The sequence below is a fragment of the Prenolepis imparis genome, unplaced genomic scaffold, assembly GCF_030444845.1.
Source record: "Prenolepis imparis isolate NDT839.2.m4 unplaced genomic scaffold, iyPreImpa1.0 SCAF_12, whole genome shotgun sequence".
Lineage (NCBI taxonomy): Eukaryota > Metazoa > Arthropoda > Insecta > Hymenoptera > Formicidae > Prenolepis > Prenolepis imparis.
In genome coordinates this window covers 12,055,807-12,113,684 of record NW_028141170.1, presented here as the reverse complement: position 1 = coordinate 12,113,684, position 57,878 = coordinate 12,055,807, and the positions used below count along the sequence as shown (strand labels likewise).

Here is a 57,878-nt window from a genome sequence, read left to right as displayed (position 1 = left end):
AAGCAGTGGTATCAACGCAGAGTACTATTTTCTTTAAAAAAATTGGACACCACACGTGCGAAGATCCACGCGCTGCCTACCGACGGGGAGGGTGCGGGAGGGGGGCCGAAGGCCCCCCTTGCACCCTCCGTGTGTGTGTGTGTGTGTATACATACGTTTCTGATATGCGTGGATCTGTCCAATGGAGTGGAGCCCCCCCCGAAGGGGGGGGGGGGCGGAACTCACTGCATCCACGCATGTACTTTGCAAGATGAAACGAAGTTCACTCTACACCTAACATTGATATAATGTACCTGAAGGATTACAATCCATTCAGGACAACACCCAGATATTTATTTATCCTTGCTCTTGGCATTACCCGGAACTAACGACGAGGACGTGGGAGGTTTTTAGTTCCATATTTTTTCTATTTTTTGTTTTTGTATTTTTTTAGTTTGTATTTTTTTATTTTTTTTGTTTGTAATTTTGTTTTTTTTTTTAAATTATATATGTAAATTATATATTTATATATATTTATATATGTAAAAAAAAAAAAAAAAAAAAGCAGAGAATTTTCTGCTTTAACCAAAAACACAAACTGATAATTACAAAGTATTCTCTGCTTTAACCAAAAACACAAACTGATAATTATAAAGTATTAATACTGTTATTGAGTTTAATTGAGATTTTACTTTTAGGTAAAAACTGTTGAAAAAATGATTTGCCGCGGCTGAAATTTTATATATTACGTTGTTTTGGTATCTACTTTCAGTACGCAAAAGGGCTGCCCTCAACTCGAAGTGTCCCTTTCGGAAGAACAGCCAACGTTTGATGTCAGAGATGATTTTAATAAAAAGACAAATTAATAGTTTAAACCGTCAGTGCGATACAGAAAGTTTACATCATTCTTATCTTTCAATAATAAATAACTTGTCGAAAATTTAATCTAATTTAGTCGTGTTTGCGAATTGTTATTGACACATAAGGTTCGTTTGTGTTTGTCTAACAACATGACCCCGTTAGAAATTTAGTCAATCTGTTTAAACTCTTGACAGTTGCGATATGCCGGTGCTCGTTACAACATGCAATATCAGAGGAAGAAAGTGAGTCTCCCATGCTTCTTTCAATTTTAAAATTTTCATTTTTAACGTTTCAATAAACTGATACTCGTCGATAGGAGTACATAACACAATGACGGTCATCCGCATACAATTCGAGGAGTTTATTCCTACGATTGGAACCGGGGGAAGGCTCACCGTTTTTCCTTCTCTTCTGAAATATTTACTCGCAACGTGCATATTCAAACTCCACGTATGTATGACTCTCATTTGTCTCGATTCACCTTGTTTAATGATCCATATTTGTAATCTGTCAAAAAAAATTTTTTTGTACCAGCAGATGCTGAAGATGGTCCGATACATGGACCGAAACGTTCACTAAATAAAGACAAAAACATACATATATTTTTGCGCTTTAATTACCGCGCGTGGCTCTTAACTTGCCAGCCCCCCCCCCCCCTTCAATTAAATAAATAAGTTAGTACCTAAATTGGCTCAGGACACACACATTTATCCAAATAATTTTCAACGGATGAAAGTAAAATATGCTACTCAAGTTTTAAGTTTTTCAGTTGCTTCTGCTATTAATACAATGATTTTACTTGGACATTTGCCGGCATCTGCTAAAGATACATCCGAATACGTTGATAAATTAGATGCTGCGTTTAATATTTTTAATTCTTTACCTGTTAAAAGAAAGAAATCAAATAGAAACGCGTTTGTAGCTTCAGAAAAACAAGTGAAATTATTAAAAACATTAAAAGCATACTTTTGTAGTCTTAAAGTATTTCTAAAAGATGGCAAAGATATTACAAAAAAAGTTAATGTATTTAGATATTGGAATCAAAACATAAAGAGTTTAAATTAAATGTGGGAATACTTAAAGGAAATTAATTCAGAATTTAAATTTTTATTAATGAAGCGTATCAATCAAGATATAATAAAACATACATTCAGTGAGATTAGGAATTTATCGGGCAATGCATTCAATCCAACTCCAGTACAATTTTATTACTCTTTTAGAAAATCGTTTGCTACTAACCATTGTTCAGTTCAAACAAGAAATTGCACATTAAATGTAGAGGAATCGGAAACAAACATGGTGACTGCAAAACTCTAATTTAAAAATAAATTTGTACAAAATACGTCACTGCAAAAAAAGATACCTGCTCAAATTGATGACCATGATTATCTACAAAAAGACATTGTTGAAGGTAATGCATTTTATTATATTTGCAGTTATCGTACATCAAAAAGTTTAAAGAAACATTTCTGTGATATATGCGAAATTTTTGCTGAAGATATTGATAATTTTAATAATAATACATATTGTTGAGTCCGCGGGCCGACTTTGTGATAACTCGCTGGCACAATGCGTCTCTCAAACTCTCTCACTCGTGCCCGAAATAAATACGTGATCTTAGGAAGCGAAATAACTTTAATAGGAAAATAATGTAACACAGCACAATATAATACAACAGTCGAATATTTATTAGATGTGAATGATAATCGCTGGCGGAGAATACGTCCTCACGGCACAACAGCCCGAGACCGAATTCGTCATGGCGCCGATAAACAATCGCGCGCTGGTTGTTAAACAAGGTTGATAAACAACCCTCCTGACGACGATCTCCCGCTTAAGGGATGAAACCCAGGGACGCAACACTGCCCTCCTTCTTCTAGATTGTCCCGATCAGTAATGGAGACCGCTAGTGTGTTCCAGCCGACTCCAGGGTACCGACGAATCTTCCTCCCTTTCCTGAGTTGCTGCTACGGGTTACCGGGTGATACGTCTTACTGGTCCCAATCAAACATCCACACTTTTCCAGAGTTGGACGGTTTCTTGTCTTCCCTGAGCTGCTGCTACGGGTTACCGGGCTACGTCTTCCTTACTCCACTTGAATATGAGAACAGGTCTTCAATCGGCTCCTTTTCCGGAAAGAGTTGACCAAACTCTTCCCTTCTTCTGCCGACTACACATCTTCCAAATTGCGTTGTCCCTCTCCTTTCCGATTTATGATCGCCGTCTTCAGGATATCGTTATGCAGGATTATTTCAAGTTCTTCGGACAAGAAAGGGGTGTCCACCGTGGATCCATCATCCCCGAACTCCCCAAGTCCTTGTCTCGACATTCGCTCTACGATCCACGGGAAAACCACGAATGAAAAACCGTGGGTGAGGCAGTCTTCTTTGCAAAGAAAGCAAATTTCTTTCTTCCTCAGGAAGGTCCCAGCTAGTTGTTATGCTTCGGCCACTTCAATTAGGAAACTTTTCTTTGGACAGACCTCTCCTTGGATCAAAGGCTCTCAACTGTAAAAGAAAACAACAATAACTTTGAACACAACTTAAATAAATAAAAGAGCACTCTTAACTCTCTAATAAAAATCTTTATTCGAATTGAACAGGCATCTTTTCTGGGTTCCAATCTACTCTAACAATCCTTTACAGTTCTAACAGAAAAAGGAGCTAATATATCCGCGTGAACCACCTTCTTCCTCTGCCTAAGTATTCTTTGAATGCAATACACCACATCGTTGAATTTTTTAACTATTTGGAAAGATCCCTCCCAATTACTTTGCAACTTCGGGGTTCTTCCCCTGATTCTTCAGGGATTATAGAACCAGACGCTCTGCCTCTCCTAAAATAAAATTTTTCTAACTCTCTGATCATACCAATTCTTCACTCAAGAAAATTTTATATTCATCTTATCTCTAACTTTAGAATGAATTTCTTCTAATTTTTCTCTCAAGATCCTAATGAAGTTTCCCATCGGAAGCGACTCCTTTCCTTGAAACTTAGGGGGATTTCCCCGTAATAAACCCACGGGTAACCTAAGATCTCGGGCGAAGTATAACTCCGCAGGAATCATTCCGGTGGTTTCATGGTTCGAAGATCTATACGCTAAAAGGAACATGGGAATCCATCGATCCCAGTCTCTCTGATTCGAGAAGATATATTTCGCCAAATAATTGGTTATAATTTGATGCTGACGTTCAACCTGGCTGTCAGACTGTGGATGTAGGACGGTAGTCCGCGTCTTCCTAATTCCAAGCAGTTCCATTAATTCTGAAAACAACTTCGATTCGAAATTCTTCTCCTAATCAGTGTGAATGTCTGTGGGTACTCCATGTTTGGAGATAAGTTGATTAATGAAAATCTCCGCTACCGTCCTTACTCTAATATTCTTCAAAGAGAAAGTTTCCACCTATTTGGTAAAGCAATCCACGATAACAAGTAAATATTTGTTTCTGAACAATGTTGCCGGAAGTGAGCCGAGGATGTCCTCTCAAAAGCATAGATGCCAGTTTTGCAGACACAACAGCCAAATACAGCCTGTGGAGGAGGTAGAGTTTATGAAAATGGTGCAAAAATGCATATATTGTGGAAAACAATGTAAAAAATAAATAAAGAACGAACATTTCATAGATCTATTGTACATTTCATATGTCTATTGTTCGCGATCGACTTAGCGCGAATTAAATTAAGCGCGGGTCTCCGAAGATGTGCAATCGCGCTAGAAGCCGCGAGCGTTTTGCACGCGCGCATTAATCATGCGCGAACCACTATCTTTGGGCCGATGCCTCACTGTCGGGGCTCAATCATCGAGACCCACGCATTTGACTTCTGCTAATAGGGCACTTTAATTCGCGGAATCGTCGGCCCGTTTTCTGGAAAGTTCGCAACCGTGCATCGAACAATATAAAATGACACTTCCGTCCCGAACTTTCCAGAAGACCAAATCCGATAAAGCCGCGAGTCGAAGCTGCCGAAAGCCCAGTCTTCCTTCGAGTCTCCTTGAGCTGTTGTGAGAACCTCCGGAATTAAAATTGTCACGCAGTTGAATCGCGTTTCCCTGCGCAACCAAATTGTTCGAAGCGCAGAAAATTCTTTGCTCGAGGATATTGCTGCGAATTCGGAAAGTGTTTAAGATTAAAAGGTTGTAAATAGAAGTTTTAATTTTATTAAAGTTAACGTTCGAGACATTGAAACCTCGAGTGCTTCTCAGTGTTTCGCCCACTCAAACATCCTCCATCAACGAACATTTCTGGTCCTTCGAGCTGGATCGGTGCTTACGAGCCGGCAAACGCTTGTTAGTGCAATCTTGTGCGCGTGTGATGTGGTCTCCCGTGCAGTTCGGGAGTGACTACTTGCAAAATGGAGACATCATTTGAAGACCTTGTTCAAGGGCAGTGAGACCTTCATATACGTATTGCTAAGCGGTGGAAAACATAAAGAAGTTGGGCCAAGCCAATATAATCTTCGGGGCTGTACAATCCCGTTTGACCAACCTAGATAATCACTGGTCGAAATTTGAGGAGAATCACAAGGCCCTGCGCTCCCAGCATAAAGATGCCCTGAAGAAGGATGACTATATAAAAGTGGATCTCCCCGCTCTAGTAGAAGAAGCCTACCTCTTTCAGAAGAGACTGCTTCTGGATTGCGCCGCACGGCTTACCAAAACGAGTCAAGTAGAAACGCCCCGCGAAGTCAAGGTCGAGCCGGCGCGTAGCACCTTGCACCGGATTCAGCTTCCTCAGTTCACAGGTTGATTCGAAGAGTGGCCATCCTTCAAGGACCTCTTCCTGTCCATCATTAGTAACGAATCGCAGCTCTTTGAGGTTGAAAAGTTACACTACCTTAAAGTGTGTCTAAAAAGCGAAGCAGAGTCTCTGATAAAAAATCTACAAATTACAGCGAAAAACTATTCACGTGCACAACTCTCAGTAATTACTTTGAGAACAAGAGATTGGTAGTCCGATCAAGCCTGTGCAAATTTACCTTCTTATCAAAGATGAAATCAGAGTCAGCTCCCGAGTTGCGCAGAATCTTCCATGGTGTCGCGTCCACTGTCAGTTCGCTTGAGAGTATTGGCCGGCCGATTTCACGCAATGAGGACTTTGTTCGTTCACTTGTGCGCTGAACTGTTGAATTCACGCACCCGACGAGAGTGGGAACACTCCATCAAGCAGTCTTCTGATCCACCCGGGTACGAGACGCTGCGACAGTTCCTCGAACATCGCTTTCACACGTTAAGGTACCTTTTCATGAGTCGCTCATCGCTCGTTTTCAGCGATAAAAAAAGTCACGTGACTGGATTGTCGCTAGCGACTAGCTATTGAGCATGAAAAGTGCTCCAGCGACGCGATTTAGAAAGAAAAATTCCGTTAATACACACACAACAGTTGCCATAAAATAAATGTAAGCAATGTCACAAGCAAAAAGATATTATAATTGGATGATTGAGTGTGCAAAAATTATAAATGAAAACAATATAAAGGAAAAGAGAAGAAGATTAGGATTAGCGGCAGTTATTTATTATTTATAAGAAAAAAACGACGTTACAAGAAAAACTGTTTTTGGGTTAATCTATTATTCCAAATAATACATACATGTGGATTTTATAATGCAATTTTGCCTACAGTTTTACAACAAATAAGTACATTTAGAAATTATTTTCGTATAAATGCAATTCAATTTGAAAAATTATTATGCAAAGTAGCACCTCTAATTTCAAAACAAACATGTCGAAAACCAATATCCGCCAGTGAAAGATTATGCATGACATTAAGGTAAGTTAAAAGACAAAAAATTAAAATAAAGTTATGCCCGATTGTCTCGTCCGGATGGAAAAACTATGTAGTCGTGCTCCTGCACGCTCCACGACAACAGAATTCAAAGCCTCGTTTAAAGCGAAAAAAGGGCGCTGCTCCTTGCGCGCCCGTGCGCTGCGCGTGCCCCCGTTCTTCATTGTGTTCTGTTCGTTAACCTGTGCAACACGTGTTCGCCTCATTCCGGTTATTATTTGTTTATTTATTCAATTTATCTGTAAGATCATCATCGATTAGGATGCCGAAGTATAAGAGCAATAAGCAAAAATCCTCGAGACATTCAGAAGAAGGGAAAGTTTATCACAGACACCGTTCGCGCGCTCATTTCCGTGACAGAAAATCTCGAGTGTTCGCGACGCAGAAAAAGATTACATAGTGCTCGTTCTTCGGACAGAGGTGTGTCGTCAAGGGAGTCATCAGTTCGGGACACTTACTCTAGAGATAGCTGCACTCGGATTCTCGAGCAGGTCCGCAGTCTTGTCGCTCATAACCTCCAAGGACATATCTCAGAAGTTAGGTCGCCTACGACGTCCGTTTCGCCCAGCGATGAAAATACGGCACCGTCCATGATACCGGCCATAAAGCCAACAGCAGAAAAACAGACGGTCGCACAAGCTGACCGGGGTGTTGTACCAGGTATGTCCACTTGTCGACCCACTTATTGGCTGTTTTCGTGGCAAAGAGTGGACATAACCGACTGTTATATTCTGCTTTGGTTATTCTTTTCAGTAGTACTAGAACCCACCAATGGGGAGGTCAATCGTCCGCCGAGCCTGGGTACAGTACTTCGCCGATCCGCCCGTCGTTGTGGTCCCGGATTCCCAGGATCCCGAGATCCTTTCAAATTCATATGCCGTAGCCAGAGAATTGTTCGAAGGAGACCAATCACTTACTACTTCGTCCGCCTGGAATCCTGTCATGCTAAACTCGATTCAAACTAAGGCTCGAGTTGGTCTGAGCGAAAACATATCATCCGGCCTGCTTTTCAAATACGAAGTAAAGGCAGACCTGGCGGCACTGGCCCCGCCTAAACTTAACAAGGAGTTAGTCCCCGCCTTAGCTCCCTCAGTTATTAAACGTGACGAGTACCAGGCGCGGTCACAAGCTCAGGTGGGAGCTTGCCTTAATGCTTTCGGCTCAGGCATATCAATTTTATTAAAACCAGAAATCTTACACGAGCTCAACGACGAGGCATGCTCCGCCTTGTTATTCTTCTCAGAGGGCATACATTTACTCGCGAACCATCACTTTCGGCTCTCCTTAATTAAAAGGGCCTTCACCAAGCCCTCCTTTAATATTATTGGCAAAAATGCCGCGGAGGCAGCAACCATTGACGAATTCTTATTTGGTCAAAACTTTGCGGAGACCCTCAAGGCAGCACAGGTATGTGAGAAGGCCGGACGCGATATATCCAAGGCGGCATCTCTGGTGGGAAAGAAGACCCTGCAGCCCATACGCCAGCAAGTCCCTCAACGACGTTCTCAGGCATCAACGCCTAAAATGCACGTCCCGGGAAACCGGAAGGCTTCTGCTCGTCCATCGACGGCTCGCAAGACAGGAGCCTACCACCCCAAAAGCCGTCACACTCGCTCTCGAGATCCCGGTCACGATATCATCGATAAGTGACGTAAGTACCGCAAGTCGCCTTCATAAATTGGTGGCACAGTGGGAAGATATTACCGCCGACCGATCGATTTTAGAAGCTATAATACAGGACTATCACCTCCCTTTTATATCTTCACCCCCGCCAAGAGCCTCTCTGAGAGAGATGGAATTTTCGAGATCTATTGGAGAATTTTGTCAATCGGAAATAGAACGACTTTTGCACAAAGGAGCGATAGAACCGGTCGAACCCCGCGCAGATCAGTTTCTATCATCATTTTTCCTAGTCGACAAACCATCAGGTGATAAACGCTATATTCTAAACCTACGATGGTTAAATACTTACCTTAAGCCGTCGCATTTTAAATTCGAGAACTGGCGTACGGATATTCGCCTTATGTTACCGGGATCCCAGATGGCTACTCTAGATCTGGAGGACGCCTATTTGCTGGTTCCCATAGAAGAACAGCATAGAAAGTATCTCCGTTTTCAATGGCGCAATATAACTTACGAATACACCGCGTTACCTTTTGGCTTGTCGACAGCTCCATATGTCTTCATGCGTCCTGTCATCTCTTATCTTTGTCAAAGAGGTTTTCAATCGGTCATTTATTTGGACGATTTTCTTTTCCTCGGCTCATCCCCTGAGGAATGTCAAGCTAACGTAAACGCTTCCCTTAATCTACTCCTATCATTGGGCTTCAGGATAAACTATTCGAAATTTCAATTACAACCATCGAATACTTGCAAATACTTAGGTTTTGTTTTTGACTCCAGCAAGCAATCTATTTCAATTCCTTTGCACCGTCGAGAAAAATTGTTAAACTTAATATCGGACATGGCCCACAAGACCAGATGTTCCATAAGAAAATTCGCTAGCATGATAGGATCGCTCATCTCAGTTTGCCCAGCCGTTCAATATGGTCTCCTATATACTAAGAATTTCGAACGTGAAAAATTTCTAGCGCTGGTCAGGTGCAACGAGGACTTTTCAGCTTTCATGGAAATCCCCTCCTATCTTAAATCAGACTTCACGTGGTGGATTAATATTCTGTCGAATTCCGACCAGTCCAATTGAATCCGCTCTGGCAGATTTGTTCGAGAAATTTTTTCTGATGCGTCTTTGAACGGTTGGGGAGCGGCTTGCGGCGAGTCGCGCACACACGGCTGGTGGTCAGAGGAAGACAGATTCCTCCACATTAATACACTGGAACTGAGGGCAGCCTTTAACGCCCTTCGCTGCTTTGCAGCCGACCTGCACGACTGTGATGTCCTCCTTCGTATCAACAATACAACCGCGATAGCCTACATTAACAAGTTCGGATCTATCCGGTATTCTCATCTTTCAGAAATCTCAAGACAGATTTGGCGCTGGTGTGAAGAACGTAATATCTTTGTTTTCACGTCGTACATATCATCTTTAGAAAATTATATTGCCGATGCCGAATCTCGTATCGCAGATCCCGATATCGAATGGTCTCTGTCGCACAGAGCTTTCCAGCGAGTGGTTAGGGCCTTTGGCCCATTTGATATAGATCTGTTTGCGTCTCTACTCAATTCCAAGTGCAGTACATACGTTTCATGGTTCCCAAACCCTGACTCGTTCACGGTAGACGCATTTACCCTCTCATGGAATAAATTGAATTTTTATCCTTTTCACCCCTTTATCCTGCTGCCTCGCGTATTAAGAAATATAACGAGGCGGCAACTGGAACTCTAGTAGTTCCTTGGTGGCCCTCTCAGGCCTGGTTTCCCTTGTTCCAACGTCTGCTAATATCGGCTCCGATAATTTTTTCGCCTAGTCAATCCTTGCTCTCTTCGCCTTTCAGGAATCACCATCCAGCGTGGAGGTCGCTTTCCCTGACTGTCGAGAGAGTATCAGCGAGGCGTTTAAAAATCGCCAATGCCACCTTCAGCCATTCCTACAATGCTGGCTTCTTTGTTTGAGTCGACCATTAAGCAGTATACTCGCCCTCTTCGCCTTTGGTGGAATTTCTGTCAACGCAGACGTTTACCCCTTTTTTCTACGTCGGTTTCTCAAACACTAGAGTTTCTAGCACAGGAACTAGAATCTACTTCATCGTATTCATCTCTAAACACGATGAGATAGGCAATATCGTTAATCTCCGAAAACGAAATAGGACAGCATCCGGCGGTCAGACGCTTCTGCAGGGGCGTGGCAGCACTCAAACCACCGCAATCGAGATATGATTGGGTCTGAGATCCGGCGCCCGTAATCGCGAAGTTAGATCTCATTTACCCGTACGACTCGTACCCTCTAAATACCATCGCCAGGAAAATAGTTCTTCTTCTCGCCCTCGCAACGGGTCAGCGTGCTCAGACGCTCGCGTGAGAATATCGCAGATAGTCATAGGTGAGAAATTAATTATGCGAGTTCCTGACCGTATTAAAACGTCAGCTCCAGGTCGTACCCAGCCTTCCTTCTGTTTTTCCCGGTTTAAAGATCACAAGGAACTTTGCATTGTTCGTATAGCAGAATATTATACAGATAAAATGAAAGACCTGCGGCCTTCAGGATGCGATTCCCTCTTTATTTCTTGTAATAAACCTTATAAAGCAGTTACAGCGCAAACTGTGAGCCGTTGGATTCGACAGGGATTAGAGCAATGCGATATAGATACTACTAGGTTTACAGCTCATAGTACCCGACACGCATCAACTCATGTGCTGCGAAGAAAGGAGTTGCGCTTGACCTAATTAAGCGTGCAACAGGTTGGACCGGCGAATCCCGCATCTTTGCGAATTTCTATAACAGGCCTATCATTAACCCAGAGGAATTTAGTAACGCGATTCTGTTACCATAAAAAAAAGATGAATTTTGTTATAGTTATTATGACGGCGATTTTCCGCGCTACGTTAGATTTTTATTTATCACACAACTTTGTAAGAAATGTATGTTATTCTCTTTTCATATTATATATGATTCTCCGTAGCAAATCGCATCTATGAACTACATAGTTTTTCCATCCGGACGAGACAATCGAGCATAATTGTTAGATTGAACGAACTTACCTGTGAAGTTCGATCCTAATTATGCCCTTTGTCTCGTCCGGATGGACGCCCACCCATTCTTTTTCTCTTCTTTCACTCCCTATAACATTGCGATTTGCTTCTTAGTCTTTTGAACTTATGAAGAACGGGGACGCGCAGGGAGCAGCGCCCTCTTTTTGCTTTAAACGAGGCTTTGAATTCTGTTGTCGTGGAGTGTGCAGGAGCACGACTACATAGTTTTTCAATCCGGACGAGACAAAGGGCATAATTAGGATCTTCACAGGTAAGTTCGTTCAATCTAACAATTATATGGTATATATATTTAAAAAATTTATTATAAAAATATTTTTTATAGATTTCTTGCTTCTGACGATTCAATGACTTCTATGAGCTATCAATATCTCCTTGGATTAACCACAGTTAGCAATATTATTTCAGAAACTTGTGGTGCATTGTGGTCTACTCTTTCTAAAGATGTTCTCCCATATCCTTTTACAAAAGAAAAATGGTTAAGTATTTCTGAAGACTTTGAAAATTTATGTAATTTTAATCATTGCATAGGAGCTATTGATGGTAAACATATTATTATTCAAGTAAGTTACTAAAAAATTGTTAACATTACTAAAAAAGATAAAAGCTACTGAAAAAAATTTTTTTAAGTTACTTTTTGGAACTACAGCCTATTTTTTTCAGTGTCCTGAAAATGCAGGTTCATCATATTTTAATTATAAAAATAGTCATAATTTTGTTTTGTTTGCGATTTGCGATGCTAAATATATTCACTACCTATTGATGTCTCTTACGCAAGCCGTTCCCAAGATATAAAGCTTTAAATTTGACATACCGCCGGCATTTGCATTACCCGATGTACACCGCGGAGGTTGTTCAGTCGAATTTGTATATCAAGTGGCTATAAAAAGGGACTGTGTGTGTGTGTGTGTGTGTGTGTGTGTGTGTGTGTGTGTGTGTGTGCGTGTGTGCGTGTGTGTGCGCGTGCGTGCGTGCGTGCGTGTGTGTGTGCTTTTTTAGTAAAACTTTTATTTCTCTTTTTCTACCATTTTCTTATCCTTTCCCTTACATTAAAATAACCAGAAAAAAAATAATCAGAAAAGTTTTACTAAAGAAGCACACACACCCATACACACATACACACATAACACACAAAGTCTGCCCTTTTTAAGGCCACTTGATGTACAAATTCGACTGAACAACCTCCGCGGTGTACATTGGACAATACGAATCCCGATGATATGTCAACTTTGAAGCTTCATATCTTGGGAACGGCTTGCGTAAGAGACATCAATAGGTAGTGTTTTGAAAACGTCTCGACAAGGACTATAAGAACATGCAATAGAAAAGTAGGGGGTTCCATTTAAGAAAACATCGATGACCTTGACCTGACCTTCAATAGGTCACTCAAGGTCAAGTCCATATTTTCATCATCTGTCCCCCTTCCGAGTTACGTGCTCCTTTCATTTCGGACTTAAACAATTTTTTTTGTGAATTGCGTCAATTAAAGTGTTGTTTGGGAATTAAAGGAATAAGCTCAAAAATCGAAACTATATCAGTTTGAAAGCTCATAAATAGCTCCTAATTCAAAGAATAATTCAATATTTTTATTTTTAAGTAGTGGGGGGGCTGAGTCGACGTCGACTCAGCCCCCCCACAAAAAATATTAAATTCCTACTCAAAGCGACGAGCTCTAAATTTTTAATTTGCGGGATATGAAAGCTCATAAATAGCTCATTATTTTGCCCTATTGGTTTTTTATATTTCAAAAGTGGGGGAGCCAGCTCGACAGGGGTCAATTTCAGCCCAAATTTTGTCGCTGCGCTTGAAACCACTTGAGAATTCTTCTTCCTTTTCTCTATATATTTCAATTAATAAAAACACCGCTTTATCCGGCCATACGAATGTTTTTGACGTATCTAAAAATTAAAAAGTAAATTTTAAAAATCAATATTATAAGTATATTATATGTATATATATATATATATATATATATATATATATATATTATATTTAAACTTGCGTAAACATACTTTTATACAAAAATAAAGAATTGATTTTAGACATTAGTTACACAAAAATAAAGTGTGCATCTTACCAGCGTTTTTATCAACAGCATTTGCATTGTCATTTGCATTTGTTAAATTTTCTATTTCTACCGGCTCAATATTGTCATCTACTTGTTCCTTTTCCACAAGGTACGACAGAAATGCTGAGTCTATAAAAAACACAATGATTGAAAGTAACGTCTAACCTATCATTAAAGAAACTTACCTTTTTAAAAAAAGGTAAAAAAAGGGCGCCAAGTCCACACGCCATGTGAAAAAGTGTTATACAAAAAACAGTGTTTTTAAATTATTGTAAAAAAACTTAATATTTCTAAAAAAAATAATGATATCAAAAAATTGCGCCAAATAAATAAAAATTTATGTTTTATAAAAAATTTATTTGTTTTATTATTTTAAATATTTAAAAAAAGTTACTCAGCCAAATATAAATGTGTATTTTGCAGATTATTATCTGATCTGATATAAAATTTATCACAGAATCATCTTTGTATTTTTAAGAATGATGCATCTGCATAGTCAAAACGATTTAGACTCGATATTGAAACAATTAAAATGACGAACAAAAACTTGGCGTGCCCGGGTCGGGGCATTAAAAATTAAATATTTTAAAATGAAATTTGACATGCAATCTTCAAGTATCTGCATATAAATAAAATATATATATAAAATTAATCACAAATACATAATCTTAGCATAATATAGCATAAAATGTAAAATATCAACAAATTAATTAAAATTCTAGAATTTAATGTAAGAATTCATATTTCAAGCTTAACAAATAAGGTTTGAAATATAAAATTATAAGAGACGAGTAGCGCAATTACATCGTTCAATGTGGAATATTTTTAAAAAATTTAAGAAATCTTACTTTAATTATATTACTTTACAAATTATTACTTTAAAAAACAAATTTTATAAATTAATTTTTAAGCAATCTTATTACGAAATTTATGTCATTTTAGTGCCCCGACCCGGGCATGCCAAGTTTTTGTTCGTCATTTTAATTGTTTCAATATCGAGTCTAAATCGTTTTGACTGTGCAGATGCATCATTCTTAAAAATACAAAGATGATTCTGTGATAAATTTTATATCAGATCAGATAATAATCTGCAAAATACACATTTATATTTGGCTGAGTAACTTTTTTTAAATATTTAAAATAATAAAACAAATAAATTTTTTATAAAACATAAATTTTTATTTATTTGGCGCAATTTTTTGATAGCATTATTTTTTTTAGAAATATTAAGTTTTTTTACAATAATTTAAAAACATTGTTTTTTGTATAACACTTTTTCACATGGCGTGTGGACTTGGCGCCCTTTTTTTACCTTTTTTTAAAAAGGTAAGTTTTTTTAATGATATCATTCATTTTTGTAGTTTATATTTATTTATACATTTTTAAACAAAGAAGCAAAGATATGAGTTATTATCAAATTCGTATGATTTTTTCTTTACGTTTTTTATTTTACTAGACCAAAACAAGCACGCGTTAAGCGCTTACAATTTTACATTCAAAAGAGTTATATTTTCAAAAAAATAATATAAAGTTTGTTGATAGAAATCAGTTGATAACTGTCAAAAAAATTAACCGAGTTTAAAGTATTATAACATGTATATTATTTAAAATATATTATTTTAATTTTTATAACACATTATTTTAAAACTTAATTAGGAATTAACGATTTAATCAACTGATTTCTGTCAAAAATATTAATAAAACGTTAATTTGCTAATTAAATTATAAAATAATAATACGTTAAAAATATAAAAATAGTTCTATGTTGTATATAATATGTCATAACATCTTATCTTCGATTATAATAATTTTTGACAGAAATTAAGAAGGAAAATATTCTAAGACTTATAGTTTTTTACATTTTAGAATTTCAATTTTGAAAGTTATTCGCGAAAATTAAAAAACTTGCATGTATATATAGTTGTGCTCAATTCTACAATATTTGTTTATTTCAAAAAGAGCGTTAAAAATATTTCTAGCAAATAATTCAATTGTACATGCGAATACCCTTTCGCATACCCCTATTAAGTTAGCCCCCCCACCAACGCAAAATTAATTTTTATCTTAATTAAAATTAAGTGCTAATTAAATGCTAATTAGGTGCCGAAGTCCGAAATTAGGTGCTCGAACCGTTTGGCAGAAAATTAAATTTATATTGGGGGGGGCTGACTTAACATTAAGCTGGACCCCCATATAAAAAAATATATAAATAAAATAATTTAAAAAAGGACTAGTACATAATAATTAGGTGCTAATTAAGTGCTCTCAGAATCCGTTAAGAAATTTCCAAAAATAAATTCTTTTCTACCACTTTACTCTTGTACGGCGGTCGCCGCGACCGAAATTAAAGAAATTCTGCTAAACGGACCGAGCACCTAATTCGGCGTTTAGATATCTTCAAATAATATTAATTAAGGAATATTTTCACGCCAATAACTTTTCGGTACCTAATTTTTTAATGCCACTTTACTCTTGTACGGAGGTCGCCGCGAGTGACGTTAAAGTTCGAAAATTCTGCCAAACAAAACGAGCACCTAATTCGGCGTTTAGATATCTTCAAATAATATTAATTAAGGAATATTTTCACGCCAATAACTTTCCGGTACCTAATTTTTTAATGCCACTTTAATCTTGTACGGAGGTCGCCGCGAGTGACGTTAAAGTTCGAAAATTCTGCCAAACGAAACGAGCACCTAATTCGGCGTTTAGATATCTTCGAATAATATTAATTAAGGAATATTTTCACGCCAATAACTTTCCGGTACCTAATTTTTTAATGCCACTTTACTCTAGTACGGCGGTCGCCGCGACCGACGTTAAAGTTCGAAAATTCTGCCAAACGGAACGAGCACTTAATTCAACGTTTAGATATCTTCAAATAATATTAATTAAGGAATATTTTCACGCCAATAACTTTCCGGTACCTAATTTTTTAATGCCATTTTACTCTTGTACGGAGGTCGCCGCGTACGATTGGCAGTTTGTATATACAAAATAAGACCAGAACGAACTTGGAATTGAATAAAGGAATATAAGTGAATGTTTAGATATCAATTTGGAAGCCTAAGTAAAACAATAGCTTGTCTAAAATTTTCGTGCATATGTGTGTGTGCACACATATGCACGAAAATTTTAGACAAGCTATTCTATTTTGTAGAATTTCAAAAAATTTTTTTTGTTTTAAAGGGTAAAGTCTCTACTTTAAGGAACTTTCGTTCGATTTTGATTTTATCCTCTCCCCCTCCCATCGTTCCTTCAAAAGTAAAGACGTGTTTTTTTTTCAAAAAATTGCATAGTTTGACGAACTCTACGGGGTATAATAAATTTTTTTTCGCAAATATCATCATAACTAGTGTGTGTGTGTGTGTGTGTGTGTGTGTGTGTGTGTGTGTGTGTGTGTGTGTGTGTGTGTGTGTGTGTGTGTGTGTGTGTGTGTGTTGGGCAGGGATATATGTTTGTATTTAAAATTGTGTATTTCTGCCTTGTCTTCGGATGACCTCTTGTGGGACATGATGGGAAGAAGACTGCGTGATTTTGAGAGACCGTCAACCAATTTCCAGCAATTGGAAGCAGCCCTACATCGAATATGGTTTGAAATTCCGCAAACCACAATTAAAGCCTGCATTAATATGCGTGAGCGTCTGCAAGAAGTCCTCCGAAGACGAAACAGAAATACACAATTTTAAATATACGAACATATATCCCTGCCCCAACACACATACACACGATGAGCAAAATCCGACCAGCAACCTCCCCGTGGTACCCATCGGGTAATGCTAATGTTGGCGGTAATTGAATGCACAAAAATGCATAGGTAACTTTGATGCGCCGTAACTTTGCGAAAAAAATCGTACGGTTTTCAATTTGTTTTCAAATTTGTAGAGAAAAGTCCATATTTTACGATAGTTACGATGATATTTGCGAAAAAAATGTATTACACCCCGTAGAGGTCAAACTATGCAATTTTTTGGGGAAAAAAACACGTCCTTACTTTTAAAGGAATGGAGAAAGGAGGAAAGGATAAAATCAAAATCGAACAAAAATTCTTTAAAGTAGAGACTGTAGTCTTTAAAACAAAAAAAATTTTTTGAAATACGACAATTTTTCGCAGAGATATGCTTATTTGAATTTATGCAAAATTTTGATATTAATTAAGTGTTGCGATAATTTTTTTGACTAGTGTATATAATATTTCGGACATTAATCTTTTGTCCAAATTAATTTCTTCATCCAAAATCTCAACGCCCTCCCAGTTAAATTCGTGATTTGACAATCTGTGATCTGTGCTCACAGATTGTTGTGAGGTGTTTTTATTGATATGGCCACGGTGTTCTGCGATGCGTGTTTTTAATAATCTGCTTGTTTGGCCTACATACAACGCGTCGCAATCCTTACAAAATATTTTATAAATCACTTGTGGAGACTTTGATAAAAGTTCGGAGTTTATTCAGGCCCGAATAGGACATTATTATGTTCTTATCTTGGACTATATGCTTGAATCGTTCTGATATTCCCGGGACATACGGAATGTTAAAATATTTTGGACGCTCTGTGGCATCATCAGCCGAAACCCCGGGCTCTCTCTCCATATTATGGAACAATGATTTAATCTCTTATAAAGAACTTGGAAAATGAACTTTGATACAGAGCCAACCCATCTAAAACCATATGCCCAAGAAATATTGGCGAACTTGATCGCAGTACACGCGGAGGTAATACATTGTCATGTATTGTCAAATTCGGCTTGTGTGTGTATGCTAAATACACCCAATTATATACATGTATATAATTTTTAACGTCTTTGTCTTTCTCGCAGGTGCGCCGAATCACACCAGCTCTATTACAGCGAATTCTATCCCACATAATCGAGACTGAAACTCGCACGACTCATGTCGTGCGTTACGCAATTTCGTCCGGCCGGAATTATCCAAGCTCGGACAGACATAATACTCTTGAGGAATGCTCTACAAGCTTACAGCACGGCTAGAGCAAAGTATAAATTAGATATAAAAATAATCTAGAATTACTTTATTTTCAAAAATTATGCGTTGAATCTATATTCTGAATGAAATGTTTTCTCGCAAGCAGAAGTTTCTTCGAGGAAGCTTTACCCCGACGCGATACCCCAGCCCGTAAACAAGGAAGACCGTATGCGAATAGATGCTCTTCTATCGAAGGTTACAACGTGCATGCGACTGCAATTGTCGTGTCTTATCAATGAGGGGGGGGGGGGGGGAACGGAAAATATTAGCTACTTGACGGCGGATTCTGAGCGTGTTACTACTGTATAATTCATAACTACTAGAATACCGCCCAACAATGCGTTGTAAGTAATATAATTGATTAATTTATTAAATATTTCATCGCTACATTTAAATATGCATATTGTATATGGCCCATCATCATACAGTAGAGGTAAAACGTAAAATTTACGATTTACTTGCATTTATTGCGTCCATTGTATAATAAGTTTTCATCTACGATATACTTCATTTTTCGTTTTTATATGTTCTTTTATAGAAAGATCATTCTCTCTCTTTCTCTCTTTTCCTTTCGAGAGAATATTTGTATGTGTGTCAAGTGCAATGAAACTTTGTACCTTTTTTCTCTTGAGGTATATTGGCATAATCTCAGTATAACAATATGAAAATCTATTTCTATTTTATTATTGCTCGCTTAGGCTTTCTTAATTAATTTTAACACACCTCCAGCTAATAATACAGTGTCACCTAAATAAAGGAATGTCGTATTAATTGAAGTTCATAAATAAAAAAACAATTATGAGTGATAATAATAAAAATAATAATATTTTAAGATTATGTATAGATTGTCTTATATCATGACATGTAGGAACACACACACACACATGTACCTGTCTGAAAAAATTGAGTTGCGCTTTTAGCGCCAACAATACAAGGAAGACCATATTCTCTCGCCACGACGGCGCCATGACTTATAAGACCGCCCAATTCTGTCACGATTCCACCTAATAATGAAAAGTACGGACTCCAACCAATGTCGGTGCAGTGTGTGATCAAAATATCTCCATGTTGTATATTTTTTGCCTCGGACAGATCGGTTATCACGCACGCTCTGCCTAGCACGGAACCATCACAAATTAAAGTACCTTTAATTTCTGTACATCCTTCGTAAAGTGAGGTGTCGAGTGTCTTCTGCAATGAGACATACATATTATAATCTCAGGAATACTAATAATAGAGATATATACGAAGAAATTAATGGAAAATTATTGTGTGTGTGTGTGTGTGTGTGTGTGTGTGTGTGTGTGTGTGTGTGTGTGTGCGTGTGTGTGTGTGCGTGTGTATGTGAATGTGATTTGACTTTTACATTACAACCTGTACTGGTATAGGCAGGCCGATGCAAAATTCTGGATATTCAAACTTTGCTACTTGCTGATAAATCTTTTTTCTACGTAATGCTCTGAAAGATTTCAAATTAGCAATATACAATGAGTATAATAATAAATAATCGATCAATTTAGACTCACTTTCGTACGAGTAACGAATTGTTATTGTTCAAGAGTTGTCCAATCTCTTGGTGTGTCAAGAAAAATATAAGGTTTTCATCAGGTATGCAACTTTCCGCAACCATCAAGGCTCCGAGATGTTTGTAAGCTAATCTCAATATATGTATAGCAGATACCCATATATTTTTCGTCATTTCTCTGCGTTTGACAGCTTTTCGACAAAGGGGTATTACTTGTTGCAAACTCTTTTTGATAGACTCTGACACGGGTGTCTTCAAAGACGCGATAGTTTCCTCTACATTAAGTGTTTTGCTCGTATAATTCTTTTCGAGGGACAGTGCCTGTGTCTGAAAACACACAGTGTATGAAATATAAATGTAATATATTAGTATGTATATAATATACATATAATATACAGGGCGTCCGGTAATTCGCACGTTACCCATCAGATGCAGGTAGAGCAGGTTAAATGTAGTAGAAAAGTCCTTTACCATATAAATTGAGTATTACATAGGCTATAGGAGCACGTACGCGGATTTCGGTGCGTTGGTTCCAACGAAAATTAAGTTTTCGTTGGAATCAAATAATTGTGCACGGGGCACGAATATTGCTTGGTACACTGCCAAGACTTTTTTCGGAATAATCTCTACTAGAGATTTTTAATTCCGATTATCCCCTCTGACCCCCCTACAGAAATATAGGGGAAAAAAATATTGATCCGAAAGTCGCTGAATCGGGAATCGAACCCGAGTCTTTCGCTTGCCGGGCGACTGCTCTTACCTCTAAGCTATTCAGACCCTTCGAAACAATACTTCTCTCCTTCGCCTTTGAATAACTATTTGTGAACGCCTTTTTTCAGCCGGCGTAAACTAAACATTAAGAATTTTAGGAGTAGTGGAAATGATCGACCAAAACTAGCAAATAATAAATTTATTTAAATTTCACGACGTTTCGACCATATGATTGTGGTCCTTTTCAAGTGAAACACTGAAACAAAATTTTTTACATATCGTCGGTGGCACAGAACACTTTTAGTATAACCAATGCCCAATTTAACGAAGAGACATCTTAGTACACGGTTTAAAGAACATTGTAATAATATAAAATTGCATCATACTTCACATTCTGTTATAAGTAAACATCGGTCTGAGCATAAACATGATTTCGATTGGAACAAATATTTAATGTTTTACATATTGAAAAACATGTAAGGAAGAGAGAGATAGCCGAAATGTTTTACATTAAAAAACTTGATAATAACATTAACTCACATAAGGATACAGAGAGTTTAAATGATGTCTATAACAAAATAATTAAGGTCGTGTAAATAAGCTTACTTGAAATCTATTATTCTGTGACGATCCTTCGGGAGGATATGTTGTCTGCTGTCTCGCACTTTCAATTTATTTGACTTTTTAAATAAAAAATGCTGTACAATGACAATCGTGTATAATTGAGATGTAATTGTAATTAATTTTATTTGTAAGTATGGGTATCTCTTGTTAAATTGGGCATTGGTTATACTAAAAGTGTTCTGTGTCACCGACGATATGTAAAAAATTTTGTTTCAGTGTTTCACTTGAAAAGGACCACAATCATATGGTCGAAACGTCGTGAAATTTAAATAGATTTATTATTTGCTAGTTTTGGTCGATCATTTCCACTACTCCTATTTTTCTGACTAGCGATCGTTAATAATAATTAAGATTTATTAAGAATTTTTTAAAGAATTTTTAAAGGTTCCTTCTATATTAAATATATATATATATAGCCTATGTAATACTCAATTTATATTTAATATAGAAGGAGCCTTTAAAAATTCTTAATGTCATCTACCATTTTGCAATATTCGCAATAATTATTGAGAAATTAATTAAAAAAGATCGGCCAATTCGCGCGCCTACAAGCACGTAGCGAGAAGAGACAATCCACTCGGGGCTCCAGCATTATCCGCTGCTCATACATGCTATTGTCTTTTGAAGATCGCTCCTCCCCGCGCATAACATTAGACTGTTTCTTTTCGCCGCATACTTAGTAACCATGTAAGAGTGGGCTGTTTCTTCTCGCCGCGCGCTTGTAGGGCGCGCGAATTGGCCGATCTTTTTTTAATTAATTTCTCATAAATTATTAGGAAAATCGCAAAATAGTAGAGGACTTTTCTACTAAGTTTAACCTACTCTACCTGCATCTGACGGGTGGGGCGCGAATTACCGGACATCCTGTATATGCAAACTTTACTGAAATATTTCTTAATTATTTCTCGATAAGATATTTCTGATAAAATATTTCATACCTGAATCGTGCTAATAATACTATCAGATTTAAGTATCCAAGGTTCCGCGAACAAATCTAATTCATGAACGCATCTGTGACCGTGCATGTCAAAGAAGGTACGCAGTTTTTCCGCGGCTGGAGGACAATTTGATTTCAACCAATCTATAGCTTTCGCGGGTTCAACTTTACTAAACTCTTCAGCTTTGCCGTTTTTTCTGATGCACGCTGCTATTTTGTCCAGGGCTCTTGGCACTTCGCTGCTAATAACATTGGTACATGAACTCAGCAGAACAGCGATATCCGCAAGATGATCGGATGTAAAATTATTGCCACCCTTTGTTAAAAGCGACATCGCCCTTATCTGATAATAGACGTTTATCATGGATATTGTCTGGTGGCACTTTGTTATCTGAAATATGTAAATGTTTTATAATACCGTATAATACTGTAATGCGGGTTAACAAAGTATATTAAACTTGACATTTTTCCTGAAATTTAGATAAAGACATTTATTATTTTATTTTATTATTTTTTTTGGATTTGATGCAAAAACTTACTAGAGAGATCTCTTTATACTTCTTGCTTATAACACTGTACAGACTACGAGGTGTATCGAATTCCGTAGCGTTCAAAACAAATTTGTTTGATATATCGATCGCTTCTTTTATTATCGCGTCACTCTTAAACGTTGTTTTCAACGTATCGTACATCAAATACATTTTCCGCCATCTGCTTACGATACCGTATTTTTCTACCGCAAGGCGGTGGATTTCGGGCGTCGTTACTACGCGTCCGCATATGGCTAGGTCTGCCATTTTATTCGCCATCGTTATCTCTTTGTCAACATCTTGCAAAAAAAGCTTTAAAAAGAAAGAAAGAAAGAAAAGAAAATTATTATCAATCACATCAGTTTACTCGTCTTATAAATAACAGATGCAAATACTTACATTGAAATGATTCATCGCGCATCTCATCCCGATCATATGAAGAAGCGTGCAATTAGATTTGTTTTTAGTGTCAACCATCAAGTTTATTATTTTTATAATGGTAGAGTTTGACAAAGGACTAACGGGATGCGGAAGCACTTCCTCGACGTTGGCGAAAGTTATAAGATCGACATCAGAAGGAACCTCCGAGTCTAATTCATGCATCAGCTCGAAATCTGTCCATGCGTTAATGGTAGTGATGGGCCGTGCTTGCAAAAGAAAAATCTGCTCGCTGACAACCGCCCATTCCACATCTCGAGCGGATCCAAAAAGCAATTCCAAATACATTCCTACTTTAGCTAATCGCAAAGCGATCGCGTCGGATATCGAAATCTTTCTAGTTTCCTCTTCACTCAGAGTGCATCCAGTCACAATATCATCCTTCAGTGTTATCTTCTGTTCCTTATTCCCAATCACCGAAGCGTCTATAGATAGAGTATTGTTCAACTTTCTACGAATCGTTAGAGTATCAGGCTCGACTGTCCCTGACACTACCGTCTATAAGAAATATTAGGCCATTTTATTTCATGTTATTTACATGCGAGAAATTAATTCAATTCATAAATCCAAAGTACTCGACACAATACATGTATACATTTCATTCGATTTAGCAGTTTGCTTCAGTCGATAAATATTCAAATGCTTTTGCGATGTGAATGATAGTATGTATACGCATACATAGCATGTATATGAAGTAGTATGTCTAAATTATATCTTTGTTAACAATTAGACATACCTCTCCCAAGCCGTAATTGGACGTGATAATAATACTAGATGGATCACCGGTTGTAGGATGTCTAGTAAACATAACGCCAGCCGTTTCCGCATTTATCATTCTCTGAATGCAAACGCCCATAGATACTTTTATGGGTAATCCATTTTGCCGTCTATATGTACAATTGCCATCTTCATGAACAAATCTGCTTTTCTTTTCCCTTCCCTCCTCCCACCCCCATTTCTCTCTTTTTCTGGGCAAGATAAAAAAAATAATTACCTGTACTCGACGCTTTGATACGAGAATAGGCTTGCCCAGCATTTAGCAACGCATCTGATAACGTCATTCGCGTTCTTCACACCTAAATACGTCGAGTTTTGACCAGCGGCTGAAGTTTCTTCGCTGTCCTCTCCAACAGCGCTCGATCTCACGGCATACAGATTGCGAACATGTTTTTTATTTACAGACAATTCTAATCTCTCCAAACCTTCCAATATCGCTTGTTTAATTTGTTCCTCGATAGAAGTAGTTTCAATAATGGATACTGTCCTGAGAAACCAAAGATTAATTTAATTACAACCGCAATACACTTTCAAAAAGCAAAAACATTAGACGATACTTTTGACAATAAGTTTTAAGATCCTCCTTCTTTTCGCCACGACTGATGTCTATTATATTATCGATCGAATCTTGCAATTGTTTGCAATACTGCAATTGCCGCTCCAGAGCGAAACTCGTTACACAGAAGCCTTCAGGTACTATAAACTATAAAAGAAAATTAAAAAATTCACATTTTTATTATAATAAATTTTCTGCATCTCTTGTCAGATGCATCATATACATATAAATATATACATCATCGGTAATAATAGATGTCAGAACTGCAAGAGAATATGCCTTTCCTCCGACAATGTTCTCATTTTGACATTGTTTATCAGCGAAATGTAGAATGTATCTGTTCTTTTGTGCAAATGTGTCAGGTCGTGTCAAATATTGAACTCTGATGTCAGGACTGTCAAGGCTCTTGATTTGCTTCGATCCGGTATATGGACAGCACACAATCATCAGTCCAACACCTACGCATTTGTATGGTTTCTTTAAAAATACATATATAGATTTAAGACAGTTCTTTCGAAAAGTGCAAGTCTCTCAATTTGGCACAATTGCAGCACTTTTGAATCATTTACGTCGACATACCTTCGCTGCTGTTTAAATGTACACGCAGGTTACGAGTTGTACATGCCCAAAAACAAGACTGGCCATTGTAACAGGTAATCGCATCGCCCACTGTGTAATTGATAATGATGTTGTAATTTTTTCCAGCCGCTAAAATAGTCGCGTAAATATTAATAATGTTATATCACAAAGTATAAAAAATATATATAATTATATATAAATATATTTTTTGTAAGATACTAAAACAACACAAGCGCGCGCTACGCGCGCGCCATTCCTCGATTTTATATAAAAAAGATTGATATTTTTATATAACGTTTGTTTAAACTCGATTAATATTTTTTGACAGAAATCAACTGATTAAAATGTTAATTTGCTAATTAAATTTTAAAATAAAAATATGTTACAAAAAATAAAATAATAATATTTCACAGAGAGAATTTTCTCTTAGAATTTACCCTGAAAATCATGGTAATCGTGGGACAATATGGTATGAAAAGAATTTTAAAAATATTTTACCATACTTTTAGTAAATTTTACTATACTTTTACTATACTTTTAGTAAAATTAATCAAACATATTTTATATTTTGTGATAAATATTATTATTTTTTATTCTGATAAATATTAATCAGAAAAATTCTCATAAAATTCTTTCCATACCATATTGTCCCACGATTACCATGATTTTCAGGGTAAATTTTAAAAGAAAATTTTCTTTGTTTATAAATAATATGTTATAATGCTTTAAATTTAAATAATATTTTTTGACTTTGAATAATATTTAAATAATAGTTTTAATTCTTAAAGGTCTCTTCAAGACCTACAAAATGAGCCATCGAAAAGTTCTACGACTTACCTAGGCCTTAATTTTTTAATTCAAAGTTTAAACATTTTTTGCGAAAATTAAGGCCTGTGTAAGTCGTACAACATTTTCTGAGGGCTTATTTTGCAGGTCTTGAAGAGACCTTTAAAACGCGCCCAAAGAAAATGTTCTACGACTTACACAGGCCTTAATTTTCGCAAAAAAACGTTTAAACTTTGATTGCAAAAATTAAGGCCTAGAACATTTTCTGTAGGCGCGTTTTGAAGGTCTTTTCAACATCTACAAAACGAGCCGACAGAAAATGTTCTAGGTTTTATAGAGGTCTTAATCTTTTCAAGTTTAAACGTTTATCGGGAAAATTCAGCATACTATAGGTCCTAGAGCAAGATCCTTTAATATTTTTTTCTTTATTAATATTTACAGAAACTAGCTTATTGAAGCGTTAATTTGCTAATTAAATTTTAAAGTAATAATATGTAAAAAATATTAAAATAATGATATGTTCAACATAATGTTATTGTATTTTATCCGCGATTAATACTTTTTGACAGAAATCAGCTGATATTTGTCAAAAATATTATTCGAATTTAAAGTATTGTAACATATTATTTTAAATGTATTATATAATTTTAATTTTTATAACATATTAATTTAAAATTTAATTATCAAATTAACGCTTTAATCAGCTGATTTCTGTCAAAAAGTATTAATAAAACGTTAATTTAATAATTAAGTTTTAGTATAATAATTATGTTTCTTTAATTCTTATTCGATTAAATAAATATATATTTTGCGAAAAATGCGTTTCGAGATCTATCATCTCAGTATATGTTATTACAAATTAATTGTGAAAACTAATTAATAATTTTATTAGTTTTCTGATATCGATCGCGATTGTGTGTAGACAACGATCTTTTTATGAATTATGCGTAACTATATACATATATCGCGGTAATAGATCTCGAAACGCATTTCTACTGCGCATTCGCAATTCGAATTATATTAAGATCATCGAAAAGTGTCGGACGAAATATATTTGTGACTCTAATTAAGGAAATAATTATTGTCCTTAAAGATCGCGCTACGAAATCTTAATTATTAATTTAGATTTATGTCTCACTTCTATTCTTAATTTAATAAATATATTACTTCTTAATTAAATGAATATATTAAAAAATATTAAAATAGCGAGCTAATTAAATTTTAAAATAATATGTTATAAAAATTAAAATAGTAATATGTTGTGAATAATATGTTGTAATATATTATCCGCGATTAATATTTTTGTTATAGAAATCAGCTGATTAAAACGTTAATTTGCTAATTAATTTTTAAAATACAAATGTTATAACAATTAAAATAATATATTTTAAATAATGTATTATAATTTCTTAAACTCGATTAATATTTATGACAGTTATCAGCTGATTTCTGTCAAAAATATTAATCGCAGATAAGGCATTATAACATATTATTTATAACATTATTATATTAATTTTTATAACATATTTTTATTTTAAAATTTAATTAGCAAATTAATGCTTTAATCATCTGATTTCTGTCAAAAAATATTAATCAAGTTTAAACAAACTTTATATAAAAACATCATTCTTTTTTATATAAAATCGAGGAATGGTGTAGCGCGCGCTTGTGTTGTTCTAGTCTTTTTCTAAAAAAGACATGTTAAGTCGATTCTTGCAAGTATTGTTGCCTCTTTTCCGCGATGCTGATTAATTGTCTTGATACGCGTTGTACGTTATATTCGTAGCATAAAGAGGCTGTCATCGCGATAGTTAGCAGTTTGACAGTTAATCCAAAATAAAATTGAATAAAATAATAATATGTTTTAAATAATATGTTATAATATTTAAAAGTTATCAGCTGATAATTGTCAAAAATATTAATCAAGTTTAAAATACATATAATTTAAAACAAGTTAATATTTAATACGTAATACTCATATTAACAAGTTAATATAAGTTATAACATATTATTTAAAACATACATCTAGCTAATGCGGTAGATGTGTGTGGCAGCGAGCGGACAAAATGTTTAATTTAAGTTGAGAATTTATATAGCATATAAGTTTTCTCTTGTTTCTTTTTCTTTTGTAAAAGGAACCGGTTGTGTTCAATTGTATAACTCGCAGAGGATATCATTATATGTATATCGCTTATTCATATACACACATATACAGGATGTATAAAAAGTCCCGAAACTCTTATTGTTCTAAATGATGCATTACATTACAAATAATTTTGGATGGCGTTGTCAAGGTTAAAATTATCTAGAAATTTTTAAATCCTCGTGGGAGATCTTCATTTTTTATCGCTTTATATTTTTATAGCAAATCTTTATCTTTATATACACTCGTCAACAAAATTAACGCATATGTATTTTAAGTCAAAATTTCGCATAATTTCAAATTAGCATAACTCCGCTAAAAATGATCGTATTTGAAAAATTTTTTTTTCACTGTCAAGCTTGAAGTCTCTACTTTAAAAACCATTCGTCAGATTTTTAATTTATACTCCTCTCTCGTACGCCACTGCTTCAAAAATAAGGACGTGTTTTATCTCTAAAAAATTGGGTACTTCGCACTCCACGGGGTGGAATAAATTTTTTTCGCAAATCTTATCATAACTATCGTAAAATGTGGACTTTTTACTACAAATTTTAAAAAAAAGCAAAGTTCGTACGATTTTTTTTCGCGGAGTTATTACATATGAAAGTTACCTATGCATTTTTTCCATTTACCGCCAGCATTAGTATTACCCGACACGCACCACGAGATTGCTGGTTGGATTTGGCGCATAGTGTATGTGTGTATGTGTGTGTGTGTATGCGCCCACGCGTGCGTGCGTGCGTGTAAATTTGGGCTCAAATTCCTCAAACAACAATTAGAGCATGCATTAATATCCGTGAACGTATAGAAGAAGTAATCTAAAGACGAGGCGGGAACACACAATTTTGAATGAGAACATTCCTACATTTCTCTCTCCTAACCATACGCACGCACGCATACGCACACACACACAGCAGAGAGGGTTTGGAGTCATTAAATGGAAAAAATGTATGGGTAACTTTCATATGTAATAACTCCGCGAAAAAAAATCGTACGAACTTTGCTTTTTTTTTAAATTTGTAGTAAAAAGTCCACATTTTACGATAGTTATGATAAGATTTGCGAAAAAAATTTATTCCACCCCGTGGAGTGCGTCAAAGTACGCAATTTTTTAGAGACAAAACACATCCTTACTTTTGAAGCAGTGGCGTACGGGGGAGGAGTATAAATTAAAAATCTGACGAATGGTTTTTAAAGTAGAGACTTCAAGCTTGACAGTGAAAAAAAATTTTTCAAATACGATCATTTTTAGCGGAGTTATGCTTATTTGAAATTATGCGAAATTTTGACTTAAAATACATATGCGTTAATTTTGTTGATGAGTGTATATATACAGGATGTCCCAGACCACCCGTACACCCCTTTTAAAATGAAAATAAATGGCTTTTATCAAAAATCGTGAACATTTTTTAAGTAAATCGGGTATGCTCTATCAAATGGTGATATTTTCAACTTTTGATTCCGACCGGAAATACGCCATCCGGATCGGAAGTTGAATTTTTTGAGGGGAACATGGTACTTTTTTAAGGTTGACAGAGGCACTTTCAGAAAAAACGTTTGATACAAAAGTTTCTTATTTTTTTACAATTCGAATCTGTAATAAAAAGTACCATGTTCCCTTCAAAAAATTCAACTTCCGGTCCGGATGGCGTATTTCCGGTCGGAATCAAAAGTTGAAAATATCACCATTCGATAGAGCATACCCGATTTACTTAAAAAATGTTCGCGATTTTTGATAAAAGCCATTTATTTTTATTTTAAAAGGGGTGTACGGGTGGTCTGGGACACCCTGTATATATATATATATATATATATATATATTTTCTAAAAGATCATATTAACATTGCGATGTTTTAACGCGTTCACTTAAGGCTCCTGGGTGCTCACCGCGGCCATATTGGAATCGTGACGTCAGAGGCGAGAAATAACACGTTGAGATTTCTTAGATGCCATTTCGAAATAAAAACATATTTGCATAAAATAACACTTAAGATCTCTTTAATACACTACTAAAAAACGCCGAAAACTATTCTTTTCCCTTGACAGTCAATCAACAACCGTAAAGTGATCGAGATATCAGACTTTGACATGCGGAATGACTGCGCATGTGCAAAGACCAGACGGACTGGGCCTCATAATATTACATTTTACAGCTGTTGATTGATTATAAAGGGAAAAGGATAGTTTTCGGCGTTTTTTAAGAGTGTGCTAAAGCCATCTGAAGTGCTGTTTCATCGAAATATTTTTTTATTTCGAAATGGCATCTAAGAATTTGTAGCGTGTGTTTTCTCGCCTCTGGCGTCACGATTCCGACATGGTCGGCGAGGTACCAGGAGCCTTAAAATCTTACAACTTTTATATTGAACATAATTTTTTGAAAATGCTTCTTTTTCAAAATATAAAGATTTCGAGACTTTTTATATCTTCTGTATATATAATTTGACGGTATATATTATGACAAATAATATTTCAAAATGTACCTGTAAACGCAATCTTGTAGTTCATAGGAATAGCATTTTCTTTTTCAAAGTCACTCAGTTTTAAATCGGTCCAATCAATTTTAGATACCGTTCCTCTCGCATCCTCAAGATGACCAAATTGCATGCTGCAATAAATTTTATATCATTAACACTTTTTTTCGTTTTGTTATTTTAATTTGAAAATATTCATCGTTATAAAGTTTTCCCTCTGTGATAAACTCTCATATTTTAAGAGATCTGCAAAAGTATACAAAGACATTTCAATAGTACAGCACGGTAAGTTTTATGTAAAGGTATTATTTCTTTTATTAAAATCTCAATTTTTTTCTCTTTGCATAGAAGGTTTTATACTTATATATTATATAAATGATATTTTATTGCGTATTGTTATAGTAATTCATCTTACTGTGAAAAACTATATTTGGTATCGCTCATACCAAGATAGTACATCGCTCCATGTCTTGTTACACCAAAAAACGTAACGATTCGATAAAATTGATCAGATTCGTGTTTACCCCAACGTCGCTGACAGAGTCCTCGTAGATAAAGTGTAATCGTATTTGAATCTTTGAACGTTATCTGCCCGATAGTGGATCCCCATTGATCAAAACCTGTATAGTCTATTAATTTACTACAGTATCGAAAAAAAAAACGATACATGTACATATTGTTAAGATGTAATCCACATATATTAATGATGATTATTAATAAAATTTTACATTTTGTGCATCCAATCAGGATTTTTCCATGATTCACGTGCTAAAGCGTCCGCATGCAAATAAGCACTCCAATCATCTGGCCATTTTAATTGCCGAGGCTTTCCTATAAATCTGAAGAACGAAATATGCGCGATCGTCATTCTCCGTATATAATCCGTATTTGTCACATAATTTTATTTGTTTTTACTCACATGAAATTTAAACGAATATGTTCCACATTGTCATCGTTGGAAGTGTCTCCTCGACATTGATTTCGAAGAAGACCATTATAAGTAATTCTCCAACGTTGTCGTGATTCTAATGATTCAATTTTTAGACCCAATGCTGACCATTTTTTATTTGTATCTTTCGTCATAGTTTGTTCAGGATAATCTGCACAGACAAATGTGTGTCAGTATATTCTCCATTGTATTAGGTAATAATATATAATGTTAAATGGATCTCACTAGGTAGCACGTAAATTCGACCATCCGATAAGATCAATTGCAAGATTAATTCCGCTACGTGATATCCTCTGTGATTCATTTTAATGAATAATGCATTGCCTTTCTGATCAGCACCATAGAAAGATACGCTATCGCAACTCTATATGAGACAAATGATCTCAACAATTTATTTTTGATATACGATTAAAGCAATGTATTTGCGAATATTACACTCTACTCACATTTTCATCCATAATAATCTTTGGATTATCCGGGCATGGTTTCAAGATTTTGTTTATATCGAACGCGCGCATTACTTCATCATCTTCATTGTCTGTTCTGTTCCGCTTTGAGATGCACCAGAGAGCCCACTGTCGTTTTAGAACAAATTTTATATCTAAAAAAAAAGTTAATTTCTAAACATATTTAAGTATACATATATACTCTTTGTCAAATCAATTACCGCATTATCTCAAAATTAACAAAAAATTTTATCACTATCTCAACACGCGTATACACAGAAATTACACACGAATTATGTAAACTATTTTTCTGAAAATGTCTTACCTAAACAAAAATAATGCTGTCCCTTTACGCGTTTATTGAACCAAAGATAAATCCATATAGGGAGAATGATTAAAATCATAATTTGTATGGTATACACAATGCACTCCATTGTTTATTGTATAATGTCGTACGTCGCACGTCGCACAGTTTGTAATCTGGGTTTCCTTTAGGAGTTATGTACCTAATGAATATCAACATTTATAACACGAAAAGACTTATTATATATTAATGTATGTCGAAAGACTAGAACATTTTCTGGATAGAAGAAATCCAGAGCTTCCGTTTTCATCAAACATTGAACAAAATGTTTGGCACAAATTAGACAAGTTGTATCTTGCTATAAATGATTCACAGAAGATATGGAACATTATTCTCATAGCATACCTCTTTCGCGTATATAAAATATAATATCTCGTACTTAGAAGTAGCCTCTGATAACATGCGATCTCGTTAAATAAACGCTCGAACGGTAACTGCATCGTTTTACGAGGACAAATTGACTCTTTCCTACTATCTGTTACGTAATCCCCTTCTTGTCTCATCTTTTATCTTTAAACGTATTACGTCAAGGGCAAAGTACTGACGCATCGATTATTCGATAACGAGTCGAGATTGCAAGATTTGTTCTATCGATTCAATTGTAAAAAAACTGAAGTCAGCATTTTTTTTTAGATAGCAGGTGATGATATAAAGAAATTTATAAAAAATATATATTTTTCTTTTTTTTTTTTATAACAAAAACCGTGTATTATAAATGAATTTTTCACACATTGGCGATATAAATACTGTTTGTCGTCGCATATTAACATGCGACCAATGCATGAAATTACGTAATTTCTTAGGTCATGAAGAAAACGATGACGATAAACAACGGGAATCAATTTATTTTCTTATTTGTCTTGTTAACGAGATCAACAGTTTCTTCCGTAATCGTATTAGTATCCGTACGCGATTTATCCACTGGATATAATCTGCGGATAATATGTATTTTTGACCATCTTTTTTGTAAAATGTTGAAAATATTATTTAGATGCATATATCAAGGTTTACACATATGAGATTGTAATGCGCTTGGCGGATTGATCGCAAAATAGTCACGCCGAATGTCACCGACAATCCGAGTCGCAATCGCAAGTAATAACGTGGATTTTTAGTTTGAGCGGAGCTTTGGGTCTCTTCGAGAATTCATGATGAAATAATAATTTTGTCTCAGGTCGCAAAGTCGGAAAAGAAGGATACGGAAACAGATATTTTTCAATTCATATTTACCGTAAGAAATAAACTAGAACAAAAATATGTTGAGAGATTTACTTTTTGTTAAGTCTATTAAAAAGTCGACAAGTCAGACGCAAACAAACATTTACAGTTGAATACAAGTTGAACATTTTTACAAAAATTGTGCTAGCTGTTCTCGAAGAAATCCAAGCTCGCTTCGGTCAAAAAATATTGCAAGAAAATATATACATGCAGAAGCAGCCGACGCTCGAAATATTTTTCTATTTTTCTCTTTCGTTATTTTTCAACTAATCTCTGCATTCAATGACACTCGGCGCGAATAGCCAAGCATCACATTATAGTCTACTATTCTTTATACATATACATATACTATATATATATATACATATATACCTATATAGATATATGCGCATATTAAATATAATTCATATGTATATGCGTTTACAAACACACACAAATATATATGTATATATAGGGTGTTAAAAAAGTGTCGCATACGCTCAACGCCATTTGATAGAGAATGAAAATCTAAGAAAAAATGTCTAATACTATTTTTCGATACAATGAATAATTTCATCTTGTCTGAATTTAAAAAATAAGACCTAAACTAAATTTTATGAGGCCAAATTTGCATTTAAGCAAGCTGCTTCCCTTTAAATAATTTTTTCGGAAAATTCTTTCCCACTTCGCGCGCTCCATCGTTTGTTTTCTCTTGTAGCTCCGTGCTGATTGACTGATTACAATAATTAATTGCAGCGAAACTATTCATCGCATCAAAAAATAGTATTAGACATTTTTTCTTAAATTTTTATTCTCTATCGAATAGCGCTGAGCGTATGCGACACTTTTTTAACACCCTGTATATATAAAACATTTACCATCTTTGATACAGATAAACCAGAAAGACAGCGTCGTCTCTGAAACATGCTATTCTGTGAGCTCTCAGCATCGTTATAATAAAAGCAAACACATCATCAATGAACGTGTTAAATGCTTTCTACATACATGAATGCTCTCCACGGCAGGTGCGCCACGGATTTCAATTTATAATTAACAAACAGTTGTGGCAGCATGAAGAGGAATCCGAATACATAAACATCATTTACCATCGAATTTATGCTCCAAGAATACCAACTATGACGTAAAACAATTTAGTTAATTATTTATTTATCCAACATAAAATTGTTATCATTTTATATAAAAATCACTTATCTTTTATGTGGTTGATAAAAAAGCGAATAGATAGCACCGGCAATGATTAGATATAACAGATAACTCAAAGAAAAAAATACTGTTGAATCAACAACATCGATGTAGCTAAATTTTATTTTATTAATTCAATGATATTATTAATCTAATCAAATACGTCATTCTTTTGTTTTACAAATTGAAATCTTTTCTTCAAGAGAATGATACTTTTGAAAAATGTTATTATATTAATTATATATTTACTCCCCTTAAACAAATAAGTACTCATTTTGATTAAATATGAACTTAATAATTTGTTATTATGTAATTGAATAAGTGTAGTCTATTTAATTAAATTTGCTGTCAGTTAAACCGCATAAAGTAATTAATAAAACTCAACAACATAATCGACTTGATACTATTAATACAAATACACTATCTTGTTGATTTATTAAATAAATTATATAAATCAGCAAGATGGTGCATTTGTATTAATAGTATCAAAATTGATTACGTTATTAATTAATACAAATGCACTATCTTCGTTGATTTATTAAATGAATTGTATAATTCATAAAGATGATGCATTTGTATTGATAGTATCAATTGATTATGATATTAATTAATACAAATGCACTATCTTCGTTTATTTATTAAATTAATAGTATAAATCAACAAGATGATGCGTTTGTATTGATAGTATCAATTGACTATGGTATTAATTAATACAAATGCACTATCTTGTTGATTTGTTAAATAAATTATATAAATCAACGAGATAATGCATTTGTATTGATAGTATCAATTGACTATATTGTTAATCAATACAAATGCACCATCTTAATAATTTATCTACTTAATTTATAAATTAATAAGATGATGTATTTGTACTGATAGTTCAAAATCGACTATTGATCAAAATCGACTTTTGACTTATATTGATTATTTCATGTGATTTAACTCACAGAAAATTTAGTTTAATAAACTGTATTTATATAATTATACAAAAAATTATTTTCTTTATATTTAGTATATTTAATTAAAGGAAGTATTTATTTGTTTGAGGGGAGTAGATATATAAAGCGCAAAGCATGCACAAACAATGCACGAGCTGTTGCTACAGAACGACATCGTGGCTGCCACGCACACATCAATCAAACGCTCTGCCAGAGCGCTCTGCGCAGCACATGTACAGGCTTCTCTGATTGTGTGCGTGGCAGCCGAGATCCGGGATCCGGGACCCGAGACTGGCATGAAATGCGTGCACGGCATTTGTCTGATACGGTGAAGACGCATTATACTGAGAAGCTCGTGTGCTGCGTATCTGCGTATACGTCTCATTTCTGGCATTGCTGATACAATGCTTTGTACTTTGTGATGTGCAAATCTTATGGTGTCATAGTTCGTAATATTTTGTACAATCTTTTAGCAAGTTTTTGTAAAGGAAAAATATATTTTCTTTGTGCAATAAATTCATCAGTGATTATGGCCGACAAAGAGACAATAGATCTTTTGAAAACATGGGGCTTTGAAGACAATTTTATTCAACATTTTGAAAGTAAGTATTATCATTATAAAATAAGATGGTTATTATATGTAGAGTTTAATTGTGAAATAAAATAATTAGCATATTGAATAACAAGTGTAGAATAAACAAGCATAATACATTATAGTTGCATAATTTTACATATCTTTTTTACATAACCTTTTTTTTCCTTAATACTTTATACATTTATACTTTATACAAAAATAAAATTAGAAAATACAAAAATTAACAAATTAACTAATGTGATTATAAGGATTTTATTAATTCAATAACATTATTAACCAAATTAATACATAGCATATTGATTTGATTAATAATGTTATTGAATTAATAAAATCTATTGCAATTAGAGACTGATGTTGATACATTACTTTTTTTGTACATTTGAATGTATGAGGCAGATGTAGATAATAAAATAAAACAGGTTGTGCAAAAAGATTATAGTAACACATATTACATCTATATATTATATATTTATTTATATTTTTCATCTTACTTGTAATCATATATTAATATTCAAAACTTTACTTGTTTATTTTTTACTTTTGAATAAAAGAAACTTTCTTGATAATCATTTTTTAGTGTTATATAGCAGAGGGAATTGATAAAACATTGTTGAAATGCCTAACACCTGATTTAATAAAAGAATTAATTCCAAATATTGGTTTGAGGATGCGCTTTACAATAAAATGGAAAAAAAAATGTTGGGACCCTTAATAAGGTAATTGTACTTTTTTAAATTTTAAATTATATTTTATAATTTTAATTTTATTTTATTTTGCGAATCTTACAATTATATATTTTGTAATAAAGGTTAAAATAAAAAGTTAATGCAGAGATATTATCTTAATTATGCAACGATTTAATTGAAGAAAATAATTGTTCTGATAGTGATGCTTTTATCATTTCTTAATCATTTTAATTACACTTTTTATTTTATTTCATCTTTATTCTAACACGATAAATCAAAAATATAATTTACTTACAATATTATTTATTTAATTAGTATTTTTTTACTCAAAATGTGCATGTTTAATTTTTTATTTAAAATATATTTAATTCAGATAATTATCCCTTTATTAACTTGAAATGTTATAAAAATATTATATTTTAATATATTAAATATTAAATTAAATTATATTAAATTATTATTAAATTAATTAATATTTTTGAAATATAATATAATTGGTATATTTTAAATTTGATTGTAGAAGTGTTTAATTCTTTCTTATATTATAAAATCTTGTTTCATTTTTACATAGCAAAATTGTAATATTTTATTTTTTTATAATGAAATTGATTTTATACATTTATAAAGTTTTATACATTTTATAAAATTTATTTTATATTGTTTTGATATAACACTTTTTATTATTATATTTTACTTTATAAATATTTTTAGGAAGAACACAATAGTACCGATACGGTGAGCTCAACTTCATCTTCCGATTCAGAAGAAGAAAATAATGATCCCAACGTTTTGAAAAGGCAAATATTGTTTGTGGGAAAAGAAATGTATAGAAGACTTCAACGGTCTACTGTTCGTGAAATATTGAAACAAAATGAGCAACAAAAGTCGCTTAATATTACGAAGTTATTCTCAAAATAAAACGCTTTCAAAGCATTCTCGAAATATCCTTATTGAATTAATAGTATCGCATCTATTAAATACTGTAAATGGGTAAGTTAAATATCTTACATTTCAATAGTTGGATATTTAGACAGATTAAATATATATATATTTATTATTTTAATGATTATATTAAATATTTAAAAATATAATGTTTTTTTGACAGTCCGGTCAAACTTGACTTTCTGAATCTTGCGCGGGGTATAATAGAAATATTTCCGTCAGAAGATATAAATTTGTATTATGTTGCGATATCTAAAAAAGAGTCTAAAACTTTAAAATATATATCTGTACGAGGCAAACTTGTAGACAAATACCGAAATAAACTTCGACAAAGTAAACGTACTGTGACGTGACAATTTTAACTTTAAAATTGGTCCGTCACAAGGGTTGAACGACCCGACTGGGAAGGATTTTGGGACCTCTGCTCTCTTTAGAATAAGAGAGAGAGAGAGCGATCCGAGCGCGGATCGGACGCGATTCCGCCGCTTCGCGTTTTGTTGCGTGCTGTCGTAGCCAGTAAGATTTTTTGGTGATTGCTGCGGCAGCAATTAGAGAAATTAGCGGAGGACGAGGGGGAAGCGACGACGTCTCATCCAGAGGAGAAATCCAAGAGAGAGAGAGACAGGACGAGGGGAGGCCACGCCAAGGGTACGGAGCACGCTAGGTGAGATCGCTTTCAAATAATAACGACCTTTATTACATTGCGGGACAAAAGGTGCTGCGTGAAAATTTAAAGAAAATTCCTCTTCCCTAGGAATCGAGAGCTACGGAAAGGGGAAGGCCACTCCGCGCGAGGATTGCGCAGGAGCCCCGACACGGAGTTACGGCAAGGAACCCGATAGCATGCCCGGCGCCCGGACCCGGATGCGATCCACGATCGATTCAGGACTCGCGGCGGACGCCATCCGGTGTCCGAGACGGCCGGAATCGGGCCCCCCGTAAGCTGCCGACAGAATTTCCAGCCGGTATCCTAAGGGAATGGAAGGATGACCCCGATAACGGGCAGAGACGCGAAAATGAAGGGTAACACCGACGGCCGCGGGGACCCTCCAGGCCGCATCACGGCCCTGATTACAGGAGCACCCCGAACGGCCTAGTTGGCCGATTCGGCGCCAGCGTGTCTCCGGCGGGACTTCCACTCGTCACTGTCTAGCGAGACCCGTGAGAGAGCAGAGGTCCTAACAACGAACAGAAAATTGCAAGAACGTATCGAAGCGAGAGTCACGTCGCAAAGGACGAGAGCTGGTGAGACGTCGTCGTCATCCCCGACCCGTTGAAGGTAGATTGTTCGAGCGAGTCGCGCCGAGAAAATAGGGCCATTAACTACAAGTAGCTGCCGAAATTACGGCAGAAGCCACGTCGTAGACTCTCGCGAAATTTTTTGTGACGGCCGAAGGTGTGACGACTCGTTCAAACCCCCTTATCTCGCGAATAATTTCTCTCTCTAGAAAAGCCCACAGTCCGAGCTCTAATAATGTTAAATTCTTCAATCTCTTTGCATGTGTGACGCGATTCTAGCTGCCGCCTCCGGCTGGCGATCGGTAAGCTCGTAATTACGATTTTTGAGTGTTCCTTTTGTAATATTCTTTCGGTAGAGGTAAACGAAAGGTGATGCGAAATTGATCCGACCCTTCATTAGGTTGTAATGAGTGCGAGTGCGAAGTAATCGATTCGAGATTCACGCGTGTAGCGAATACCGGGCGGATCACGTGCGCGGCGCGTGTAAGTTGATATCCCGGCGTGCGGACGCATGTTTTTTGTAATATCGGATTCCGGACGTGGCGCGCGGCTTACACGCGTCTCCGTGACGGCCGAATATACGGATATTTCGATGTGATTCGGATGCAGGCTGCGTAATCTCGATATATAGAATCTTGTCGATTGACGCGTGCGGCGTTACGGCGGCTAACGAGCGCCCGTCCTCTCTCGTGCTAGGAAAGGTTGTCGCGGAGAAAACAGGGCGATTGCCGACGCTGAACGTCGATAATAGCCGGGGCCCGGTTAAGCCTCGCGGGGCGAAGACGTCGTTGTCGAGGAATCGTTTCTCGAAACTTCGGTTTTCGAATTCGTTGTTTTCGGCCCCGACGCCGACCTTGGACGCGAGTAGAGACGGCCCGTCGCCGACGGCGAGCGACCGGCGAACGACCGCCGAACTCCGGTCGTGTCTATAAGAATATCGACTTTATACATATTTTTTTGAATTTACTATTGAATGTATGCCAGTCGTGTCTAGTAGGGATACTAGGAGAGTTCTAACTCAGGTCCTCCGAGGGGAGCGCGGGGCGCGGGGGTATCTCGGTGGCGAGGGGGTATGACGTCACGCGGGGCGGAAACGCTTATCGCAGAATCTGGGGTAGGGGATTTCTAAGCATGTTCGGCAACTGTTTATCTTTGTGATTGATGGCTACCCGAATTTGTAACCGGAGCGCTCTAGAATCTATAAAACTATGTTTCTCATTTTATGGACATTTTATTATTAGGATATTATGGAAAGGAATGGAGATTTTAGGGCCGACGCTGCGACGAACATGTCGAAACGTTATTTATAGGTGCAAATGCAAAAGCGTTGACGTTCGGCAGCTTTGTACCCTCGCGGAAAATCTCCCATAAACGAGAGCGAAACATCTTCCTTAATATTTTTTAAGGAAGAATTGCAACGTATCAGCGCCAACGTTCGGCTGCTCGAATTTGTAACCGGAGCGTTCTAGAATCCATAAAACTATGTTTCTCATTTTATGGACATTTTATCATTAGGATATTATGGAAAGGAATGGAGATTTTAGGGCCGACGCTGCGACGAACATGTCGAAACGTTATTTATAGGTGCAAATGCAAAAGCGTTGACGTTCAGCAGCTTGTGTCCTTACTCCTCTATCCATAAAACGGCAGCGAAACATCTTCCTTAATAATTGATAATAATGTAATGGGCCAACTAAACGAGCAAGTTAATAGTTATTAAAAAGTTATGTTTATTGAAATTCTTACAACAAATTGGGGGTATACTTTACGACTGTACGCAGTCGTCCTCAGTACTTATAATTAAAATTAAAATTAACATTGAAAACGGTGGTAACAATTAAAATCTTGAGCGTTGATAAACTATGAATATTGACGTTTGCCATATAGTTAATTCATTGTTGGTTGACACGATAACAGGATATCGCCATGATCTCATACCATAAGATGAAAGGAGAGGAGCGCGTTTTTTTAAGACAAATTCGTCGGTAGAATGCGAGAAATTGTTCTTGTAGATTATGCAGCGTGTTAAGGCCACTGTGTGAGAAAACCAACTCTATAAAATTTTTTCAACTTAATAATGAATAATGTCACTTACTTATGCGTCGTCTGTTTAAAAAGTTATTCGTATGAATATAAATCGATTACTTATTTCATCAGATGTTTGAACTCTACTGTTTTATGTGTGTTTATGTACAAGAATATTATTTTGACGTTATTAATAACATGTTTATCTAGATGTTTGTGTATTACATGGTTGATAGTTTTCCAAGGATATCAGAGTATGAGTCGCTAAGTAATTCGATGTCTTTGTTTAAATTTAATCCATTTTTTTGTTCTTTAATGTGTAACATCTCAGAGATGAGTCTTTTATGATAGTTAGTTTCAGTATCTAAAATTTTGATTGTGTCCCAATCAAAATTATGTTGTTCTTTATTAATATGTTCCGAAATTACCGAATGTCTTTTCGAGTCTAATCTGATATTGTTCTTATGTTCTTTTATTCTTGTTTGTAATTGTTTCTTCGTTTGACCTACATAAAGCATCGCAATCTTTACAATTGATCTTATATATGACATTAGAATTTGAAGGCTTTTGATTTCTATCTTCTTGTGTCTTGATGATTTTGACCACGATAGGTTACAATTTACGGTGGAACAGGAGATTAACCATTGTCTGAATTTTTTAGATGTATCAATAAAAAGAATTAATAATACCATATATTTAGATTGGTACCAAAAAGAAACCTTTTCAGGAAGGGTCTTATCATTTTATTCTAGCCACCCCCACTGCCATAAAATAGGAATAATATATAACTTAATAGACAGGGGTCTATTATTATCACATCCACAATTTTTTGATAAAAACATAGACATGATCATTAACATATTACTGAACAATGGTTACCCTCTTGAATTAATTTTTAATACAATCAACCGCAGATTAAGATATCTAGTAAACAACAAATCATTATTAAGGACACTAAAAAGTGCAACAGTACAAGTTAGTAACTCAGATGTAAAACAAACAAAACAATGTTTTGTAATCCCATATATTAATAAAATCTCTGAAATGATTGTCTCTTCGATTAATAAAACGAACCTACTGGTAGGATACCGCTGTTTAAATAAGCTAAACAAAATCATCAAGACACAAAAAGATAGAAATCAAAAGCCTTCAAATTCTAATGTCATATATAAGATCAATTGTAAAGATTGCGATGCTTCTTATGTAGGTTAAACGAAGAGACAATTACAAACAAGAATAAAAGAACATACCCAGTAAACACAAAATATAATTGCAATATAACATAGAAGTAACATGTGATATAACAGATGTTATATCATAATTATGTTAAGGTTATATATCTCATTATATATCTACAATATAACTATGTTATATAATTGTAACATTTTTTTGTTATTTACTCATTATAATAAAGTAACAGCGACATAACATGAATATAATACATTATATAACAGATGTTATATCTAAGTTATATAGATGTTATATAATATGTTATATGACATTTACATAGATATCATAAAATATGTTATATAACGTTTACATAACTATTATATTGACATTAAATAATTTGAATTACGCGGGATATAGCGCTTTTATTTTAACGGTATAGCAACGCCATATTCCGTTTCCGATCTGCTATGCGACATAGAGTGATATGGACACGCATTTGAGATGATTATTCTTATCTGAGGTAATCCTTTTTTTATCTTCATTAAATATATTGTATTGAACATTCGATCAAGTTAGAAAAAGATATTTTATCTATATATATACAATATTAAGTTAATATTCTTCATAATTTATTATAAAGCTGTTCTCCCTACAAGTTTGAGGTTATCTTTGATTGTAAAAATATAAAAAGTATTAGTTGAGTTTTAGATCTTTTGGCATTTCTTAATATATATTCGCTGCACTTTCGTAACGATAAGGATAATCTCAAATTATTAGGTGTGAAATTGTATGATAAATTATTAAATATACTTAACAAATATTGTACAACATACAAATACACATATATACATACAGGGTGTTCGGCAACAGCTGGGACAAAATGTGAGAGGTGGTTCTACATGATAAAATAAGACAAAAATGAAGAGTAAAAAAATTTCGATAGAGGCTTCCTTTTTTAGTTATAAATGTTTGAAAATTTGTATAAAAGGCGCCTGAAGTACGGCAATCCGCCGATCTCGGGCGTGCGTAGGCTACGTCGGTATAGGCGTTGTCAAAATACACCGTGACACATAAGTACAGAAACTTACCTCGTAGCAGCTGAATCGCGAAGAAAAAATAAAGGAGTATGTTGAAAACAAAAGACAGAACAGAATTGTTGACGACACACGACGCTTAGTAACAATTACGAAATACGACGCGAGTTAGATCATTCAACGTGAAAAATGAATCTTTTTTCATAAAAATATTTTAGTATTTTAATCAGTTTATGATATGTGAAATGTATTCTACTCATTGAAAAATGGATTATACTTTTCAAGAATGTGCGGACATGCATTTGTGTTATGGCCAAGCAAACGGTAATGTAACGCAAATGTAATACAAAACGTAATGGTTGATTTCCGAAAAATAAGACAGAATTTCCACAGAAGAATTGAACTCTGTCTACAACAGAATGGAGGACATTTTGAACATTTATTATAATATTATTCTACGTTATTATGCTGACAAAAAAAGTGCAGTGAGTATTTTTGATGAATATTCGTGTTTGGATTTTTGTATGGACATTGGCGCAAAAAAAAAAACAATTATGCCGTATGTACTATGGATTATTTATGTGAGCCGACTTGTGTGGAATGGAGAATGTATGGAAAAAAAATATTGTCGCGCCGAATATCACAGATTTTACGTCAGCTGCTACGAGGTAAGTTTCTGTACTTATGTGTCACGGTGTATTTTGACAACGCCTATACCGACGTAGCCTACGCACGCCCGAGATCGGCGAATTGCCGTACTTCAGGCGCCTTTTATACAAATTTTCAAACATTTATAACTAAAAAAGGAAGCCTCTATCGAAATTTTTTTACTCTTCATTTTTGTCTTATTTTATCATGTAGAACCACCTCTCACATTTTGTCCCAGCTGTTGCCGAACACCCTGTATATATATATATATATATATATATATATATATACATATACATATAAGAGAACATGTTTTTTGAAAAGTTCTCTTAATGTAGCTAACAAAAATAAAGAATTTGATATTTCTTCTTGTATTTTAAGGCTCCTGGGTGCTCACCGCGGCCATATTGGATTGTGACGTCAGAGGCGAGAAAGCACACGCTGAAAATTCTTAGATGCCATTTTTTAATGAAAAGATATTTCGATTAAACAGCACTTCAGATGGCTTTAGCACACTCTTAAAAACCCCCGAAAACTATCCTTTTCCCTTTATAATCAATCGACATCTGTAAAATGATCGAGATATCAGACTTTGACATGCGGAATGACTGCGCATGTGCAAAGACCAGACGGACTGGGCTTCATAATATTACATTTTACAGCTATTGATTGATTATAAAGGGGAAATGATAGTTTTCGGGGTTTTTTAAGAGTGTGCTAAAGCTATCTGAAGTGCTGTTTCATCGAAATATTTTTTTATTTCGAAATGGCATCTAAGAAATTTTAGCGTGTGTTTTCTCGCCTCTGACGTCACGATTTCGACATGGTCGGCAAGGAGCCAGGAGCCTTAATACCGTACATTAAAAACGTAAGTGATACTATTGCGAGATCTATTAAGAAAGCAGGCTTAAGCGTTATTTACACTATACCGAAAAAACTTGATAATGTAATTAAACGCGGAAAAGACAAATTGCCTAAAGCGGATATGACCGAGGTGGTATATAAGATCGATTGCATTGACTGTGACGCCACATACATTGGACAGACTAAAAGACACCTAAATACTCGAATAAAAGAACATATGAATAACATAAAATTGCATATTAGTAACCAAAGCGTTATAAGCAAACATAGAAATGAATATTTACATGACTTTAAATGGACAACCTTTAATATTTTACATCGTGAAACACATACTAGAAAAAGAGAGATAGCTAAAATGTTTTATATAAAACAATTTAACAACACGATTAACCTACATAAAGACAGAGAATTTAAACCCTATTTATGATAGAATAATAAAGGATGTCTAACTTAGTTCGTTTTTTACCATCTATACGAAACGTTTAATACAGAAAGAATTGTAACATGTTGAAAAAAGAAACAAATTTTAAGTAAGGTATATTTTAATCATTTACTTTATAATAATTGTTGTTTTTAACTTGGTTTGCGCTATGCTTTTATAAAATGATTCCTTCTATATAGTATTATCCTTTAATTTTAGACTTGATAAGGACCTGAACCAAAGGTCGAAACGTAGTCTGTATATTTATACATATATGATATCGAATTAATAAAGATCAATTAAGCCAGTTGGGTCGTTTACAATAATTGCTTAATTTTATTCTTCACTGGCGACACAAAAATACTCTTATAATTATATTATAATAAATAATTTTGGGAAATTGGAAATGGTTTGTAGAAATGTTCTTTATAACATGCTGCTGTTGCAAGGAATTTTTTATTGCAGATTCTGCATTCAAACTCTATACGAAAATATAAATAAAATATATTTTATACATATACGGCTCGTACATTAGCGGATGCCCATATGATCGCATGTGTCTTCAAAATGTCAATCAGGAGTGGAAAGATTTTTTGCAATATTTACATTATTACATTACATTATATATACATACGTGAGAAAGAAATAATTAAAATTAATTAAATGAGAAAATTATCTTATTTCTTCGGCGCTTTACATATATATATATATATATATATATATATATATACATATATACCGCTCGATAATCGTCATAGGAAAGCAATTATTAGACAAGATTCCCTTAACAATATGTAAGTTCTTATTATGGAAACGGTCATCAGATAACAAAATAGCGTGATCGACTAAGTTGTTAATGGTGTTAACTTTGTGTTTGAACGGATGATTAGAATAATAATTTAAATATCTACCAGAGGAGGTGGGTTTCTGGTGCCAATTAGTCATAAGTTTCTCATCGTTTCTAATAACCGTTGTGTCTAGAAAGTTAATCTTGTTATTTGTTTCAATTTCATGCGTAAATTGTAGACGGTGATGATAACTATTGAATGTAGTCAAAATAGTGTCAATTTCAGTACGCGGTACTACAGCAAAAATATCATCAACATACCTATAATAAACTGAAATATCAAATTGTAATGAGCTTAAACACTGTGTTTCAAGATCGTCCATGACTAAATCTGCTAAAATAGGTGAAAGGGGGGACCCCATCGGAGTACCATGTATCTGTTCATAAAATTGATCATTAAAACAAAAACTTGTTGACTCTAATAAAACTTCAATCCCATATAAAAATTGTGATAAACTAAAATTTGTGTTACATGAAATGTCCGTCCAACGTTTTTCAATGGATTTTAAAACTAAATCTTTCGGAATGTTTGTGAATAAAGAAGTGACATCCAGTGAAATCAACATTTCCTTATCGTCAATATTAAGGTTCTTGATTTTATTCGCGAAAGTCCAACCGTCTTTAATATGGGAAACAAGCTTCGTAACTAACCGTTCCAATAAATCATGGATAAAGCGCGCTGTATTATAAACCGGACTCCCAAGTGACGAAACAATAATACGTAAAGGAACGTTAACTTTGTGGATTTTCGGTAGACCGTAACAGCGTGGGAGGTTCCCGTTAGTGGTATTAAGCCGTTTGTATGTTGTATCTTCAATCAATTTATTATCACGCCATGATTTAATCAAAGAATGAATTCTACTAGATAGTCTTTTAATAGGATCTTTTTTCAGTTTAATATAAGTAGATTGATCATTGAGTAAAACATTCATTTTGTCAATATAATCTTTCTTGTCCATAACTACTGTAGTTAGACCCTTATCGGCTTTAATAACCAAAATGTCATCGTTGTCACGTATGAACCTCTGACATTCCTTGGAGCTATTGATAATATGTCTATCTACGAAGCTAGTATGTTTCTTTTTACTAAGATATCCATGTACCGCTTTTGTTACTTCGTTTCTTGTCGATTCAACAAGGTCCTTCGGGATCTTAGAGCAATTAATTTCTAAGTTCTTAGCGACATCGATAACAATATTAATGCGGTCATTTTTATCATTCGGTAAGACGGGCATGCCAAATTTCTCACCTAAGCTTAAAATATCTAAAGTATTGTCAGGAATTATTTTATTACTAAGATTTACTATCCATTTCGATCTGTCAATCTTACCAAAAGGGTTGAGTAAAACTTTATTCTTTCGAATTAGATTATCGAACTTTTTAATAGCGTTATTCTTTTTTGCTTGATTAAAAGTAATCAATTTATGGTAATTAAATTCAAAAAATCTATCAATTAAGTTACGTGGAAGACAAACAAACATTCTTTTTTCAATGAAATGTAGTTTAGAGTGTAAGTACTTTAAGTTGCAATTTAAATCCTTAATTTCTAAGTTCAACAATCTAAGTCGAGTTCGCCTAGAAATATAATCCAATTTTTGGTTTACGCTATTACTATGAAAAAAGATGTTCATTTTCAGTTTCTTGATGTGTGTTGGAAGGACATCAAATCTTCTGCAGCGAAGCAAGAAAATTAGTTGTTTCGATGTAACTAACTTCTTCTTGTTATCAATCCATGATTTCAGTAATAATGTGTGGTTCAATCCATAGTGATCTGAGATTGTTTGGAAAAAACCGTCTCCTCGTGTAAGCACCATCATTCGGTCAATGTGCAGTAAAATATAAGAGTATTTTTGTGTCGCCAGTGAAGAATAAAATTAAGCAATTATTGTAAACGACCCAACTGGCTTAATTGATCTTTATTAATTCGATATCATATATAAATATACAGACTACGTTTCTAAAATGATTCCTTCTATATAGTATCCTTTAATTTTAGACTTGATAAGGACCTGAACCAAAGGTCGAAACGTAGTCTGTATATTTATATATGATATCGAATTAATAAAGATCAATTAAGCCAGTTGGGTCGTTTACAATAATTGCTTAATAATATAATTATATAAATAATATAATTATATAATACATATAATCCCCTATAAAAAATGCCATGTAGACGCGAGAAGTGTCGAAGCATTTGGAGTCGATATCGCGTGTTTTGTTGCGTTTTTGCTCATTTCCGAGAACTATTTTATTAATGTTTTTTTTTTATATTTTTAAAAATCGCGCTCTTTTTTTAAGTTTTAATTATTAGCGATGATAATTGATGGTCGATTCCCATTAGCGGCAATAATTAATTTTTCCGTTTATCCGTTTATTCCGTTATTCCATTAATTTTAGAGTCAAATATATACCTACCTAAAAGTATGTTACGTATTTTTTTCTAAATTTTATATTATCTTATAGAAAACCATTTAATTAATGTTTTTCTATATTTTTAAACACGCTCTTTCATTTTCTAATCATCAGCGACGATAATTTGTTTTCTCTTAATTTTAAAGACGAGTATGTACTAAGGTAAAAGTTACGTTATCACACGTATTTTTTCTACATTTTTTATTATCTTTTAAAGCACTATTTTATTAATGTTTTTTCATATTTTTAAACGCGTTCTTTTATTTTTTATAAAGTTTTAATTATTATCGGTGATAATTAATAGATTCCTAAATACGATAATAAAAAATATTGAAAAAATACATGTCATAACCTAACGTTATGGTATCTAAAAAAATTGAAAGAACGTGTTTAAAAATATAGGAATTATGAATAAAATGATCCTCAATTTGATGATAGAAAATATAAACACGTGACATAACGTAACGATATACTCTCTAAAATTATGAAGAAATAAATTTTCGCAATTAATGATTAAAACTCTTTAAAAAATAAAAGTACGTATATTTAAAAATATAGGAAAATGTTAATAAAATCAAGAACGCATTATAATATATATTCGATAATGCGGTTAATATATTAATAATAGTAAAATTAATTAACAATTAGTAAGATTTTTTTAAATTATTAATAAGTAAGATTAAATTACCTATTAAAGTGAAATAGTTATTATGGGCAAATGTCTATCCCTTCTATCGATATCACGTATAATTCTCAAATGAAATCGAGGTATTATGCGCGAAGACTCAATGACAATGCATTTTGAGTACTTGGGGGCTTCCCATTCAGGACAATCTTTTAAGATAAATTATAAAAAGATTGTCCATCCAGGTACTAGAGCCCCCCACCACGTCAAGGTGTACCCATTGAGGGGGATTATTGTATTATAATTATGTATATAATTTTGTAATATACAATAACACATATAGAATCGAAAAATTAAAATAATAAAATGTCGTGATATAACAATTGTTGATTTTAGAATTAATTTATACTCGCATTTTAGGAGAACTTATATTATCGGACAAAATATATTTGATTCCAAGCATTATTAGAGGAATAATTATTATTCGTAAAAATCAATGATCGAAGGATCGTAATAGAAACATTCATTTCTAATTTATATTCCCCTGTAACCCCTATTTATACTTACAATAATCGCGTTTTGACAAAAATTTATAATTACAATACAGTTTTGTGCCAATTATGTTAAAAGTTTAATAATCATTCAATGTTATAATTATAGCAAATTATGATTTGATACTAGTCGCGATTGCATTTTGGAAAAGAATTTGACAATATACAAAACGTTTAGCACTTCACGTCTTTACTGCTCGAGTATCGGCGCCATAGACGTATAATATATAGACCGAGCGTCGCCTATCTCTCCCGTAGTGAAACCATATCATGGAGGTAAGAAATAACAGGAGGGAGTGTAAAGCCTTTTAAGTAGGGGGGGTAACAACACCAAATGTGATTGGTTGGCCACAGTAATATGGCGTTTTGTATTTTTTTTTATCTTATCTAACCTAACTGAACCAAGTAAGTGAGAAACATGTTTGGCGAATAAATCGGATCTCACATTAATTTTGTTTTAAAAAGATATAAAAGTTATAAAATATTATAAAACAAAATGCCCATGCTACTAAATACATACAGATTCGCTTACAATAGGCTTGTTTTCTATTCCTGAACTGATGCAATAAGTTAGAATGAGACAATAAAGTATATTTTGTCTCACTCTAACTTATTGCACCAGTGTGCACAATTCAGCCAGTGCAGGAATAGAAAACAAGCCTTATATGGTATAGCACAATATATATATTACTATTGTACATACAATATATATATATATATATCATATTTATAAATATTATTTATGAATTTTTCCTTTTTTTGTGTGTGCTTTCATCACTATTTCAAATGTCGCGCTTCGATAAGCCACACCAATATGGCGCTTAGTATTCCCCCCTTACGTCTGCTTGTCAGGCAAGGGGGGTATATCCTCCCTCCTGTTATTTCTTACCTCCATGAACCATATCGACAGATTAGAAAGAGACGGATGCTCAGTATCGTAGATCTATCTTTGTCTAAAAACGCAGTAGAAGGGAACGAAACTTGCGATCATTGGTGATCGCTCCTCTGATCCGCCCCTAATCCGCCCCACTCTTGAGATTACAATAGGTTGCAAAAGAAGGACAGATCTACGGTACTAAGCATTTGTCCTTTTCTAATCTGTCAACACAGTTTCGGCCAAACGCTCGGTCTATACAGGGTGTCCGGTAATAGTCACGCCAACCGTCGTGTGCAGATTCCTGGGATCATTTGGAGACGATTTTTCCTCAGCGAAAATGTCGAGGGAGGTCATTATTTTTTGCATGTTTTCAATTTTTGCCATCTTTGTAACTAAGCCTTAAATTAAAATTCTATTAAAGTAAACTCTACCTAAAATTAACTGAAGAATGTGAATTTATTATTATTTTATTTCCACAAGGCTTAGTTTGCGAAAAATCCTCTATTTTCAATCGCTTATAACTCGAAAATTATTGGTGTCTCGACATTTTTGCTGAGGAAAAATTGTCTTCAAATGATCCCAGGAATCTGCACACGACGGTTGGCGTGACTATTACCGGACACCCTGTATATTATACGTCTATGATCGGCGCACTCGAAATATTTTACGTGTTATGACATATATGAATATGTACAGGGTGTTAAAAAATTAGGCTGACAAACTTTGAAGGGCGAAAGAAGACTTCAAAATAAATATTTTTTGTTAATTTGTTAATTTTCTCTACAACATTTAGTTTTAATACTACATGATATAAGATTTGTGACTTTTCAGTTTGTCATTCTCATCACCTTTGTATTAAAGTTAATGTGGGAATTTTTTAGCATTTATTGTATTATAAAAAGAATATTTTTATGTATTTGTTTCGAGTTTTATTCAAGATTAAAATACAATTTAATTTTTTCACTTATATGTTTGTTTATATTGTTTAAGTCACAAACTCCTATTTTATACCATGTAGTATAAAACTACAAACATCGTAGAGAAAAATAGTATTAACAAAAAATGTTTATTTTGAAGTCTTCTATTTCCCTTCATTTGTCGGTCTAATTTTTTAACACCCTGTAAATGTACGTGGAATATTAAATTAAACTAGAACTTTTAAGTATAAATTAATTTATTAATCGATTTAATGAATGTATTACGCAAAAAATGCGTTTCGAGATCTGGCGTCGCAATATATGTAATTACACATTAATTGTAGAAGTTAATAATTCAATAATTATTTTAGAAAATAGTTTTTCTAAAATACTATAAAAAATAGTTTTTCGATATCGATTGCAATCGCATATAGAAAAAGAATTTAATATATAAAATATAAAATATTTGAATATTATTAAAGTTAATAATGTTTTAAATGTTTAATTTAAAGCTAAAGAAGATACAAAGAATATATATATATATATATATATATATACATATATATATAGGCAATGGAAAGAGATAGAGAGAAGAAGAGAAATAAAAGGAAAAAAGGAAGAAACTATAAAATTAGAGAAAATAAAGAATAAAAATAGAAAGAGAACGAGAGAGAAAGAGAGAGAGAGAGAGAGAGAGAAGAAAAAAAGAAACAAATAATATTATAATAGGTAATAATATTGTTTAATATTATATATGTATATGTATATAGTTTTTCGATATCGATCGTGTAATCGCATATAGAAAAAGAATTTAATATATAAAATATAAAATGTTTGAATATTATTAAAGTTATAAATCTTTTAAATATTTTATTTAAAGCTAAAGAAGATACAAAGAATATAAGCAACGGAAAGAGATAGAGAGAAGAAGAAAGATAGAAGAAAAAGAAGGAAGCTATAAAATTAGAGAAAACGAAGAATATAAAAAAGAAAGAGATCGAGAGAGAGAGAGAGAGAGAGAGAGAGAGAGAGAGAGAGAGAGAGAGAGAGAGAGAGAGAGAGAGAGAGAGAGAGAGAGAGAGAGAGAGTTTTGACCAAAATCAGCTGATTTTTGTCAAAAAATATTAATCGCAGATAAGGCATTATAACATATTATTTACAACATATGTTAAAAATATTAAAATATAGTGAAATTATTATTTTAAAATTTAATTAGTAAATTAACGCTTTATTAATATTTTTTGACACAAATCAGCTGATTAAAGCGTTAATTTAATAAATAAAAAAATAATATGTTATAAAAATTTAAATAATATGTATGTTATAATATTTTAAACTCGATTAATATTTTTGACAATTATCAGCTGATTTCTGTCAAAAAAATATTAATCGAGTTAAAACAAACTTTATATTATTTTTTTTTAAATATCATACTTTTTAACATAAAATCGAAGAATGGCGCGCGCTTGTGTTGTTCTAGTCTAATAAAAAATAATTGACATTAAAAAATGTACGATTTGATGTGAAATAAAGTAAAAATAAAATGTTTGTCTAATAATTAAAAATAATAATATTGTACTATGTTTAAAAGAGAAATGGTAGTAAAAAGAAAAATATATATTTCAATGAAAGAGAAAATCAACAATCTGCGAATAGGTTTTATTATTAATTCTCAGTTATATTATCATTTCACTCATTTTGTGCAAGAATAATAAAAAGAATAATAGAAAGAGTAAAAGGGGGGAAAAATGAAGAGAAAGAAAGATAATGGGGGAAGAGGCAAGAAATTTAACGATCAAATTTTCTGATGTCGAAAATATCGATTTTCTCCCAGTTTCTCACCATTTCATTCGCAATCGTCACGCGAATTCGGGAACGGCTGTGGTCATCAGCTGGCCATTTCTCGGAAATCTCTACGTCTATTGACCTCGGGAAGGACAATGATCTTGTATGAGTCGACCTATAAATCTCGCATTGTCCGGCTGCCGATGTTTAGTCGCCCAGATATTAACCCTACGGTGAAAAGGTCGTGTATTAGGTATTGTTCAATGACTGACCCTTCTCGTCACAAAATGACCCTGGCTGCCCCTGGCTACTTATTTATCAAGTTACATGAACGCTCGCGCGGTCCACTCGTAACCGACTTCACGTGTGATACGATAAAATACAAAATTCACAATAAACTTTCACACAAATAAATGCGCCCTTCTCGTAGGCGGACAAACTTCTAAGGCGTATTCCTTACATTAAAATAAAGAAAAAAATTTATACAGGGTGTCCCAGAGTACTTGTGCCAACGCTTGTGAGCAGGTAGGACACAGTAAACTAACAGAAAAGTCTTATATCATTTTGCTAAATTCGCAATAATTATTGCGTTATTAATTAAAATATATGAGTGAATATACCTATAGTCAAAAATAAGTGGTTGCGAAGTTATAGCAAAATAAAATTTATGTTAATGTAATTATTAAATAATCATAAGTAAGCATTTAACCGATAAGAAATGCACAAAATGGTCATTTAATTGAAGACAACCATATTGACACGGCGGATTAAGGATTGTCGAATCATTTCAAAGATTCCTAGACGATTTCGTATAATGTATAATATTACATTAATAATGCGTTGACGTAGCATTTCTTCAATAAGTTCTAATCAATAAGTTGCAAACACACTCTCTGGACGTTTTAAATGTCTTCATAGATAAAAATTTGACTGTCTTCAATCTTAAATGGCGGCCATTTTTGGCATTTCTTATGAGCTAAGCGCTTATTTATGATTATTTAATAATAACGTTAACATAAACTTTGTTTTACTATAATTTCCACAAACAACCACTCATTTTTAAATATGGGTATATATGTATAAACTTTTATCTTTATTTCGACGTGAGGGAGTTTGTTCACCTATTTCTAAAACACCCTGTATATAGAGAGTCGGGAATAAAGAATAAGAGAACTGGAAAAGGAAATCAAAAGAAACGCATAGAAGTATGCATAGAACGAAAATGAACACACACACATACACACACACAGTCACTAAATATCGAGAGCTATTCAATCTGTACAGGTTCCTGATCAAAACACTCAAAAAAGCAAGAATGGCTAGGGTTAAATAGCAAGAAGAAAGAGAATAAATTTATTTTATAACGCGATTTAAAAACCAGACAACTGACAATTTAATATTTTACGTTAAATTTTTTTTTTTTTTTTTTGTTAATTTTGAGAAAATTCGAAATGTTTTGGGAAAATACTATTAATTTTTCTCTTTCTTTTTATACATTATGAATTTTTTGTGTTAAACAACACAAACAAATAAAAAACTTAAACAAATTCTTTCAAATAAAATTTAAAAGTTATAAAGCAAATGAAAAAAATCAATGTCTCTCTTTTCTCTCTTTCTCTCTCCTTTTTTTATCATAGATATAAAAATAACACTTTTAAACCTTGTTGATAAATTAAAAAAGTTAAAAAGTTAAAAAGTTATTAAGGAAGAAAGTCCATATATAATTAAATATAAATACACACAATTATATGTATATAAAATATGTTCATATATTTTCTTTCTCTTTAGTATAACCTTTGTCCATATGTATAGAAAAAATAATAAAATTGTGAAATAATTAAAAAATTAATTTTTGCATTTTTTTTTTTTTTTTTAATAGAAAAAGTAAAATTTAAGTGAGAAAAAATTATCCTTGTACATTTAATTATATATAAATTTATGTATAATTATATGTATATAGGCAATTTTTTCTCTAAAATTTTTTCTCTTAAATTTCACTTTCTAAAATAATAAAAAGAAAAATAATAAAAAAGGAATAATTGAAAAATAATTAGAAAATTTTTAATTTTTGCATTGTTTTTTTTTTAAGTAAATTTTGAAGAAAAATTGCCTACATATAAATATATTATACAGGGTGTCCCAGAATGATGGAGACTAAATTTGTGTGTAGGTAGAGCGGACCAAACTGAGTCAAAAAGTCCTCTAAGGCTTGTAATTTGTAATAAACATTGTCACTTGTAATAAGCAAACAACTCCTCGCGCGCCTAGCAACCTCGATCAGATGGGCGGCCGCATCTTGCCGCGCGCTTACATTTGACAGTAGGCCAGGCTAATACGGCGATTTTTAATAATTAATAACTCATTAACTATTGCGAAAATTGCAAAATGGTAGAGGACTTTTCGACTCAGTTTGGTCCGCTCTACCTGCACAAATTTAGTCCCCATCATTCTGGGACACCCGTATGTATAATAATTATTTATATATAATTAGATACACACACACATACCTACTGTTCGAAACACACAGAGATTATACAAGAGAATATACAAGAGATAAATATACAGAGATTATACAAGAGAAAAAAAATATGGATATATTTTAGATATAATTATATTAATTATATTAATTATATAATTGCATATTAATAATTACATATTAATCTTATTATATATTTATAATTATAGTTATACTTAATTATGAATTTTTTCTAGGTATTATATATAATTTTCGCTTAAATTCTCTGGTAAAATAGGTCGTAAACATTTATATAATGTACATACATATGTATATGTGTATACATATATAAATAATTTTATAAAATAACTTTATAAAATAAAACTGTATTTTATTTTATAAAATTATTGAAAGATATAATGTACTACATCGTTTAAATCAAAAATCAAACATTGTTTTATTCTTTTTAAGCATAATGAGCCGTTATTAAAATTCCGCTATAATCCCAATTCACAGGAAGACGATTTGACGAGATTGGTTCACGTCAAAAATTGACATGTGAAAATGTGCTATTTCGCGCTAGGGTGGTGTTAAGCAGATGAATCTGGTATGGGTCAACCGAGCGCAAGGGCGGGTCAGCTGTCAATTATTTATCCTTAGAAAAGTCGCCATTTGCGGATTGCAGCCTGCAGCGTTTCGTTGCTGGTCAACCTCTGATGAGTGTCAATGAACTGTCGTTTCGAACTAGCGTTTCAATTTCTTTAGCTGAATTTTTTCGACAGATTCAGCTGAATTTTTATCTCAACTTTTATTGCAAATTTGCAAATGAATACTTACAATCAGAGAGAATTTCCGTTTTCCTTCTCCCTTTTCGGACCCATTCGGACCAAATCACTTCTTTCCTTTCTGTATTTTTATCCAAGATTATATATTTATATTAATTATATATATTGTAAATTTATATTTCTTCCTTGCATGATAAAAAAACATTTAGCGACTAAAAATTATATTTATTATTTCTCTTTAACAAGAAAATTATATATATGCAAAAAATAAAAAAAATATATCATTAAAATGACTATACTTTATTATTGCTTTCTTATTTGTTCGCGTAGGTGTATCTTGAGTATGTGTTGGGGGGGAAAATGTGTTTCTGTCTCTCTCTCTCTCACGCAAATTTATACCTGAGCCTAAATAAAGTATCCCTCGTTTGAACAGCTGCCTTACCACTTTTGCTTCTTCCACATGAGATTCTAAGTTTTGCAGAAATTTTTTCTTTTATCACAATCTAGGAAAGGCGTAAATATATATGCTGTATGCGTATAGCATTATATACAGGGTGTTTCAGGAGGAATTGTCAGCATTCTAAGACATGACTGTATACATCATTTTAAACCAAAAAATTTATATTAACATGTATCCTATTCTGCACGATTATAAAGATACAAAACGTGTTCAATCTTAAGGCCGAATACATTTATTAACTTACAATTAGTCGAACCAAATGCTATGAAACAATTATATTAAATTTTCGTCGTTTCCTGTTACCATGGTTATGAATGTAAACATTAGATTACATTTGATAAATCATGTGCTAGTTCGAAATTTTTGGTTTCTGGTGTAATTAAAATACCTCATATTTATTTATGCCAAAATTATTATTAATTATTTGAAAATATTATTTTTTAATTATTATTAATTATTTAAATTTATATATTTGTAAGCTTGAAAATTTAATCTAATTGTTTCATAGAATTTGATTTTATTAAATTAATAAATGTATTTGTTCTTAAGACTGAACATACTGTATCTTTCTAATCGTACAGAATAGGACACGTATGTTTAATAAACTTTTTTGCTTAAAATAATGTGTACAATCATGTCCTAGAATGCTGATCATTCCTTCTGAAACACCCTGTATCTCCATCGCGATTTCTCGTTCGAAAAGGCAGTTGAAATCAAATGATCAGGCAGAAAAGTTAGATAGTACTATTGATTTGCTATACATAATAAAGTATATTTGAGTAAAATGCAATAAATGCTATATTAAAGTTTTAGTATATGTATTTCGCATCAAAAATCTAATTTGCACTATAAAAAAGCTACTAAAAAACGCGTAAGTAAAATTGACATTTATGTTTTATTCTTATAGATTAAATACACCAAATTGCGCATATCTTACAACATATCATATCAAAATATAAATCTATATTTCAAATCTTTTTAATATTTAAAATATTACGGTAATTTCAAAAAGCAAAACCTTTT

At 33.7% G+C, this 57,878-nt stretch overlaps 3 protein-coding genes and 1 long non-coding RNA gene across 7 annotated transcripts; 3 read left to right on the top strand and 1 right to left on the bottom strand.

The window, feature by feature from the left end:
* The first annotated feature begins 2,539 nt into the window (after nucleotides 1-2,539).
* Nucleotides 2,540-12,182, top strand: LOC145943977 (uncharacterized). The gene is made up of 5 exons (XM_083051895.1): nucleotides 2,540-2,639; nucleotides 5,331-5,582; nucleotides 6,316-6,607; nucleotides 11,616-11,853; nucleotides 11,954-12,182. Exons 1-5 carry the CDS (start codon nucleotides 2,540-2,542, stop codon nucleotides 12,083-12,085), a joined length of 1,014 nt encoding a protein of 337 aa, XP_082908021.1. The 3' UTR covers nucleotides 12,086-12,182.
* Nucleotides 7,394-8,633, top strand: LOC145943925 (uncharacterized). Its single transcript, XM_083051847.1, has one exon. The coding sequence runs from the start codon at nucleotides 7,394-7,396 to the stop codon at nucleotides 8,270-8,272; it is 879 nt and encodes a 292-aa protein (XP_082907973.1). The 3' UTR covers nucleotides 8,273-8,633.
* A 5,264-nt stretch (nucleotides 12,183-17,446) lies between the features above and the next one.
* Nucleotides 17,447-18,569, top strand: LOC145943537 (uncharacterized). The gene is made up of 3 exons (XR_014426533.1): nucleotides 17,447-18,070; nucleotides 18,175-18,351; nucleotides 18,447-18,569. It is a non-coding gene; the product is annotated as an uncharacterized LOC145943537 (long non-coding RNA).
* Nucleotides 18,570-18,689: 120 nt separating this feature from the next.
* Nucleotides 18,690-32,648, bottom strand: LOC145943536 (rifampicin phosphotransferase-like). Of its 4 annotated transcripts, XM_083051118.1 has the most exons (20): nucleotides 32,522-32,648; nucleotides 32,138-32,318; nucleotides 31,813-31,967; nucleotides 31,592-31,730; nucleotides 31,337-31,517; nucleotides 31,146-31,256; nucleotides 30,833-31,057; nucleotides 30,427-30,551; nucleotides 25,018-25,146; nucleotides 24,676-24,896; nucleotides 24,440-24,585; nucleotides 24,100-24,369; nucleotides 23,842-23,992; nucleotides 23,067-23,603; nucleotides 22,677-22,979; nucleotides 22,139-22,528; nucleotides 19,867-20,192; nucleotides 19,715-19,799; nucleotides 19,231-19,531; nucleotides 18,690-19,087 (listed from the first exon to the last, which is right to left on the bottom strand). In XM_083051118.1, the coding sequence occupies exons 2-20, from the start codon at nucleotides 32,244-32,246 to the stop codon at nucleotides 19,035-19,037; spliced, it is 3,957 nt and encodes a 1,318-aa protein (XP_082907244.1). In that variant the 5' UTR covers nucleotides 32,247-32,318; nucleotides 32,522-32,648; the 3' UTR covers nucleotides 18,690-19,034. The 4 variants fall into 4 exon arrangements, with proteins under 4 accessions (XP_082907244.1, XP_082907247.1, XP_082907245.1 ...); XM_083051119.1 differs by lacking the exon at nucleotides 18,690-19,087 and having other exon boundaries at nucleotides 19,331-19,531; nucleotides 19,707-19,799; XM_083051120.1 differs by lacking the exons at nucleotides 18,690-19,087; nucleotides 19,715-19,799 and having other exon boundaries at nucleotides 19,331-19,531.
* Between the last annotated feature and the right edge of the window lie 25,230 nt (nucleotides 32,649-57,878).

Bases quoted from the DNA above. Each gene is read 5' to 3' on its own strand.
- LOC145943977 (XM_083051895.1), top strand. From the start codon at position 2,540: ATGATAATCGCTGGCGGAGAATACGTCCTCACGGCACAACAGCCCGAG. The intron at 2,640-5,330 runs GTTGATAAACAA...TGACCAACCTAG, and splicing joins CGCGCTGGTTGTTAAACAAG to ATAATCACTGGTCGAAATTT. The intron at 6,608-11,615 runs GTAAGTTAAAAG...TATTTTTTATAG, and splicing joins AGATTATGCATGACATTAAG to ATTTCTTGCTTCTGACGATT.
- LOC145943536 (XM_083051118.1), bottom strand. From the start codon at position 32,246: ATGGAGTGCATTGTGTATACCATACAAATTATGATTTTAATCATTCTC. The intron at 31,058-31,145 runs GTAAAATTTTAT...TCGATACTGTAG, and splicing joins CCTGATTGGATGCACAAAAT to TAAATTAATAGACTATACAG. The intron at 22,529-22,676 runs GTAAGTTTTTGC...TACATATTTCAG, and splicing joins AGTATAAAGAGATCTCTCTA to ATAACAAAGTGCCACCAGAC.
- LOC145943925 (XM_083051847.1), top strand. From the start codon at position 7,394: ATGGGGAGGTCAATCGTCCGCCGAGCCTGGGTACAGTACTTCGCCGAT.